This window comes from Toxorhynchites rutilus, chromosome 2 (assembly GCF_029784135.1).
Source record: "Toxorhynchites rutilus septentrionalis strain SRP chromosome 2, ASM2978413v1, whole genome shotgun sequence".
Taxonomy (NCBI): Eukaryota; Metazoa; Arthropoda; class Insecta; order Diptera; family Culicidae; genus Toxorhynchites; species Toxorhynchites rutilus.
The window spans coordinates 156,862,272-156,934,360 of record NC_073745.1 but is presented as its reverse complement, the minus strand read 5'-3'; the positions used below and the strand labels follow the sequence as shown (position 1 = coordinate 156,934,360).

The window sequence follows — 72,089 nt, the reverse complement described above, 5'->3', positions numbered from 1 at the left end:
AGTGCATCTTCGCTACGCTGAAACCCGATTTGTATCTGCTCCCTTGTGCATTGGCCCTGTAACGATGCAACAATTTTTTTAGGCTATGATTGATGATTGTTTGGTGTTGCAAATTATGCAGTCGTAATGATAAATATAAACAAGGAGGGTAGATAGCGGGAGGGAAATATTTACGCTAGGGTATTGGTAATGAACCTCTGCTGAGGCAAATATTCAGCCTTTTTCCAAGCAGTTAACATTGTTTGTTTTCTGTCATCTGTCATCTGTCATCTGTCATTGAACTGACGCTATGGTGAAGTAGGTGTTAAGGTTGTGCATCAAAAAAATATTTGGGGAATACCAAGTTATTCAATAAGTTATATTAAGTTAATAATTTATTTGGGCTCGTGTGCCAGTCGCAAAACTGCTTTCAACTAAGATTGCATTTGCGCTAATCTTGATCATAATGAAGCAGTGCTACTCTTTTCGAGGTTGCTGAGATCAACAGATAGAGTTTATTTCGTTTATTTAGTCACCAAGAAAGTAAATGTTATTCTGAAATGTAGTATGTGATTTGGTTTCGCTTGTCAGTAGCGAAACTTTCTCCACTAAGGATGACAGCTGTGCTTATCTCGAGCATGTATTGTTCTGCGAACACAAGAATGAATCATCAAACAATCATCGTCAAATGATTCTACAATGAAAAAAAACATTTCAGAGCGACCAAACTGGTAGAATGGTTATTTCAAAATTTTCGTAGCATTATAAAATAATATCCGCAGTTATGAACAAGCGACTTGAATTAAACTACAGCGTTGTCCACGTCAACAATGCGGTCGTGTCTTGAACACAACCTCCTATAATTTTTTATCTACCTGAACTTTTTTTTGGCCATATTTCTCGGGATTTTTGAAGAAATTTTAGATAACACAGTGACTACGCTTTATTTCTCTTGCAATTTTCCTAAATCTCCATCTTGTCTTCTCGAAGGTCAAAATTTGATCCATGTTCCTATTCACTTAGCTTTTTATGCTTACCCATATTAGTAAACTACTGTGAACTGAATGATGTTAGTGATATAATGATTGAAACTCGCAATAATGGAATAAGCGAACCAAGGGTCGGTTTATTTTCAAATGGAATATTTATTTTCTTTATCTCGAACTCACTGCGCGTGTCAACGTAAGCGTTCTATTTGGATCTCTTGTTTGTATTTGTATCGCAATTCATCGAGTCATTCGTTTAGTGGCGAATTAACTGCAAAGTTTAAAGCCTCCTCAAAACAAAGAAGCAAGCAAGCAAGTCATTCGTTTAGGATTACTCTACTTGACACTCTCAGCTTGAAACGCATGTAAAGCAAGGCGCCTTGAGGTATATTCTAAGGTGGGCCAACATGCTGAAACCACTCTTCAGCCATCTTGGAAGTTTGTAAACAAAACACAATACGCTTGTGCCCAAGCTCGCTCGTGATCAGTCTGTCTCTTTCACGCTTCAAGCAAATAATTCCCCTTCTGCTTTCTTCCGTACTGTTTTCATATACCGCTCCCTTAACCAACTAAGTGACGAAACGGCCTCACCTTAGGATATACTTCTAGGCGCCTTGATGTAAAGCGAATAATAGAGGGTGGTTGTATTATTTTATGAGTAACCTTGTATGAGATGTTTATTGGCACATATTTTTTGTTGTTAGCTCGAAATTAAAGAAAAATATTGATGGCTCATAGTTCGCGTAAAATTTGTGTACAAAGTGCGTCCTTCATTTAGGCTAGGCGCAAATTGAGAAGCGTATAGCGCGCGTAAACTAACACGAGACGACAAACACGACTCATATGTACCACAAACGAAGCGTGGTGATGAGCATATTGACGAATTTACGCAAAGCTGAATCAGCTCATGCGACATCTACATTAGAGCTCAGAACCACAAAAGTGAGGGTGTTTGTTTATTTTACGCACTGAAAAGCAAGATTCGGTTGTGATTATTCATTTTATTTCAATTTAGATTCATTTTAGCCAGTGAATGTCGTGAATATGGTAAGAAAGTGGGAGTTTTGTACATTTACGATGGTTTCAACACGCGATTTGACCAAAATCATAGATAATCTTCGAAAATTTTAAGTTTGATAATGCATACCGGTTATTGATACTATGGATAATTGCGATGAAATCGATATCATATCAAATTGGGTGATATAATTGATTATGTAGGGGCCGATACGAGAAGGATTTGCAGTATTTTTAGTGCAACACATGCTAAACATGTTGAAAAATAATAAAGTTATGATACTTATACCAAGCCATTCTTTAAAATATGTATATCACATTGTAAAATGGCGGTTTTCTAACCTTTTAGTGCAGAAAGAATACATGAAACCGGGAAATTTGAAGATAAATTCTGATTTTTCTAAAAAATTTGAACGAATTTCATACCAAAAAAAAACAAAACATCCTCATTTTACTCGCTGCGCCATCTGGTTGTAAATCCAACATAAATTCGTCAATACAACCACCCGACCGGCACAAACATACAGCCAGACTCACGACGCTATACGATTGTTCACCAACACAACCACCATAGCGCTGTACCATCTCGCGTCTTCTCGCCAATTTGCACCGTTCTATCTGTTTTCATAAGCCACAAAAACAGGCGCTATATCGCGCCTACCTACACGCTCTATACGCGTCTCAATTTGCGCCTGGCATCAATGTTTATGCTGCTGTCGTCGTTGCGGAAGTTGATATCAATGGTAGAATTGAATGGTGGTTTACAATTTACACTTTTTAGAAAAGAACTATGAGGTGTGGCAAGACAAGATGGTTAAAACTTGTCTATTTGCGTACCCACGTTGGTATGATTATTTGATTTATTATCTGAATTCGGCGAAGAAGGCATATGAAGTAAAATAATAAATAAATAAATATTGTCTGCTTATTCTGTAAGATTCTTGAACCACTGCGACCATCAGTTCGGTCTATTATACACTGCTTTCTATAACTATAGAACGATTCTATTTTTCTGAGTTTCCAAAGATATGTAAGAAATGGGACGAATTTAAGTATATAGTGTAGAATACAATAACTATCTTCATTTATATAACTGGTCATTTGAACCTTATTGTTGCGTTCAGGCGCGAAACATTAAAACAAACTAAAATTCTAGTGTTTCATAACTATAGAACCAGATGGAAAACTCTCCCTTATTACAAAATTAATGTGCACTCCAGTTTACAATAATTGCATTGTTAGTTCGTTGCATCACTCAGGGAATAAGTGATAGTCGCATTTGGACTTTGCATCTCTTCTCCAAGAAGATGTGATTTCCTTCATGATTTTTTTTATCCAAAATATATATTTTTATTAAGGCTCATATGGTGTCAGCCTGACGGGGCCGGGAGTTCAATATTTCGACAATGTTTGCCTTACAACTATGTTAGTAATGTAATATGTAACCGATTACTCGCGGTTGGCTCGAGGTTAGTATTACAAGTGTTTTAGTAATTGTGATGTTGCTGCCTCCAATGCTCTGTACGTGTACCCGACACATGATACTTCCTGCTGGGATGCAGCTGACCATTAATCAGCAACGCCCCCCTAGTCTGTACCCCATATCTAGCGTGGTGCGTCTTCTCGACTCGAGGGATCCAGGATAGCATGGTCACTAGCCGGCACAAACATCAGCTCGCGTAGAGTTGTCATAAGCGGTACAACCTTTGGCTCTTGTTGAATGATCAGTGGACTGCACAATCTTTGGCCCGTGTATCTGTAAAGAGTGTGTGTATGTATTGCCGCGACTAAGTAAAAGTTTATCGTTTGGATAGGAGGGATATGAAACAAGGACACAACGAAGGAAACATCATTAAACGTTGACATCGGTGTTTCTGATGAACAGGTATAGATGAAGCAGAAGATCAGGATCACGGCTACCTAAGATATTCCGATCGGGGATATCCGATTGTCTGCCCTTTGCTCTCAGTGCTCTAGAGAGCTGAGAGCGAGCAGCATAGAACCGGATACACGACAAGAAAATACGCTCGATATCGTGATAGCCATCGCCACAATCACAAAGATTGTTTGCCGCGAGCCCAATGCGATAGAGATGCGCGTTTAGGTTGTAGTGATTGGACATAAGCCGAGATATCACGCGAATGAAATCACGTCCAACATTCAATTCCTTAAACCAAGCACTCGTGGAGACCTTAGGGATAATCGTGTGTAACCAACGACCGAACTCATCTTCACTCCACATGCGCTGCCAACTGACGAGTGTGGGCTGACGAGGAATGCGAAAAAAATGGTTATAAGCAATTTGCCTTTCAAAAAGTGTGCCTTCTGAAGCGCCCACCTTAGCTAGCGAGTCCGCTTTCTCATTCCCCGGAATCGAGCAATGAGAGAGAACCCATACTAAGGTAATCTTGAATAATTTTTCGACCAAACACTCAATAGTTGTCTTATTCTTGTTAAGAAATAAGATGAGCGTTTATCAACTTTCATTGAGCGGATTGCCTCTATTGAGCTGAGACTGCCTGAAAAATAAAATAATGGTCGATGGGCAGTGTATCAATGATCCCTAGAGCATAGTATATCGCACCCATTTCAGCGACATACACGGAACAGAGATGATTCCTTTATGATGTTTCTTAACTTTTTTGGTTCAGCAGACCAAATTTGGTTAAGCATAAGAATGCCCTTTCCAAGCTCTTTGCAAAGATTCCTCAATGCCGTTCATACCGTTCCTACAGTGAAATCACCTGACACAGAGAGGTAATATTAAGCTACTGCTATGATATAACAACATCATTTTTATACTGTCAGCTGCGAGGGATAGGGCATTGTGCAAATCTGCCATATTCAAGCTGAGTAGGATGCGTGTTACAAAGCGTAATGAATAATTTTGATTGTCTTGGTGTTGAGAGAGCCCTCCAAATATTGTCATTAATAATACTAACCTACAGTATGCTTTTTTATTATATACTAGCTGACCCGGCGAACTTCATCCCACCCAAAATTATTTCTTTGATATTATTCCTTTCGAACATTTACGTTTTCTTACTTACGCGTTATTCCACCTTACTAAGCGCGTTAATTCACCAGAGAACCTATTGTCATTTTCGCTTCACACCAACGGAACGCGAAGATTAATTCCGCAAACGCGAAATTCAATTGGACTAACAACGAAATAGAAAAATTCGTGTCACGCAATGAAAAATGCCTCGAACGTTACGGCGATTATGTAGAAAAATAAAAAATAAAACGTAGATTACGAAAACCACCTTGTTTTTTGTCCTAACTTAATTTTTCCGCGATTTCTGAGGCACTGAAACTTATTTTTTGAACGACCCTTGTAGAATGTATGGGAATTAATTTTTTCGAACTTTCGCTCAAAGCTTTTCACATTGATCTACGGACAGAGACGAATACACAAAATAAATACAGTTCAAACCGAACAATTCCTTTCTTGGGTTTTGCGCTTATTATCACATTTGGCCTTCCATTTTTATATGTATAGATTACTGTTTCTGGGTGCTGAAGTTTGGTTTAACGACCCGGGTCTGATTATTCTATTATGTGTAGTGATGTCTAAATTTTTCATTTATTCGATTATCGATTAATCGTTGGGGCATTTTTCAATATTCGATTCGTTCGAATAATTGTCTTTCAATATTCGATTAATCGAACGAATATTTATTTCTTGAAATAATAACGTATCACGTTGTCATTCTGGTCGCGTGGTCTTTCGGGTTGTCGATGTTAGATGGTTGGATAAAAAATGTTGAATTAAAAAAAATATGCAGCCTAATTCTTAGCCTGAAAATTAATTGACCTTGAGAAAGATTCCTTTTTTCATTAATCGTGATTACAGTGACAATTATTCGATGTATTCATATTTTGATTTCGAATTATTCGATACAAAATTAATCGATTATAACTTCAGATATTCGATTATTTGAATTAATCGAACGATTAACCGACTCTAATTATGTGTTTGCTGTTAGCTAGAACGGAATTATGTAGCTGCTTCTGCCAGCTGCATCGGCTTATGTTTGCCATTGTGATACGACTTCGACAGCGACAGCGATCTCCGAAGGTTGCTAACATGGCTAACATGATGACATTGTTTTGACACACTATTTCTGGCTTCGGTTATCTGTGTATATTAGGGTCCGAATGAATGTATGGGAAAAATCGACCCTAAAACTTTAAAAAGGTACCCTATACAAAATGCTTACCATTTTGGGCTGGAATTTTTTTTCGGAGTACGAGACGAAACGTATGGTTTTATGTGCCAATAAAAATAATTATCTCGATTTTTCATTCGGAACTAGTTGCAAAATGTTGATTTACACGATAATATATCCTATGCAAAATATTAACTCATTCGTACTTCATTTATTAGTGTTGCAGACGTTAAAATTTGAGTTATTTGAAAAACTGACAAATTACCGGAAATCGGGATTTTTTATGCCAAGTGTCTTAAAATTGCATGGCACATCGAGATTTACAGTTGTCTCAAAAAAATTGTCAAAAACCGACTTTTCAGACGGAAAAACGACCAATAGTGCAAAAAAAACTTTTTTTTTTAGATAACAGTAAATCTCGACGAGTAATGCAATTTTAAGACATTTGGCATCAATATGTTTTTTTGAAAACCCCGATTTTCGGCGATCATTCGTTTTTCAAAAAAACTCAAATTTTTACGTCTGTGACACTAATAAATGAATATTTTGCCAAGGGTATATAATCGTGCAAATCAACATTTCGCAGCAAGTTCCGGATGAAAAATCAAGATAACTATTTTTATTGGTACCTAAAACCATACGTTTCGTTTCGTATTCCAAAAAAAGTCCCAGTGTCGATTTTTGACAAAAAAAAAATCGAGATAATACTAGACCTCGACGTTTCAATTGGAAAACCCCCATTTCCTTTACTCTCCCCTTGGGTGATTTTTCGATTTTCAAAAAACTCAAACTTTGACCGCTTTGCACCACTCTCCACTTAAGTCCGATTGAGCTAATATTTGGCATAGGGTGTTTTTCGAGGTGGTGAACATTTTTTATGAGGTAACTTTTTTAAAATTAGAGATGACCATTTTCGTTGGCACCCTAGTGTAGATCCACGTCTGTTTAGTTGAATATACGAAATTGAATTTGTTTTCTTTCTTTATGCTCCTACTGTTTACTTATTGGGAAATCGAATGTTTTCCACACTCCATTTTCCCTCACCACATAAAAATCACAAAAAGATTGATGTGGGAAAATTTACACTTTTACAAATGTGTTCCATTTCTGTCGATCGAGAGCACTACGGGGCAAAATGGGTCACCGTGCGGTGCAATATGCCCATGTTCGTTGGTTCGATCTTTTAACCATGTTTTTGCTAGGAAATCACGTAACAAGTTCATAAAACGAAAGTTTATTCTATTTTGCAACTATCACGTTATATTTCATTGAATTTCATTCAGTTTGTATGTACAAAAAGTAATAATGTGATCAAAGTAATTGGACTGCAATTTTACGTTACTCAAAACAGGAACAGAGAATATCTGTGTACTAATCTACCCACGAGTGGCATCGATAGCATTGGTTCCATCCATCGCCGACCGTAGAGGAACTGAATTGTGCCCCACAGTAGCAATAAGAATGCCCAGTGGAAGATTTTATAATTGTTGTTCCGTGCTCAGCATCCAGCAGTCAGCTGAAGTTATAGCGCTCATCTGCCTTTTCCCCGCATTGCTTGGATTTTGGAATTTTTGGTGTACACTCGTTGAATGAAGATAATAATTTTTAGTTTACTTCCTTCCTTAAATAGTTACTAGAATCACTGATGTCTCATCCACGTTGCATTGCCTTACTGATGGAATGTTGTATTTCTGCTGTACGTCCTCCAGTAAATCGTAGAATTTCCCGACTGTAACGCGATTGAATCCTTGTTCCCTGGTGGCGGAGATTGCTTCTGGAGTCCGGAGTTTGAGTTGCGGGTGGCGCTTTCCAAAACCAGTCATCTAATCTATTCCAACTAATTGCTTTTGGCTATTGAAAGTGTGAGAAATACCATTTTTCGTCGTAGCACTGTAGAACCGTTGTTCCATAGAGAGAATATGATCTACAAGCTCGTTCTCTTGCTCCATCGTTAAAACACTACTTTATGATCCTAGCTGCTGGATCTGCACAACGTAAATAACGTTTAAGGTTTTTCGCGGGACACAATGCACTAAGGTTGCCGCGTTCAAATTGGCCAGTGACCACTTTTTACTATCAGATGTTCTGGTATAATTCTGCACAATGATTCCACATCTAGCTATTTCCAGCTATGTTTACAAATGTTGACAGCTGTATTTACAGGTTATGTTGAAAAAATACCTGGTCATACTGCTCCGAGCAAGTATGCCCATTCCGCCCCGTACATTTACGCTCAATGAAAATGAACTGATCTTTTACGTGGAACAGCAAACCAAAAGGCGGGGGGGAGGGGCAAAATTCAAATTTTTCAGTTTTTATCGTGTTTGGTATCAAAATGTATGTTTTTGGATACGCAGAGTTCATTTTTCAAATCGGTTTAACCAAAAAACTAAAATAAGATGTGATGCGAAGGGGAAAAGCGCAATATTTTTGATTTAATAATGTGTGGTTTTTAAATGAACAATCGAAAATCAATACTAGAGATCAAAATATTATTTAAAATAGTGTAGTACAAATATTTGACAACATATTCACAACTCTTTTTTGAAAGGTTTAATGGCCCTGATAAGCGCCGTGTTATATGGAATGGTTCCAATTTAGAAAACTTAGTACTCGTGGTTTTGAAAAAAACCATTTCGAACGCCCTCGATGCCGCCTTGTTCTGGTTTTGCCACCAAAGCAGATTGTATAAAGAACAAACTTTTTTCTTCCGCTACCTGCTGTCGTTTTGCGATTGCGTTTGCCGCTCGCCACTCGCTGCAACTGCCTGTTGTTGTCTTGATGTCCACCGAACCGAATGTGGTCTGTTCTGAATGCGGGTTTTCTTATCGTCGCGAGCAGCTTTTCCACTTCGGCGGCCGAAACCATATAACGCCGGCTAGGTGGACTGATGCACTGGTACTAACGCGCTCGGCCTAGCTACCCTTGCGGGGAACTCCAGACTAACACGGTTCGAGCGGGATTTTGCCTTTCCCTTCACTTTTCCTCCTTTGCCATATCCGACCATGGCTGCTTGTGTTGGTTTGTTGATGTGATGTGATGCGAAACGATGTGGTGTACGGTTTGAATGAGAATGATCGTTACGGCAGCGGAGCGGGGATTTTTAAGCTGACTGGCTGCATCGAGAATTTCGCATGTGTGAGACTGCGACCAATGTTTCGTTCATATTTTTTCTTTTTCCTTTCCAATCGTGCTTCATTGTATTTCGCTGCTGCTCTGGTTGACCGTTTTGGTCGGTACGATTTGAGGAGCACAAAATGGACCAATAAAAAATGGGCACATAGTGCATTTGGACAATGCTTGATATTTCACAATTATTCAATTATTTATCTCAAGAAAAATGAAATGTTATTCGTTATGATAGATGCGTAGATATATTTCCTATCAATTGATGCAAAAACCTTTACGATCTATTGAGAAATGTTCGAGTTATAAGCGTTCCAAATCTTGCATTTTTCCCTACTTGTTCAGTGCCTAGATTTTCATTTCACTATATCTTCCGGTTAGACGTAGTCCTACGTCAAAAGTTTTGCGGGGAAATGCGGGGCAATTTTTATAAGTCCATCCGAAGCAAAATTAAACTTTGTGTGGAGTGTACACATACTATAACCAACCGAATTTTGAAACTGACAACAAATGCGAGTTCTCCGTTAAAAATGCTTCAAGAAACATGAGTCAAAAAATTATAGGAGGTTGTGTTCAAGACACGACCGCATTGTTGACGTAGAACTACGCTGTAGTTTAATTCAAGTCGCTTGTTTATAACTGCGGATATTATTTTATAATGCTACGAAAATTTTGAAATAACCGACCAAACTGGTACGGTCGCCCTAAAACGTTTTTTTTATTGTAGAATCATGTGACGATAATTGTTTGATGATTCATTACTGTGCTCGCAGTACATGCTCGAGATTTGCTACTGGCATGCGAAACCAAATCACATACAAAATTTCAGAACGACATTTACTTTTTTGGTGACTAAATAAACGAAATAAACTCTATGTGTCAATCTCTATAACTTCGAAAAGAGTAGCACTGCTTCATTATGATCAAGATTAGCACAAATGCAATACTAGTTGAAAGCAGTTTTGCGACTTCGCGTGCCAGTAACTTAAATAAATTAATAACTTAATATAACTTATTGAATAGCTTCGTATTCCCCAAATAATGTTTTGGTGCACGACCTTAAGGCCATGTTCTCACTGCAGCGGGGCGTCAACGTGGCGTGTTCATTTCTCGCCACGATATTTTAATTCACTCACATTGCACCGTGCCAGCGGCGTAACTTCGGCGTGTTCTATGAAAATTGTCAAAGTGTGTTTTTGAATGAAAGAATGAAAATTGGTTTATTTTTCAATATTCCAACCTAGTTAAACGTATTCGACTAAAACCTCGGATTGTGAAAAACGTAAAAAAAACAGTTATTTATATTACGTCACTACTACAATCAAACATATGCTAGATAGAAGCAGAGAAGTACAAATATCGCCGGCATGGAGTGTTTTCGTTTGCACGTCAGCCACACGTCAAAACCACGCTCACGACACGTCAGCCTGGTGCGAACACATCGGTAAGACACACACACGATTAATCGTAAGCGTCTCACGCCCCGCCCAAGCCACGCTGATGCCCCGCTGCAGTGAGAACAAGGCCTAACACCTGCCTCACCATAGCGTCAGTTCAATGCATTGATGAAAAAAAACGCTGAACATTTGCCTCAACAGAGATTCATTACCAATACCCTAGCGTAAATATTTCCCTCTCGCTATCTCCCCTCCTTGTTTATATTTATCATTACGACTGCATAATAGTGCACCAGTGGCCGGGTGGTTAGCGTCTCACATTATCATGCCGGGTGTTCGGGTTCGATTCCCGTTCTGGTCGGGGGATTTTTCGTCAAAGAAATTTCCTTCGACTTGCACTGTGGTCACGCATATTCAAGAGCTTGGCTTAAGAAATCTCAACTAAGTATTAATAAACGGTGCTAGTTAATACATACGTTGAGACGGCAAAAGTTCCACAGGGAACGTTAACGCCACTCAAGAAAAAGAAGAACGACTGCATAATTTGCAACACCAAACAATCGTCAATCATAGTTTAAATATATTAGGCGATTGTTGCATCGTTACAGGGCCAATGCACACGGGAGCAGATACAAATGGGATTTGAGCGTAGCGAAGATACACTATTTTACGTACGGGTTATGAAGCACGCAAGTACGCATACAAATATCCATATATCGATGGCCTGAAGCAACTAAATATACACACACTTATCTCCGTTTTGCACTCTTCTTAACAGAAGCCCTTTCTGTTAATATTTCCAGTCTAGATTAGCATAGCTGTCATCCTTTGTGGAGAGAGTTTTCCTACCGTCATGCGAAACCAAATCACTGACAAAATTCCAGAACATTTATTTTCTTGGTGAACTGACGATAGCCTAGCTTGATGATTCCCCACACAATTGTGTAGCTCAGAACATTAATGCAATGGCGTCAGTTTGGTGCAATGATTGCAATGCCAGAAACATCAGCGAGTGAGTAATTTAGTCGCGTCCACAGCTCAATCCGAAACGAAAACATATGATGACTTAAAACAAGGAAGAACAAGCGATTTTCATTGCTTTGAATACAGAGCGATATTGAAAGTTTGCCTTCCTTCCTTGCTTGAAACTTTAAACTTATTCAGTTCATTCGTCTCTAACCTTCAAAAAGGCCCTTGGAAAACTTTACTTATCCATAATATTACTCCTCCACCCCCATTGCATTGAGAAAGGCATTCGATCCCTCACCGTCCAGCTCGCCCAGCAACGATGTTGTTCAGTCGATTTCCTCACGAAGAATGAAAGTTTGCCTCAGCGATGATGATGATGATGATGTTGAATTAGAGAGACTTTAAACTTTTTAGTTCATTCGTCTCTAGTCTTGAGAAAGGCCCATGGAAAACTTTACACTACTCCTTCATTACACCTCCACCCTCGCTGCCTTGAGAAAGGCACTCGATCCCTCGTTGTTCAGCTCGTCCAGCTACGATATTGTCCAGTCGATGTCCACACAAAGAACGAAATTGCCTCAGCGAGATCCACTGTTTATACTCTAGACAAATATTCCCCTTCGTTGTTCTTCTTTCCCTTTGTTCACGGAGACTTTACATCTTACGATTTCCATTTCGTTGTTCGTCGATAGGTTGCTCGTTATTGACTGCTCTGTTCGGGAAAGCACACAAATGGACAGAACAAATGTATGAGGAATGCTTCCAATTTTCATCAATTTAAAAATTTAAACCAAATACAGACTATGGGATTCTAATGTATATCATATCAAACAAATCTTAAGGAATTTCCGAATCGTTTGGTATGTGAATCGTCAAAATCCGTTCGCGGCAAAAATAGTTATTAACGTTAACTTTATTTCATAAAAACGTGACCTGTTTTCTGATTTGGCACCCTTAATGAAATACGTAGTTCTACATCGAAAATTCGTTCAAAAACATCACCAAAAAACAAGAACACACGCGAAATAGTGGCACCGGTGAGCATGCGAAACTGGTATCTTATCGTGTTGCCAGGGCAATGATGCACGCGCGGAATGGGGTGAAACACACTGTCCTAGATGCCTTGAATATCTTAGAATAAGGGACTAAAGGATTTTTTGTTTTTCACGCAATTTCAATTTTTGGGTTTTAGCCGCCTAAATTTTCTCAGGGGCCACTGTGCGACAGGTTGTATGATGAAAATGTTGATGTTTGAAAAGATGAACGATGGATCAGCGATTTCGGATGATAATTGATAAGGAGTGTTGTTTCTGCTTTCAGGACAGGAGAGGAAAGTTCTCACTGTTATTGAGGAGCCATTTTTTGGGAAAGAAATGAAATTATTGAGATCATATTAAGAATGTGGATCATTTTTCAAAGTACATGGATTACATATTAAAAAGCAGTGCTCAAAATATTAGTGCGTCGCAAAAGTTTTTACCCATCTGTGTGTTGGTGGTTGCGTACAAACGAACGTGTGATGGGTTCAAGGGTAAGAACTTTTGAAACAAGCTAATACAACTGAAAAAAAACTCCGGTGAATTTGTTTCTTAGAAAACATGGATATATTTATTGCCGCCTAAATCGCATTCGTATAAGGTCAAAGCTTAAATCCTGAGTGTATTGCACATACACCAAACGTGAGATTTTCGTATTCAACACATTTGAAGCCTGCCTGTTGAATTAGTTTCTTAAACTCCTCTTGGTTGGGAAATTTTCGTATACTTTCCACCAAATATTTATACGGATGCCATTGGTTTGCCAATATTTGGCCCATAGGTGGAATCATTTGAAAGGAATACTGATCATATATCCTGCAAAAAATCTGATAATATCACTTTTCAATACTGCTGATTCAGCAAGGAAGTAATTTCAGTTTGCAGTGGGTGTTTGGGCATAACTAGACTGAGCATCATGAGCGACTACTTCATTCTAGGTCACAGAGAAATCAAACGTGTGTAAAAAATTAATTAAAGTTCTAATTTCTCCTAAATGTTTACGTGATGTAAGATGGTTTAAGGAGGGATCCCGGTCTGGAAGGTCAAAAAAATTGAATTCTTTTTTTTTTTGCATTTTTGGGAAGATTATGCAAATGTTCTCCCAAAAGGATTTTTCGATATTTGATTTCGTTGGAATGTTACATCCAAAAATATGAGGTCACCTAAAGGGATACAGTATTGCTGCACGAAGTTTCAAACGCCTTTCTCTCGAAACCATGTATTTTAAGCTGATGGTATCAATATCTCAGGATCTACACGACCGATTTGGCTGAAATTTTTATCAGCATGTAAAAATTAATTATCTAAAGCGTTACATAGCTGTTTTTATATCTATTTTTTTCTATTTTTTATGAGGTTCTAAACAGAGATTTTTCGTGAAAAATAACTCATTTTCAACAAAAACGGTCACCATTTTGACATTTTTTTCCAATTTTCTAAAAAGCCCTATGTAACGCTTTAGGTGTTGTCCTTAAGTTTCAAAATATTCATTGGAATTCGTTTAGTGACATCCCGTTGCTTCAGAACCGATACCACCAGCTATGTATTTTCAGACAGCATCTACGCATCTAGCTGTCAACAGCGTAATAATCATTATTCATGGACTAAAAAAATGGAAAATACATCTTCAAATATACCTTAAACAACAACTAAAATACCCGAACACTTCACTTTGTTCCTAGCATCCGAAAAAAAAATCGGGGAAATTCATCATTTTTCGACCTCCCCTTGAGGGGATCTCAAATTCCATAAAGGAACTTCGCCGTCTCTACGTAATATAAATTGTTTCATTTTCAATAATATTTTTAGATTGCTATGCCAATTAACACACCTTGAATTCTCAATTTCAACTTTAATGGCGAATGGACGCAGTAGCTAACTTTAGCATTAGCATTAGCATTACTAAATTTAGCATTAGCATTAGCATTGAGCAAGTTGCACAATATCATAGGTGGCACGAATCCAGAACTGTTATGTTAAAAACTAACAGTAGCTAACCAAATGTAAACATAATTATATATAGAGATAGGAGTTGTGAAAACGCAGCGATCTCACTAACACACTCCACCATCTCTTACACCCGTAAACAGACCTCTTTATATTAGCTCCGAAGCATGAGATGTGAAGATGTTAAAAAAGTATGCAAAATATTACAAAAATCTAGCGCCTTACACAAACCGAAATTATCACCTTACAAACCCAGTAAACTACATACCATTTTATATAATCGTTTGTTACATGGCTGAATTCTAGACTAAGAAATCGTCCTCCCGGTTGTAAAACACGATAGGCTTCGGATAAAACCTGTACGATAGAATATAAAACTGTTTGAACATTTGTAAAAAAAAGATCACATACCTTGTCGATATGTGTTACGTTCCTAATTCCAAAAGCTATCGTGTAGGCACTATATGAATTGTTCTCGAATGGTAGTTTCTCGGCATCAGCGCACACCCAGTCAATAGAGTGGTTGTTCTGCTTTCGGTTTAATCTGCGAAAAAAAATCTTCTAAATTCCATCAAATAATGAATGGGTTGAACCAACAATACGATCCAAATTGTATACTGTTATACATTAATACATTATATAAAACATTAATAAATAAGAGTTTGCATATTGGACACATAGACAAAATTTATGCGTTGTGCCCGAATAATAGCCGCATATTTGACAAGGAACACGTTAGACGTTATACAAAACCCAGTCATCCGGAGAAACACAAGTCACTCCTTCCAGCCCTTCCTCTTTGATGAATATCGCAACATCCTCCCGATCGTCAAATCTAGTTCATCTTCATAAACCGATAGTGTATGTGTATGTGATAAGTGTATCAAAACTCCAACTTGGCTATTTTCAACTGCGACATTTAATTCAACAAACTAAACGACATACTTAAAACAACCCTCCTCGCCGCCCCAGTAGTTCCTATAGCCTGAAAATAAAAATACTAAAAATGCAACGCCCTCGAATGAAAAAGAAAGAAAATACCAATCCCGAAATCATCAGTCAGAGATTACTGACAGTAGGCAAGCAACTCACCTCGCCTCCAGATAGCCCTCGGCCCACGGTGGTCAAACTCTCCATACCCTCCATCAATTAATGATCGCCATATATTAGGCTGTCAAAAAAGCCCAGCGGTATTTTTTTTTATTTTCATTTGTTCATAAAATTAGTTACAATCATCTGTTTTAAGTCAAATATGCACCGTTTTGTTCGATGACTTGTTCCCAACGAGATGCCAACTTCATAATACCCCTGTTATAGGAGCGCGCTTCCTTATTGGCAAAAAACTCGGATAGCCAATTTTCACAGGCCTCTTTTGTGGCTAACTTCTGACTACCTATCTCGTTCGCCATGGACAAAAACAGGTGGTAGTCACTTGGTGCAAGGTCCGGACTATACGGCGGATGCAAAAGAACCTCCCATCCGAGCTCTCGGAGCTTCTGGCGCGTCACCAAAGAAGTGTGTGGCCTGGCGTTGTCCTGATGGAAGACAATGAGGCCTCTGTTTATCAAAGATGGCCTCTTCTTCATGAGTACTACCTTCAAGCGGTCCAGTTGTTGGCAGTACAGGTCCGAATTGAGCGTTTGGCCATAGGGAAGCAGCTCATAATAGATTATTCCTTGACAATCCCACAAAACACACAGCAGATCCATCCTGGCCGTTAATGAGGGCTTGGCCACCGTCTGAGCCGCTTCAGCGGGCTTCGACCACGACCGTTTGCGCTTCACGTTGTCGTAAGTGACCCACTTTTCATCGCCAGTCACCATCCGCTTCAGAAACGGGTCGATTTTGTTGCGATTCAGCAGCGATTCACATGCGTCGATACAGTCAAAGATGTTTTTTTGCGTCAACGTGTGTGGCACCCATACATCGAACTTCTTTGTGAATCCAAGCTTCTTCAAATGGTTAATAACGGTAATACAATTGACGAATCTATACAAAGCTGCATCAGGTCATGCGACACCTACATTAGAGCTCAAAACCACGAAAGTGATCATGTTTGTATTTCTTAAAGCGAGATTCGGCTGTTATTATTTTAATTAATTTCTGTTTAAATTCATTTTAACCATAAAACACCGTCAGTAAACCGTAAGAAAGTTAAATTTTTGTATATTTACCAGGATCCAACACCTTCGAAGTCGAAACAGTAAAATTGACTCTTCTTCTCAGTCGCTTCGCATCGACTAGGACTATTTCGGCATACGCCGTCAACATGACTTGAAGTGACGAGTGTTAAGAGCGAGGATGACTGATGAACTATTCTAGCAAATGGTTGTTCTAATTGACGTGAATATAATCGGCCTCTTCATTCAATCTGACTTCAATCCACCACAAGATTTTGTTTGTGGTTTTCTGGAAGATTAGGCATAAAAACATCATTTTATGAGGAAAAGTGAAAATTGTCAAAAAGTAACAGGGGACAACTATGCGTAGAACGGCAGCATATAAAGTGAAATTCAATTTGCCGTGAAGTCCATTTGACGGTGAAGAATAGAATGAGCACGGAGCATCGTTAGAACAGTTAGCGACGAGAGCGTCCGAATGACTGTTGATTCATGTTGACGGAGAACTGCTGGAAGAAGCAAAAACTCATTTCCAATTGAATGCGAAGATTTCATAGTCTCCTGACGATCCTCAGTTGAATATGACTTTGCCCAGCCCTGATATTTATAATGGATTCAACACGCGATTGGACCAAAGTCAGTTTTGACGTAGGATTACGTCTTACGGGAACATTTTGGGGTACAAATTGAAAATCAAAAATCGAGCGCACCGTAAAAATTGTCCAATTTCAAATTCTTATTGCTCAGTCAATTCTCGATGAATTGATGAGATTTTGGCGTCAATCAATTCCGGCACTCCATAACAATTTTTTACATTGAATAAAATAATATATATCATGAAACTAACTGTCGAACAATTGAAAAATCTCAACCCCTATCCTAACGGAAAACGGCGGGTTCCTAACAGAGACATCAAAACCATGCTGCCTGGGGGAAATCGACATTGCAAACACATGAAAGTAGGGGGAACTTTTGCTCCTACCGAAATGTGTTCCCTAACAGAGATATAAAAACCAAGCTGCCTGGGGGAAATCGACATTGTAAACACATGAAAGTAGGGGGAGGTTTTTTCCCACCGACATGTATTCCATAACAGAGATTACAAATCCAAGGGGGAAATCAGCATGTAAATACCCTCGTGGTCGATAGTTTAACTAACGACGCGCACAAATGGATAGTGCTCATTGTAACTAGCGTGGGCATTGCTGATTGCATACATGCTGGCGAATAAGTTGGGAGCGATGAATAAGTGTTTTTTCGTTCCAATAAGAATCTTTCGATGGGTTGATTGAAGAGTGATGTTTCAATGAACTGAATAGAACTTATGCTTGATAGAATATAAATAAAATTTAAATTTGGAACTTTTATGTTGGTTGCCTTTGAAATTTAATATGAATGACCGATCATGTATTGTGAAACTTTTAGCACAAATGTAAGTGTAAAATTGTATATGGTAGCTATTCTGTTAAAATGACTTGAAATATGAAACGATTTTTTCTTCCTCCCAAGGCAGATAGACTAACGGAATCCTACGTCAACTATGCGGTCGTGTCTTGGACACAACCCTCCTGTGACTTTTTAAGTTTGATGATGCATATAGGTTAGCTCATGCTGTGGATAATGGCAATGCAATCGGTGTCATATTAAATTTGTTGGTGTCATTGATTATGCAAGAGATTCCGTTCGGTCAATAAGAGAAGAATCTTCAGTATTCGAAGCGCAACATATGCCACCCATAGTTCACCTATTAAAAATGTAAATTACAGCACTTATACCAAGCCACTCTTCATATGTAATGAATGACAAAATGTAAAATGATGATTTTCCAACCTTTTCAGCGTAGAAAGAATACTTGAAACCCGAAAATTTGAAAAAAAAATTCTAATTTTTCTAAAAAATTCAAACGAAATTCAAACCAAATTCATATTCTTACTCGCTGAGCCATCTGATTGCAAATCTAACGTAGATTCGTCAATATTGACTCGAGCAATTTCAACTTCACCCGTTGTCAGCCAATACTCCGCCAATCAACTCTGCAGTAGTATTAGTCGGGGTCCGACCGATGCGGATCTTACAACCTAACCGGAATAGTCGGATAACCCCCGGTATCACTCACCGCGATCAGACGCTGACCGAAGCAGCAGTGTCCCATGTAAGCAGGATCAAAGCAGTGCGGACGCTATACCTCCACTGGAAATGCTGGATAACCTCTGAAGCCTGCGGACGAATAAACAATGCAGAAGAACGGAGCTCCGCGTGAACCTCTGGTTGACGGGCTCGTTAGTGCGGACGTTACACCCTTGCCGGTAGTGGCGGATAAGCCTCAGCACCGGTGGAAAGGGACTTCCCTAGGGACGCACAAGGGTGGAACACCTGTTCTCGACGAACCACGTGGGCATATACCAGAACTCGAGACGCACAAGGGTGGCAACACCTGGGGTGGCATTTCGCATTTCGAAACGAGTGGTTTTTGTTCGTTTCGACCACTTTTGTCATTATGAATCTCGAAGCGAGTATGAATACAATACTTTTATATCAGCACTGTGGAATCACAAAGAAATACAATAAACATCACATTTGCAGTACATTTCTCGCGTAACTTTTGAAAAGGTCCTATGTAACGAATGTAAACAAATCGAATTAATGGATGCACGCTATTAGTCTTTAATCATTGAATGTATTACAAAAACAATCGTTCACGTATCTATCTTCTTCATCTTTTTGTCGCCGACACAAAAAAAGACGGATGGGTAATGTCGGGGACATAACCGGAGTGACGTAGGACTATACAAAGGGGACAGCTTTTGTTAAATATATATTTTAAATATATTGTTTTATTTTCTTCTCCTACGTGAATACCTACCTATCTACCTTAAAAATGGATTAGTTTACTGTTTACTCTTCATGAATATGTTGATGGTTCTGAAAAGAACCTTTGGTGTTGTGTTTTTGTTATCACTCGATATTCCCATCTTGTTCGGTTAAACCTTCCTGTTTAGCTATTGCGTTTGCCACTCGCCACAGCTTTCACAGTTGGAAAATTTCCTCCCATCCAGCTTGTGACATGTTGTTCAGTAAATTACATTTGATGCGACGTGCCGGAGAAACACTTTGCCACTCACTGAAACTAATTGTTGCCTTGATGAGCGCCGAACCGAAGCTGCTCTGTTCTTGATGCGGGTTTTCTGATTGTCGTGAGCAGCTTTGCAAGCCAACTCGAGCACTCCGACGGCCGAAACTCTATAATCGCTGTTAGGTATACTGGTGCTCCGGCACCAATCCGTTCGGCCTAGTTACCCTTGCCGAGCAATCAGTGAATGCGACCAACAGGGAACTGGAGACTTGCACGGTTCGAATGAGACTTTGCCTTTCCCTTAACTTGTCCTCCTTTGTTACGTCCACGATGCCGATGACGTACAACCACACGGGTTTACGGTTTGAAAGAAAATAAGATATTTTTTTGGGGTCCGCGTGTTTTATACTCTAGCGGTAAACACTCACAGGATAGAGACAAATCGGCAGACTCAGCCAGAGGGGCGAGTCCAACGAGACGAACGAATGAGCGTTAAAAGGGAGCGATGGCAAAAAAAGACGGGTGGGTAATGTCGGGGACATAACCGGAGTGACGTAGGACTATACAAAGGGGACAGCTTTTGTTAAATATATATTTTAAATATATTGTTTTATTTTCTTCTCCTACGTGAATACCTACCTATCTACCTGAAAAATGGATTAGCTTACTGTTTACTCTTTATGAATATATTGATAGTTCTGAAGAGAACCTTTGATGTTGTGTTTTTGTTATCACTCGATATTCCCATCTTGTTCGGTTAAACCTTCCTGTTTAGCTATTGCGTTTGCCACTCGCCACAGCTTTCACAGTTGGAAAATTTCTTCCCATCCAGCTTGTGACATGTTGTTCAGTAAATTACATTTAATGCGACGTGCCGGAGAAACACTTTGCCACTCACAGAAACTAATTGTTGCCTTGATGAGCGCCGAACCGAAGCTGCTCTGTTCTTGATGCTTTGCAAGCCAACTCGAGCACTCCGACGGCCGAAACTCTATAATCGCTGTTAGGTATACTGGTGCTCCGGCACCAATCCGTTCGGCCTAGTTACCCTTGCGGAGCAATCAGTGAATGCGACCAACAGGGAACTGGAGACCTGCACGGTTCGAGTGAGACTTTGCCTTTCCCTTAACTTGTCCTCCTTTGTTACGTCCACGATGCCGATGCCGTACAACCACACGGGTTTACGGTTTGAAAGAAAATAAGATATTATTTTTTTGGGGTCCGCGTGTTTTATACTCTAGCGGTACACACTCACAGGATAGAAACAAATCGGCAGACTCAGCCAGAGGGGCGAGTCCAACGAGACGAACGAATGAGCGTTAAAAGGGAGCGATGGCAAAAAATACATTCATTACGATTTGTTCGCTCGTTGGATTCACATGCAGGCTAAAAAGGGTCCTTTTCAGGATCACACAATAATCTTCAATCTAAAGAGTTTATTGTTTTGTTATCACTCGATATCCCCATCTTGTTCGGCTAAACCTTTCTGTTTAGCGATTGCATTTGCCACTCGCCACAGCTTTCACAGTTGGAAAATTTCTTCCCATCCAGCTTGTGACATATTTTACAGTAAATAACATTCAATGGCACGTCGCATTACCACCACTCAGTATCGGATTGGAGGTAATTTTAACCTGTAATTGAACATTTGCGATGACAGTGGTACAGTGTCGATTTTCAATGTGGGGTCATAATTTGGACCCCGAACTCTTCCCCTTACTTTCATTTTGCCTTTCCCTTCACTTTTCCTCCTTTACCATGTTCAGACATGGCTGCTTGGGTTGGTTTGTTGATGTCTTGTGATGCGAACCGATGTGGTGTACGGTTTGAATGAGAATGATCGTTACGGTGGTGGTGGTGGTTTTGTATTACAGAGACTTTTTAGTTCATTCGTCTCTAGTCTTGAGAAAGGCCCTTTGAAAACTCTACTCTAACTCCTGCATTACACCTCCGCCCCCATTGCCTTGAGAAAGGCACTCGATCCCTCGCCGTCCAGTTCGTCCAGCAACGATGTTGTCCAGTCGGTGTCCACACAAAGAATGATCGTTACGGTGGTGGTGGTTTTGTATTATAGAGACTTTAAACTTTTTAGTTCATTCGTCTATAGCCTTGAGAAAGGCCCTTTGAAAACTCTACTCTAACTCCTGCATTACACCTCCGCCCCCATTGCCTTGAGAAAGGCACTCGATCCCTCGCCGTCCAGCTCGTCCAGCAACGACGTTGTCCAGTCGGTGTCCACACAAAGAATGATCGTTACGGAAGGAAGGAAGGTCTTGTATTATAGAGACTTTAAACTTTTGCAGTTCATTCGTCTCTAGCCTTGAGAAAGGCCCTTTGAAAACTCTACTCTATTTACTCCAGCGCTACCACCTCCACCCTCTTGCCTTGAGAAAGGCACTCGATCCCTCGCCGTCCAGCTCGTCCAGCAACGATGTTGTCCAGTCGGTGTCCACACAAAGAATGATCGTTACGGCAGCGAAGCGGGGATTTTTAAGCTGACTGGCTGGTTCGAGTATTACGCATGTGTGAGACTGCGACCAATGTTTCGTTCATTTTTTTCTTTTTCCTTTTCAATCGTGCTTCATTCTATTTCGCTGCTGCTCTGGTTACCCGTTTTGGTCGGTACGATTTGAGGAGCACAAAATGGACCAATCAAAAATGGGCACATAGTGCATTTTGACAATGCTTGATATTTCACAATTATTCAATTATTTATCTCAAGAAAAATGAAATGTTATTCGTTATGATAGATGCGTAAATATATTTCCTATCAATTGATGCAAAAACCTTTGCGATCTATTGAGAAATGCTCGAGCTATAAGCGTTCCAAATCTTGAATTTTTTCCTACTTGTTCAGTGCCTAGAATTCCATTTCACCCCCTATATCTTACGGTTAGACGTAGTCCTACGTCAAAAAATACATTCATTACGATTTGTTCGCTCGTTGGATTCACATGCAGGCTAAAAAGGGTCCTTTTCAGGATCACAAAATTATCTTCAATCTAAAGAGTTTATTGTTTTGTTATCACTCGATATCCCCATCTTGTTCGGCTAAACCTTGCTGTTTAGCGATTGCATTTGCCACTCGCCACAGCTTTCACAGTTGGAAAATTTCTTCCCATCCAGCTTGTGACATATTTTACAGTAAATTACATTCAATGGCACGTCGCATTACCACCACTCAGTATCGGATTGGAGGTAATTTTAACCTGTAATTGAACATTTGCGATGACAGTGGTACAGTGTCGACCTTCAATGTGGGGTCATAATTTGGACCCCGAACTCTATGTTTACAAAAATATCCAACTAAATATGTCGCATTACTGGTCCGACCAATTAGCTAAATGTCGAGATAAGTGTAAATTACTGTACTTTCAATCTAGAAGCAATTTAAGAATTAGTGAAAATCAATAAGCTCAGAACAACTGCCAAATTCACATACTCATCATATCCTGGCAAACAAATTATGAAAAAATCAATTTGTGTTTTATTATTATTTTGGATATTGTTTTAAAAAGCATTGAACTGTATTTCCTAAACTCTTTTTTGGAAGGTTTAATGGCCCTGAAAAGCGCCTTGTTTTATGGAATGGTTCAAATTTAGAAAACTTAGTACTCGTGGTTTTGAAAAAAAACCATTTCGAACGCCCTCGATGCCGCCTTGTTCTGGATTTGCCACCAAAGCAGTGTGTATAAAGAACAAACTTTTTTCTTCTGCTACCTGATGCCGTTTTGCGATTGCGTTTGCCACTCGCCACTCGCTGCAACTGCCTGTTGTCTTGATGTCCACCGAACCGAATGTGTTCTGTTCCGAATGCGGGTTTTCTTATCGTCGCGAGCAGCTTTACCAGTTAACTCGATCACTTCGGCGGCCGAAACTATATAACGCCGGCTAGGTGGACTGGTGCACTGGTACTAACGCGCTCGGCCTAGCTACCCTTGCGGGGAACTCCAGATCAACACGGTTCGAGCCGGATTTTGCCTTTCCCTTCACTTTTCCTCCTTTACCATGTCCAGACATGGCTGCTTGGGTTGGTTTGTTGATGTGTTGTGATGCGAACCGATGTGGTGTACGGTTTGAATGAGAATGATCGTTACGGCAGCGGAGCGGGGATTTTTAAGCTGACTGGCTGGCTCGAGAATTACGCATGTGTGAGACTGCGACCAATGTTTCGTTCATTTTTTTCTTTTTCCTTTCCAATCGTGGTTCATTCTATTTCGCTGCTGCTCTGGTTGCCCGTTTTGGTCGGTTCGATTTGAGGAGCACAAAATGGACCAATCAAAAATGGGCACATAGTGCATTTTGACAATGCTTGATATTTCACAATTATTCAATTATTTATCTCAAGAAAAATGAAATGTTATTCGTTATGATAGATGCGTAGATATATTTCCTATCAATTGATGCAAAAACCTTTGCGATCTATTGAGAAATGCTCGAGTTATAAGCGTTCCAAATCTTGCATTTTTTCCTACTTGTTCAGTGCCTAGATTTCCATTTCACCCCCTATATCTTCCGGTTAGACGTAGTCCTACGTCAAAATATCCAATGTACAGATTCGGATTTTAAGCACCCGGCTGTTACTTCGGACGCCATTTTCCTCCGACGGCCGAAATGTCCGGTCGTTTTGGAATTTGTTTCTTACAGGTGTTGTTATCGATTTCAGTGCAATTCAACGAGTGAAAACAATAATAATCAGTCTTTAGAACGAAATGCTGATATTTGGATTGTTGTTTATTAGTTAGTTTCAAATTCTTATAGTGCAACGTAATATGTCCAATGTGCAAACGCGGGCAGTCAAAACGTCCAATGTAACATTTTTCGCTCCGAGGCTTCAACCTTAATCTCAAATGACGGAACAACAGATACGATTGGTCTTTAGGAGTTATTCTTGACAGCTAGTGGTGAAAACAGTGATAAAGATCGATAGCATTTAAAACAATTCGCGAAATAATGTTCGGGTCTTCAACTTCGTTTTTCTCGAGTTGGCGAAATGTTACATTGGACCTTTTCAAAAGTTACGCGAGATTTGTTCATTTTCCGTAGGCCTTAGAATGGGTATATGAGTACCATTAATACACCGGGTATCTTAAATTTGTCGAAGAAAGATTGCTTTGTTTCATTAAACGATGTTGTATCCAATTCCATTTTTCGCATAAGCTTTTTTCGGCATTATATTTTTGCAATAGCCGTGAAGTTAGCTTTGTTTACAAACCGAAAAATTTTACATTTCTCTTCGAGACAAATTTCGCTCGAAGTCTAGTACACTGAAAATATTAACTCGAAAGAGATGCATAATACTAAAATCAATTCGATTCGAGTTTGAATTATCTCGAAACGAGTTACTAGCTTCGAAATGCGCAATGCACCCCTGTTTCCCGAAGGACTACGTGGGAGCTGCATCTAATCACGGGATGCACAAAGGTGGAAACTTGTTCCTCGATTAGTCTCGCTGGAGTTCGGTGTATCGACCTCTTCTTACCCCCGTTACCATGCATCGCCAATGTTGACAGACCAACGAGCCGAAGAGAAATGAAAACCGTTGCAGTGACATCGAACTGATTTTTCCGCCGTCGGGTCATGTGGACGATCGCCGGTTGACACTTCTACATCCGGTTTTTCCCTGTCGTCCCACCGGGGAAGTGACCGCTGGGTTCCCTGGCCGTTGCATTGTACCCTCTCGCTCGATCACCGGGACCGCAATGACTTCCGCGTTCTTTGTCGCGGTCTCTTCTATCCGCAGTTCTGCGTTTGTCCCGGTCTCTTCTATCCGCAGTTCTGCCCGTCTCGTCGTTAAATCCATTCCTGACGTCACAACCACCCAACAGGAGTTCGAACCGGACCGAACCGGACCGTGGCATATGCCAGTAGAAGCACGGTTTAATGCTGCTACCTATGACACATGGAGACGCAGTCAAGAGATTTTCCACCAATTTTGACCAGTAATTCAAACTCCCTAACCAATTTCACCACGTCTCCTCTGTTGCTTCCGGATGGCACCACTCAGTGTCGCATTAGAGGCGATTGTGACCTGTGATAGGACATTCGGGATGACAGTGGTCTAGTGTCGACTTTTCTGTTTTCTGTGTTTTCTGTGGCCATTATTTGGGTCCCAAACTTGATGTTTACAAGTATGTACAATTAGGGGCGAATATGTCCAATTATTCGTGTCGCATTATATGTCTGTCCAATTATCTAGATGTCGAATTAAAGATAACTAATTGTGCATAGAACGGCCTCGTTCAAACAGTTACAGTAGTTATCACCCAACAATTTACACACAGCTCTCCCAAAATAGACAGTTGATATTTCCAATAGTAGAGACCACTGTGTCCCTCTATCGTCAGCAGTTCTTTTGAAGAGACATATATAAGAATATATAAAGGAATTTAAGAATTAATTGCAGAAATTCATTTGAAGGAAAATAAATGTGAGGGGAAATAAATATAAATCGTTATTACTGAGGTGTGTTCCCGTGGCCGAGATGTTAGCGTCATACCTAACATGCCGGGGGTTCGGGTTCGATTCCCGTTCTGGTCGGGGGAATTTTTTTGTCAATGAAATTTACTCCGATTTGCACTGTGGTCACGCGTATTCTAGAGCTTGCCACTCAGAATACACTCAAGGCGTGTTATTTAGCATAGAAATCTCAACTAAGTACTAATAAAAATGGCGCAAGTAATACTATGTTGAGACGGCGATGTTCCTCTAAGAACGTTAGTGCCATTTAAGAAGTTATTACTGAATTTAGAATACAAAATGAATTACAGCTTTGAAACAAGTCACAAGCCACCATCTGCCGATCTCTGGTAAATCTTTGAGATTTTGTTCGGATTTTGAAGAAATTCCCTGAAGCAATCTTTGTTGTGTAATACGCTAAAAGCTGTAATACATTTTATTTTCTAAATTTATTTCATACAAAGTAAAACAAGTGAAAGCGGAAATTAATATTGATATTTATTACTGTATTGAGGAAATAAAATAAATTATAGCTTTGAGCGCATTACACCACAAAAATCGCTTCAGGAAATTCCTTCGATATCCGAACATTTCATTATTTATTTACAATGATGCTACATCCCTTGAAGAGATTGGATCTGATTCACATAAATGTTCCGCCAATGCACTCGGTTAATTCTCCTTCTCCATTCTTTGTTTTCCTGTACACCACGTATATTGTTCTGAGCACTCGGCGTTCGAAAACACCAAGTGGTTGTGAGTCCCATTCGAGCATTGTCCATGCTTCGTGCCCATAGAGAACAACCGGTCGAATTATGGATTTGTACGTGGTGCACTTCGTACGGGGTCGGAGTTTGTTGAACCTTGATGATTTGCGGAGCACGGCTTCTATTGACTATGCGTCTTCGAATTTCATGGCCAGGGTACCAAGGTCCCAACTCCAAAATAAAACTGTATAACGACTTCATCCCACGCTGTAAAATGCTGAAGTGGCAGAATCGCTTTTTGACTACCTCATCTATTTGACGATCGTATGCAAGGCGGAAAGTTTTCTTACATAAACCAGCGTTAGGTCGAGGACATAGTGAACGCGATGCGATGAGGGCGCGGGCTCGTTTGCGGGAAAGCTCTTTGGTTCACGAATGTGGAAATCAAATGCAAACCGCCCTGACCTGACATAGTAAACGCGATTTCAATGCGGTGAAACTGTGTGTAGAGTGTTTCGCCGCGAGTGAACGCAAGTAATGGTTGCCAGACGATTTTCATAAATATCTTCATAATCGAACTCTTCGAACGAAAATAAAAATTAAGTTGTTAACTTATTATTCTCGTTTTGTTTGATAAATCATATAGCTTTATTCTAATTTACATAATACATATAATGAAAACGTTACGTAAGGGCTTTCGAATTACAATGTTCATAGATAAAAACGATCTCACAATTCAACTGTTTACAAAATGAAGACATGTTATCATATCTGGCATCCTTTAGCTGGGGTTTACATGTAGAATGTAACGCGCGACTAAAGCGATCAGTAAGTCATAGTACGCGATGAGCTCCAATTAATCGCTTCACATCGCAACGCATCGCACCGCACCGCATTTACTATGTCCTTGGCCTTACGGAGGAAACACATTTTAAAGGGTGTGTCACATCAAATTGCATCACGGAAAAAACGCTGTAGAAATTTAATTTTTAGGAATTATATCTTCAGCTTTCGCTTATAATCAGATAAGAGTGTATAGATCACGTTGGCCATGCTTCACTGCCAATTTTTCGTAAATTTGGAAAAATGTCGTCGAACGAAAAAGTGAGTCGTGAATTAATTCTGTGCACTCATTTCGAGAATCCGGAGTTGTCACATCGGGACATCGGTAAGATGCTGGGAATCGTCCAATCCACGGTCAGCAGAGTACTAAAACGATACTTCGAGAACCTAACCATCGACCAGAAGGTGAAGAACGGCAAAAATAGATGCTCCGTCAGTGAAAAAGATCACAAGCGCGTAGTTAAGCAGTTTAGACGTGATCCGAGAAGTTCGGTCCGGAATGTCGCCAATAAGCTGAATTTGTCAAGTTCATTCGTCCAGCGGACCAAGCAGCGGGAGGGCCTGCGTACATACAAGGTTCAGAAGGCTCCTAACCGCGACGAAAGGCAAAACATGGTGGGGAAGACGCGAGCCCGGAAGCTGTACACCGAAATGCTGACGAAGCCGCATTGCCTGGTAATGGACGACGAAACCTACGTCAAAGCGGACTTTCGTCAGCTGCCGGGCCTGTTGTTCTTCTCCGCAGAGGACAAATTCAGCGTTCCGGAGGAGATTCGCAAGCAGAAAATATCCAAGTTTGCCAAAAAGTACATGATGTGGCAAGCGATCTGCTCTTGCGGAAAGCGGAGCGCCCCCTTCGTGATGACCGGCACGGTGAACGGGCTGGTTTACCTTAAGGAGTGCCTACAGAAGCGCTTACTACCACTATTGAAGCAGCACGAGGGCCCGTCCATCTTCTGGCCGCATCTCGATTCGTGCCACTATTCAAAGGACCTGTTGGAGTGGTACGAAGCCAACGGGGTCACCTTCGTGCCAAAGGAAATGAACCCGCCCAACGCGCCGGAGCTTCGCCCAATAGAGAAATATTGGGCGATTATGAAGCAGGCCCTCCGGAAGAACCCAAAAGTTGTCAAATCGGAGGCGGACTTCAAGAGAAAATGGATTTCTGTTCAAAAAAAACTACAACCTGACGTTGTACAGAACCTTATGGACGGGGTAAAGAGGAAGGTGCGAGCATACGGGCTTGGGCTCGAAGTATGAATAAAAAGAAAATGCCAAAAGTTGTTTAATAGTTTTTGTTTTACTGTCTAAAATTTTCAAAAGGATCGGTCTACTGGGCGAATTTCTACAGCGTTTTTTCCGTGATGCAATTTGATGTGACACACCCTTTACTATCTTTGGAAGCAACATCTTACAGCGGGCGTTACGCCCCAATCGCTCCTCGTTGGCTAAAGTATTATTTGAGTATTTTGAGGAAAACTAAATATTTTGAATAATCAATATAAAATTGAGTGTTATGTGTTTTGTAAACACTTTGTAAACACCCAGTCTATGAGACTGAAGCAAATTTAAAAACTAAGGAACTCACTTCCGCGGATAAACGAGTTTCCAATGTGTTTATGAAATGACGAATTTCATGCCAACTCGTCTTAGGAGTTGGCAGCACCATCTCAGATAGCGGTCAAGGCACCATTGGCGATCTAACGCAAAACGAAAACGATCGGTGAGACATCTGGATTTTGTTTTTGAACTAAGAAAATGATGATAATGTAACCTAAAACTCAAAAACAAATCTCGTATATTGTACTTCCGGGCCTCCCAAGGTAGTTCTCACATGCAGGAACCATGCATTTTTCAACTTGTTTTTGATTGTGCTCTCGAATTTCCTTTTGACGTAGGACTACGTCTTTCATTTCTATACCGGGGTGTAAAATCAAAGTTTCGAAAACGAAAGCGTTACGCCGGAGACCGAGATTTTGAGCGTTAATAGCTCCTAAACAACTGAACGAAATGGTATGATAAACACTTCATTCGAAAGATAAAATGTCTACGCGTTATATACTTGTTACTTTTTGATCCAAAAACTTGTTTCAATAGTCTTAAAATTGCTTTCAAAACAGGCTATTGAAATCACCAATCGGTATATAAGCGAGCGGCGCTCGGAAATCCACTCAGTTCTAATTGAACAGCGATTGGAGCATGTAGTCGCTGTTGCGGTGAAGCTCTTTATTTATCATGAAAGCGCGGATGAACGGTGTCACCAAGAGCCTGTTTGTGCACCCTAGGCCAGAAGGGAATCTATCAGGAGGAGAGTGATGCCACAAACGGTTCCCTGGGAAGACATCGCTACACACACATACACGCGCGGCTATTAACAGGTGGTTATCGAGTTGGCATTAACCACTGGTGGGCTTCCAGTATCGAGGAAAATGTGGAAATATCTAATCGTTACTGAGAATAATCTGCCAGTTCCTCTGGGAATTTTCAAAATATATTCATGTGAAAGAGTTTAATTGAATGTTTTCTATCCATGTTACACTGTGACCAAATATGTTTCAATCAAGTGCTATTAACCACTGGTGGGCTTCCAGTATCGAGGAAAATGTAGAAATATCTAATCGTTACTGAAAATAATCTGCCAGTTCCTTTGGGAATTTTCAAAATATATTCATGTGAAAGAGTTTAATTGAATGTTTTCTATCCATGTAACACTGTGACCAAATACATTTGGTTTTGTGGTTTTTCAATCAATCGCAATTAACAGGATAGCTTCAGAAGATTATTCTTCCCCATCAGTAGGATATTTCCGTATCCAATATTGTATGCGCCCGCAATCGATTATTGCTCAGTCGCCGAAAGTTCCGAGCTCAGAGAGTTCATTCCCCTCTAGTTTGCCTTCCAAATTGCTAATTGCCTTCTCTCGATTCAATCACACACAAAAAGCATACTTAAGCGATATTCTGGTGGTGAGACACATTCATTTTTCGTGAGGACATCGACAGGACAACATCGTTGCCTAACGTGCTGGAGGAGGTGGACGGCGAAGGAAAACACATACACGCGCAGAACTCTCTTCGTTAGGATGCCATTCAGCATCGAGAAAGTTCCGGAAAGATCTAATCATTGCTGGAAAATAATCTGCCAGTTCCTTTGGGAATTTTCAAAATATATTCATGTGAAAGAGTTTAATTGAATGTTTTCTATCCATGTAACACTGTGACCAAATATGTTTCAATCAAGTGCTATTAACAGGTGGTTATCGAGTTGGTATTAACCACTGGTGGGCTTCCAGTATCGAGGAAAATGTGGAAATAACTAATCGTTACTGAAAATAATCTGCCAGTTCCTCTGGGAATTTTCAAAATATATTCATGTGAAAGAGTTTAATTGAATGTTTTCTATCCATGTGACCACTGTGACCAAATATGTTTCAATCAAGTGCTATTAACAGGTGGTTATCGAGTTGGCATTAACCACTGGTGGGCTTCCAGTATCGAGGAAAATGTGGAAATATCTAATCGTTACTGAAAATAATCTGCCAGTTCCTTTGGGAATTTTCAAAATATATTCATGTGAAAGAGTTTAATTGAATGTTTTCTATCCATGTAACACTGTGACCAAATACATTTGGTTTTGTGGTTTTTCAATCAATCGCAATCAACAGGATAGCTTCTGAAGATTATTCTTCCCCATCAGTAGGATATTTCCGTATCCAATATTGGATGCATAAAACCTTGTGCCTCCAACGTAACGCTCTCGTTTTCGAAGTTCTCCAAATATTCATTCATTCAGAATGAATTCAGATTCAACTTCATACAAATGATCTCTATATCAACGAGAGTCCTACGTCACCCTTGCGGTTATACCATAGATATAACCCACTTCCTGTTTTTCAGTTCAACCATTGTCAATATTTATACAGTTTTCACTGCTGAAAGAGGAAAGAAAATAACATATTATATATAAAAATGTGCAGAATTAAATTCCTTCCTTCCATAAACTCACATTGCAAAATTTAAAACCATCATCATTTTCACCGCAGCGCTGCATAGATGTAGATTTATACGTTAGATCGTCAAAAGCCAAAAACATGTCAAAGGCGAGAATTTACACACAAAAATGTAAAGAGTAAAACATTATTTTTTCAGGGGTTTCCATACCAAAATGCTCTATATTTCAGAAACTATAGAAGATATAAAACAGAGGTCTTCGACGGGAGTTCATATTTTAATAAGATCTAAAACTTTGTTGAATACACTCTATTGCTATCTTGACTATAAACAAAATTAGGTTTAGTTGTAATTTTTTCGAAGAAAACATGAAAATTTGTTGTTAGAAAAAAAGAAAAAGAAGTGCCCACCTTCCGATGTACGGACGACTTGCTGAAAATTGTAAGAGCTATTCATATAATTGTTTTGAGAATAAAAAAAACGTTTTCGAAAAAAATTAGTTTTAATTTTTAAAATAATTTTTTTTAGTCTTGTTTAAAAAAAAAATGTTGGTTGTTTTTATGAAACTTTTAACAATTTTCTACATTTCATCCTTTGACTCGAATTTTGTATGTATTATAGTTTTTGAGTTAACATTTTTTGTAAAAATCAAGAAAAAAATCTGGCTCTTTTTAAAAAGTAGTCTAATTCTTTTTTGAATGTTTCAAGTATGCAAAGTTGATTAAAAGATCCATGTGTTTACACCCACGTTTCGCTGATATTTGACATGGTGCTGCCAACGAGTTGGCATTTAATTCGTCAAATACCACCCTTGTGTCTCACAAAGATGATTTCATCATGAATATTGCATGGAAAATTGTACATTTTATAAAATACTGATCCGGCAAACTTCGTCCCGCCCAAAATTTATTTTTCGTTCTCACATCCACATTTTCCTACTGGGACCGACTCTTTATTCCAGAGGAGGGAGGGGTGTCATACCATCTTAGAAACATTTCTTGTATCCAAAAACTCTCACATCCCAAATTTGGCTCAATTATTTCTCGAGTTATGCAGAAGTTTGTGTTTTATTTGTATGGCAGCCACCCCTTAGAGAGAGGGGAGGAGTGTCTATTCACCATAGAAACATTTCGTGTCCCCTAAAACCTTCACATGCCAAATCTGGCTCCATTTACTTGATGAGTTTTCGAGTTATACAGAAATTTGAGTTTGATTTGTTTGGCAGTCCCCCCCTTAGAGAGGGGGGAGGATTGTCAAACTACCATATAAACATTTATTGCCCTCTAAAACCTCCCCATGCCAAATCTGATTTCGTTTGTTTGATTAATTGCCGAGTAATACAGATTTGTGTTTCATTTGTGTGGTAAAATATACGGATGGCGTAGATCCCGTGATGATATTTTACACGTACGTGGGAAAATCCTTCTTTTATATATAAAGATGTGAATGAAACAGCTTCTTCAGGAATTTTGCGAACTACTTACAACTTGAATCGCTCTTTTCCTACATTCAACATATCCTGATTGATATCCGATATAGTTACATGATTCTGCGTTCCTTCGTTCTGTGGCAAGTTATCCAGATATTTCAAATAGCGAAACGCGATATCCCCTGTTCCGCCTGCCATATCGAGTAATCTGATGCCGCCCCCAATTGGTGCTAGGCGTTCGAGGAAGATATCCTTCCAGATACGATGGATTCCAAAGGACATAGCGTCATTCATCAAATCGTACGATGAAGCTACTTCTTCGAATACTTTATGGACTTTTTGCGATTTTTCGTTTTCCTTAACAGTCTCGAATCCGAAATGCGTCTCAGGTTCAGAAGCAGTTTGCAGGGAACGGTTTGTTGTTTGCCCCAAACGAGACGGAATAGCCGGACGCAACAAGAATGATAGCACATTTCGGATGTGTGACGAAGTGGAGGATAACATTGTGAAACACCTTTTACTTCACGAGAATTCTTTAGAAAATTTCAAAAACAAATGAAAAGTGTTGAGGTTGAAACTGTCAATGGTTTTTTTTCGATCAAAAAGACGAAACAGTTGTGAAGTTGAAGGAGCACAATCAGCACAATCGACGAAAACGAGAAGCACGTGCATTCTGTTTATGTTTTTGTCTCATTCCTTTTAGTGACATTCGATATGTCAAAACATTCCTCACGACACCTCCATTGGCTCTTCATTTATCTAAAATTCTTTTCATAGGAAATTATCAATATGAAACATTCATCCAATCAGACTGATTACTCACATGTCGATAACTATTGATAACATTTCGCTCCGTTCGCAGCAAAAATGAGAGGTTAGTCGTAATCGATTTCTTCAAGGTTTGATCTTTTGCAATGCATTACAGATAGTCCTCCTGCCATCGTTGAATATTCTCTGGTCCATTTCCGGCAGCGTTATGACTGGGATTGTGGTTTGTCCTGTATTATGATGTTACTTGATCGGAATGAGAGACGAGAGTTTTTAGCTAACTTCAAAAACATCTGCGAGACGGGCGGATTCGGGGAAAGGTTGAGCATTTCTGTTTACCATACGGTTAGCATTCCATTGCAAGGTCTTCTATTTCAGCACATGGACTATCGATCTATGCTACATTCTCAAGGACCTCGGTATCAAGCACAAGTATCTAACAACTACGTTTGGGGCGGATCCCTCGCATGTGGGAAAAGATTACTACAAATGTTTCAACACGGTACGCTCAACAAATTCAATTGTCGAACAATGCGAGCAATGGTTTTATTTTTCAGGATGAAGCGCGAGTAAACGAAAAGTTTCAAAACGCTTCCTCATTCGACATTCCTATTGAAATACAAACTGTCACCCATCGCTATCTTGTGGAACATTTAGCTAATCATGGCAATATTATACTGTTAACGAATGCTTCTCTATTGTATTGTGATCTATGTAAAGCGAATAAACTTACTATAGAATTAAGGTTGAGAAATGTAATTCGAATGGAGGCGTACGATCGTTGGAACTGTTGTACTTTTTTTATAGGTCATGCCTAGGATTAAAACCAACATACATGGGTCATTATATCATCATATGTGGCTACGACGAGAGAATACAGAAGTTCATTTATCGGAACCCGGCTTTCAGAGACAGTAAGGACTTTGTATGTATGTCTACAAACATCATTAACTCAGCTTCAATTGTTTTTAATTCAGAAGTTTGCTATATGTCGTTCGAAGCGATGGATCGAGCGCGAAAAGTCAACGGAACCGATGAGGATCTAATTCTTATATATGACAAAGGGATGTGATAATTGAAACGGATGCATTTTATATTTTGGTGGAAGCTTAACTATAAGCAAAAAGAGTACAACAATTTTCATCACAACGGCTTTATTTGCTACTACATCCTATTCATTATGTACATCATAATCTTTTGGAAATAAAACTAGACATTAAATGTATCTTATATTCCAATGTTTTCCATTGGAGGCGAATGAACTGCAAAGTTTAAAGCCTCTTAAAAACAAAGAAACGTGAATGTTTTCACTAATCATACGAGATGATTATTTTGATCTAAAAATTGGTTTGTTGCATTTTAATTTTACCGAAGTCGTCAAACAATGAACAATTTTTTGTTCTAAACACCAGTTACATCCTATTTTACTACCACGCGCATACGTACTTGATGACAACATCGATCTATTCTAGTGAACTATTGACTCGATAATTAATGAAAATATGATGAGATACACAATAGTGAATAAAATAATATGGTACAGAAATGGAAGGATATATTATGTTCCATATTGCTGTTAGGCGTTAATACGATCAAATGGGATTTTGGTTTCAATAATTTAAATGATTTAGGGCCAATATTTACATCCTCAACTCACTTAAATTTACTATCACGTATAATTGTATAGTTATGCTTTGACGCAGCATTCAGTTAGTTTATTTTCCCAAGAAAGATTGCTCCTCAACTTTCTCGGAGTCGCTACTCAAATCCTTGATGAGATGATCGACACAATTTTTTGGAATAAGCGTTCCCACGATTTTAATCCCTTCTTTAGTTTTTAACCGAACCACTTGCATTCGATTCGAGTTGCCAACACGTGCTGCCAAACTGTTTTCCACTCGAGCCCATACTGAAAGGACTGATCCCGATAGAACAAAGTAAGTTCTCCTTCGAAGACCAACCTGCGTGGATGAAAATGTGATTCAAATATTTATATGTTACAATTTCATGAAGTAGTATACCATACCTCACAGTCTTGACCCATGGAAACAGATCGACACACTCCTTTCCAATAAGTATGAGAGCAGGTGTTTACAGAAGCATCATATTGATGTGTCCAGTGCCGTTCAGCTTCATCACTTTGAACTTTTTTGTACTTTTTTTCAAGCTCATCTAATGATTCGAGCTTGAATTGCAATCCGGTATTTGGTCGGTAAACCTGGAACATAGTATTCTTCTTGCTTTTTATTTCACCCTTCTTCTTAGGTGTTGTGGTGTTTTCAATTTCCACCGCGAGAATGGCTGTGCTTTTGTTGCCATTGCGTGCTTGTTTTGATAGATAAAATCCTTCTTTTTCGCCGCTCAAATCTGCCCACCTATAAAGCGATTATAAGTTGAAGTTTTCAGTGACACACTAAGGTAAATGATTTTGGTTTGTCCAGTCGAAAATATGATCATGGTTTGTCTACTTTGTTGAATGCTCTAATTCAGCACACTTTTGTCAGATCAGGTATTCGAATGTTTCGAAACATATGAATAATATTGTCTTTTCCATGATTTACAGTAGTTTTATAGTATATTTTTACGGATTCTGATGTTTTAGAGTTTTATAAAATACATCTTCTATTGTTGTCAATGCGCTTTTCATTTGAGCTAACTTTTAATCAATCACAAGATGATTACTAGGCACGTATTCAGACTTTTTCTGGATTGTAACACTTACAAATATTGTAAACATCATGCTTGCACACCATTTGTATCAGATTTACATAGAGTAATTCCGAATGAAATCGACAAATGACAAAACATGAGTATTTTGATTCGAATGAAAGTGTGTATTCCGTTTGGGTTAGAGGAAATATGAGTTTTCCACAGCAATTGGGAATTTTTTGAATCAAGCGTAACTTTTGAAAACGGCGTATCGATTTGAGTAAGGGAAATCTTTGATAATTTATATCTCAAAAACTATGAGTCGTACCGAAATAGTGTCTTAGAAAGAGTTATAGAGTATTGATGATTGAAAATGAAAAAAAAAAGTACACTGAGAAAAAAAACCCTTTTTTTTATTTACAAAATAAAAATTAAATTTGCAATATCCAAAATACAGGTAATCTTCGATATAACGTACATTTCACTTTCAAAGTTGTACGTTGTATCGAATTGTACGTTATATCGAAGCATAATAAAGTACTCACAAACGTAGTCTATAATACATTATTGTGTTGCTGTTTTAGTAAAGTTAATGAATAACTTCAATCAGAAGACGAAGCCAGCCTTTCTCATGATGTTTCCCTTCGTACTGTTGATTAAAGCTTGATTCATTTAGAATCCGAAATCACAAAACCAGCTGTATTTCGGGATTGATCGAAGGTACAAAGCTTGTTTTAGCATCACAATACAGGTTATTCATTGTTCTATCAGAAAAAAAAATATTGAAAATGAATTTCCTTTACACTTTGGAAATGTGTACGTTATATCGAGGTAAAATGTACGTTATATCGAGGGTACGTTATAACGAGGGTACGTTATATCGAAGTTTCCCTGTACATATTTTTAAATTTTTTTTTTCATACAAAATAGAAGTCATGCATAAAATTTAAAAAATGGGCCCATGATGGTAAAACTATTTTTGACGAAATTTGTGGAACATCGAATTTTTAGGAATTTTCGAAACTACGAATTTTTGTATGTTAACAATCATTTTTAGCCACAAATTATGAATCCTGATGTGATTTAAAACGAAAAAGGTTATTATCAATCTGCTTCTAAATGAAGCCATTCTCGAAATATTTAAAAAAATATTTCTAATTAATTGTCTTTTTTATAGTAAATAATCCCTTTTTATATGTTTGTCGTGTTATACCGTGATGTTCATGAAATTTTATAAATTTGCTTATAATTTCCAACATATTTTCCAAATACATCATCATGGTTCATTTTTTTGACTCAAGCGTAACCTTTGAAAAGGGCGTATCGATTTTAATCTTCGATAATTTATATCTAAAAAAATATGAGTCGTACCGAAATAGTGTGTTAGAAAGAGTTATAAAGTATTGTTGGCTTAATTTGAAAAAAAAATACACTGAGCAGAAAAATTAATACTCTTTTTTTTATTTACAAAATAAAATTTTAATTTGCGATATCAAAAAATATGTATTTTTTATTATTTTTTTCATTTTTTTCATATAAAATAGAAGTCATGAAGAATATTTAAAAAATGAGCCCAAGATGGTAAAACTATTTTTGACAAAATTTGTGGAATATCGATTTTTTAGGAATTTTCGAAGCTTCGAATTTTTGTATGTTAGCAATCATTTTTAGCAACAAATGTGATGTGATGATGTGATTTAAAACAAAAAAGGTTATTATCAATCTCCTTCTGAATGCCACATTCTCGAGATATTTAAAAAAATATTTCTAATTTATAATCTTTTTTGATGATGATGATGATGGTCCCGCCTCCTTCCTCTACAGAGATTTGAGCAAGACGAGTTATCTAAAAGATAATTTGGTAATTTTTTTTCAGCATTGAAATCAGTTAGGCAAACAAAAAAAAACGAACTGATTTTATTTACAGATATAAGTTCAAAAAAATTGCAATGTCAAATGACAAGCCAATACTCGGTCATGTCCGCAACAGAGCCGATACGGTCCCGACGAGGCCCTTGCAGCCTAGTGGTCCACCAGAGCACAAGCCCAACCGCCAGCCTTGTATTGGATTGACTATGAATATCCTCATCCAGAGAAATCGAGAAAATTTCCTTAACGAAAAATTTCTAGACCGGCACTTAGAAAACTTTCAATTTAATATCCTTTATATCTGTGTTACGCGCGCGACGCTCAAACTTATGTAGACTACTTTTATTTTTTTTTAACTAATATAATATAAAACAACAAAATAAAAATAAAAATAGTCCATCATCACCAGGATCATGACGGACATAATAGAGAGGACATAAATACAAATTAAAAAAAAGATAATTTAAAAAATTAAGTAGTTTGCAAAATATAATCCGTTCAAAAAAAACTTCGTCAGGTTAATTGAAAATATTAAAAACAAACTGCAAAAAAAAAATCCACATTAAATTATCCGTTCGTATAAAACTTCGTCAGTAACAATCTTCGTCATAAAATTTAAAAATATATCGGTCGGCTGTTAATGAAACACAGCTTTCACGTGTGAAATACAGTGCCTTTTAAATTCTGTAAGTGTTGTTGCACGTTTAATATGCCTTGGCATCGAGTTGAACACATTTATACCTTTGAAATACAACGAATTTTGTGAAGCACATGTCAAGAAATTGGGTGTTCTCAATTCATTCGCGTTTCTTGTGTTATAACTGTGAAAGTCACTTCCTCTTTCAACTCGATCACACAAATATCGAGGCAGCAAACCTTTAACTACTTTGAAAATGAACACCATAGTTAAATAAACAATCCTTTGCTTCACGGATAACCATTGCAGAGCGTCCAACATTAAAGATGAGGAAGTGAATCTGTTACATTTTAGTATCAACCGCATTATTTTATTTTGCAAACGCTGTAATCTCGATATTTGTGTTTCATTGGCCAGAAATAAAATGGAAGAGCAAAAGTCTAAATGAGGAGAGATGATTGATTTGTATAGCTGTATTTTGCTGCATATAGTTAAATCGTTTTTCAATCGGCATAAGATTCCATACTTCTTGGCAATTTTCTTGATGACATTGTCAATGTGAGTGTTGAACTTGAGTTTGTCATCAATAATCACGCCAAGATATTTAATTTCCGAACGCGATCAATAGTCTCATCATCAATAACAATAACATCAATAACAATCCCGAATGGAAAATCCAAGCTTCTCAACACAAGATTCGAGACGGCATGTTTTGAATATTTCCTCCAGCACTTTAATTTCACAAAATCATCGTTATTAACGAAATTATCTACTACATTAATAACTAAGGTCTCATGATCGGTTATTTTTAAATTTGCATCAGTGACAGAGCAAACTGTATCAAAATTGGAATAAACATGATCAATTAAAGTTTCACTGTGCCTGGAAATACGCGTAAAATCATTTACTGTTTGTTTTAAATTGAAAAAATCTGCTAAACGCTTCAAATGGTTTGAATTATGGTTATCTCGCCAATTGATATTGAAATCACCAGCCAATATATTTAATATGCTGGAATCAAGGAACATTTCTAGCCAATTTTCTAAAATTTCAACAAAACGTTGGTCACTTGAGCTTGGAGAGTGATACAAAACACCATAGTTACCCATCTTCATGCCACGTTCAACTGTAATGCCCAAAAACCAGTTTCCATCAATAACTTCGTTGAGGCGAATATTGAATTGAACTGATTCTCTGACATAAATAGCCACACCACCAGTATGTCTAGAATGTGATAGACAAGCAGCAACATTATATCCCGGAATACTATACTGATCAAACGATTCTATTTCAACGATGTGTGTTTCCGACAAGAGGACCAAAAGTGGACGCTTTTCTTCAACAATCTGACGTAAATCTACGTAGTTTGTTGACAGTCCCGCAATATTCAAATACAAAATATAATATTGGTTCACAATTCTTCTGGAACCTGGTTGCTATTTATTGAAATGCAAGCTGTTTTTTTTCAAATCAAAAAGTCTTTGATAGACTGAACATTCTGAGCTAAATGCGGCATGATTGACGTCCAAATTCATTTTCCGTTCTCTATTTATTTTCAAACAATTAACGCATTTCAATACAGTTGACCTGCACTCAGATGTCTTGTGTTTCTGACTACACCTAGAGCACGTTTCACAATTTTGTTTGCAATCCGTGCTCTTGTGTCCAAATTCTCCACATTTGAAGCATCGCAACACATTTATCGCGGGGACTTCGGAGCACCGATCAAACCCGACATTTACTTTTTTCGCATTCAATAAACTATTGTATGTGTCAACATCTATTTCAATTACAGCACTGAACTTGTTATATGTGAAGCGTGGATTTTCGTACGCTTTTAAAACTTTTACGTCTTTTATTGCAATGTCTTCATTTTGACTTTTGAGATAATCAATGAAGACATCGGAGGAATGCTGATCGCTCATACCCACAATTTTTAATCTGGGCACCGATGTGGGAACAACAGCACTGTATTTTTCACCCAAATTGCTTTCGATATCATTTTTTACATCGTTTAAATTGGCTCCAGTAGCACACTCAACAATGATGGAGCCATCTCTACCATTCCTAAAATTATTAATTTTGTGTGTTCTTGGATCAAGTTTCGTTTTCAAATGCTTTCGAGTATCCTCGCAAGCTTGTTTGGATTCTTTAGGTTTTATAACAATGACTGGATGAGCCTTACGATTCTTTTGCTTGACACTAATATCCGTTGTCTTATTTTCATTAACAATGTTAGAACTTCTTACAACATCCGCGAAACTTATCTTATTTTGAAGAACATTATCATCATCATTATTATGACATTTACGTTTCTTCCGTTTCGGATTATTCTGGTTCAATTCTGTAAGAATTGTACCAGGTTCACCAAGCGAATCATTATTCATTGCAGCAAATTTATTTTGCGCATTAATTGATAAAACTGAACTTGTCATTGAATCCAATTTCTCACGTATTAATTTATCAAGAGACCCATTTACATCTTGTCTCAATTCTTCCATACCGCACTTTAACGCACTGTCTATCTTTGCAGTGATCTGATCTCGCATGCCTGTAAGCGAGTCAGAGAGTGAAGATAATTTCATCACCTCTTTCTCTATCTTACGCACATCCGAGATAATATCACTCTGCTCACCACAACCCTGGTCTGATAAACAGTCATTGCATTTAAAAAAAACATTCACATTCTCCGTGATAAGCTTTGCCGTTGCTTTAGTCAGAGGAGTACAGCGGTAGTGGAATACACCGCTACACTTACCTATACAGCAAACCGGCAGATCACTCACCACTATCCCCAGTTTACACACAGAACATTCCATTGCCAATTCCCCCAATACAAATTAAAGCGGACGCTATTAGACACAACAAACACCATACAGTGAAGAGAAGTAAAAACAATTGAATCGCCACAGCTGCTATACAAGAAAAGTAGCACGCTGGGGCGATCGAGAAAAATATAAATAAACAAGAATCAGCTGTTGTTGCAGCCGTTCCTCTACTTAGCCTGATATTAATGCACAATGGGCATGCGAATGAAGTAATCTTTCGCCGCACCAAAACAATATTTCACACGTAATTTTTTTTTAATAATCACAGCACTAAACACACTAGTATGTTCACCATGATTAGTTCAGCGATATCTTTTTTATAGTAAATAATCTCTTTTAATATGTTTGTCGTGTTATACCGTCATGTTCATGAAATTTTATGAATTTTCTTATAATTTCCAACGATTTTTTTGATTGTTTGAAGTTTGTATTATGATAAAAAAGATTTTTTAGTTTCGCTACGTTTTGTATTGAACCACATGTCTTCGAATGTTTCGTAACGTAACTCCTAAACATATGTATTTACCATTACGATGTATTTGGAAAAGTTGTTGGAAATTATAAGCGAATTCATAAAATCTCATGAACATGATGGTATAACACGACAAACATATTTAAAGGGCCTATTTACTATTAAAAGACAATAAATTACAAATATTTTTTTAAATATCTCGAGAATGGCTACATTTAGAAGGAGACTGATAATAACCTTTTTTGTTTTAAATAACATCAGGATTCATAATTTGTGATTAAAAATGACTGCTAACATACAAAAACTCGAAGTTTCGAAAATTCCAAAAAAATCGATGTTCCACAAATTTCGTCAAAAATAGTTTTACCATCTTGGGCTCATTTTTTAAATATTCTACATGACTTCTATTTTATATGAAAAAACATAAAAAAATACATATTTTTTTTATATCGCAAATTAAATTGTATTTTGTAAATAAAAGAGTACTAATTTTTTCTCAGTGTACATTTTTTTCATATTCAACCATCAATACTCTATAACTCTTTCTAAGACACTATTTCGGTACGACTCATAGTTTTTGAGATATAAATTATCAAAGATTTCTCTTACTAAAATCGATACGCCCTTTTCAAAAGTTACGCTTTAATCAAAAAATTCCCAATTGCTGTGAAAAACTCATATTTCCTCCAACCCAAACGGAATACACACTTTCATTGGAATCAAAAATACATGTTTTTAAAATCTGCATTTTTAGGACGATTTCATTTGGAATTACTGCATAGCTAAACCATTAAATTAACGCATTTCGATGACCTCAATTCTGATTATGAGTTGTCCAATTCACTAATGTTGTTTTGTCCACATGATTTCTATTGCAACCGCTTGACGCGCTGCAGTTTGTTTATTGTGTTCTTCGCGCATAGCAGAAATAAAGTTTCTCTACGGTGAGTGTGCTGAAGTGACACTTTTAAAATGCAATAGAAAAGGCAACATTCTGAAGAAAGTCTAAATTATGAATGGATCAATATGATGACAGTAAACTTGAACAATGATAAAGGCAACATCTATTTGAAAATTCGTTTTTGTTCATGCAAAGATGGTGATTTCTAAAACCCGACAAACCATGTTCATTTTTTGGACAAACCATGATTAGAGGTGGTCAAATCATGATCAAAATTTCTCTTTGAGGAAAATCGTTAAAAAACATAAAAATTTAAATAATTTCAAAGCCTTATGGTAGTATTAGCAACTAGAGACTTGGGGCTTTCCAACAAACCCAAACTCGTATCGATTATATGTGATTTTCATAGAGAAAAATCGATTTGCATTTACTAGTTGCGCAAAAATGCCCTAAAACGGACAAACCAAGATCATTTACCCTATATTGAAAATGAAAATTACTTGTCAATAGCTTCCTGCCATATCATTCCTCTTTCCACTTGAACCGTATGTAACTCGGTGGGGGCCACACCCGTTGCATGTTTTCTGATAAATTTGGTAATTTTAATACGTGTCACATTTTCACCTGCCGCTCCCAAATCTGAAACAACAAAGTAATTGATTGAAATATACCCTCAAGGAAAAAAATTAAACAGAATATTTACCCAATATTCCTAGGTCAAACCTTCCACGTTTCTTCGCTTGCTCAATGATGGCCGCCAATGTATCAGTGAAATATTTGAATAATCTGTTCTGCAGCTCGACCGGCATACCTAATATTCTATTGAGGAATTTTGAGATATTATTATAATCCTTATCTAGACTCAGCACTCCCGGCGTTTGTTCGCTGTTTACAATCAGGCCAACGCCTACCAGTGCTCCGGCAATATCTTTAAAGAAATCGCCCTTGTAATCGCTGGGTGGTGGGATGAGCGGCTGCTCATAGCCCATTATTGTTTTCATAATCGACTCAAGAGCAGTTCGGCCATACTTATTATCAATATTGAACTGTGACAAATCACGAGTTTCAGTCGCGCGTCGGTCACCATGCGTTAAAGCACCGAGCGATTCGAGTCTTCTGGCAACAGTGGAAGCGAATCGTCGTTCTCCAGCGAGATCGGATATCAGAAACACATATTCTGGGGCGTTCACTTGATTAGATCGATGCGTACGACCAAATTGCTGCACGGCTCGATCTGCTGACCAAGGCAACTCAAGAGTAATGTGTACTCGTCGTCGTTGGTTACGAACACGTCGATCACTTTGGAGCGAGATACCACTGGATGCCGCCTCCGATATAATTGCAACGTCTTTCTCACCGTCCATAAAACGTTTCTTCTCTGTAATATTAAGTGTTTCTAGAGGAGTATCTTGTTCGGATCGTGACTCATACTGAATAGTGCCATCTTCATTTTGAACAACCCGTCCTTTTCGTCCAGTCATCTCGGCAACATTTTCAGGTCCGCCCAGCTCATCAATCAGCTGATCCAATGTGTTAGCCGGCAACTGTTCTCCCAACCTTTCAATCTTTGCCAACAACTCATCCTTCATCTGACAGGCGTTCTCTATGGCATCTTTAGGCGGAGGACCAATTTGAATAGAGACGCCATTACTAGCACGGAGCGTTACAGGTTTCGTATCGTTCTGTTTCTTCGAGAGATGAGCTTGTATTTTATCCTGAGTCGAGACTGGTTTCCTTTTTGTCTGGAGCTTGGATTTCTTCGGTTTGGGTTTACTCGTTTTTCCTACCCACGGATCATCATCACTATCTGAACCAGAATAGAACGGATTATAGTCACTGCTTCGCTCGCTGCCCGAGTCATGACTATTTTCTTCCCGATCACTGTCAGACGCCTTGAAATCACCTTCGGAATCACTATTGCAGTCATCAGATGAATTTTGTCTAACTTTCTTCGGCTTCGAATCGTTCCGAGCGGTTTGATTTTTGCGTTTGAAAGCGTTGCTTGCCGATGGTTTTGAGTTTATCTCTTCCAGTAAACATTCCAACTGTGTTTTCTTTGGTGGCTCCAAGCCGAGCAGTCGATTTATACGGCTTCGATCAGGAGCGGGAAAATGTTTTTCTACCAGTGATTGGAAGACGCCTCTGTGGATAAAGAAAAAAACAAGTTATTGTCGTGTACATTTTATGAGTAGAATTTGACGAATTTCATGACAACTCGTGTTAGGAGTTGACAGTATCGTCTCAGATTGCAATAAAACTTTGTGGGTGGAAAAACATTAGCTATTTAACCAACTTTGCATATTTGAAATCTCCAAAAAATTTAGACGACTCTTTTTCCTATTTTTTTCCAAAATTTTCTACCTCAAAAACTTTTTTGTATATTTTTTTATTTATTCACAATGATGCTACATTTCATGGAGAGATTGGATCTTATTCACAACTTTGTTCCGCCAAACTTCAGCAATTCAAGAACGATTTACAAAAGAGTGAAACGTAGTAAATTGTTGAAATTTTCACTGTAAAATATCAAACAAATGAAAAAAAATGAAATTCATTTTCTTTAAAAACATCTTTTTTTAATTCTTTAAAACCTTTTTTGAATAGCCCATACAGTAACCAGCAAATCTTCAATACATCGGAAGATGGACAGTTCTACAGTGAAAGAGTTTTTCTAACAACTTTTTCTTGTTTTCTTTGTCAAATTATTACTAATGTTAATTTTGTTTAAAGTCAGTCGATATAGTGTATTCGTCGAAATTTTTCTTCATGCAATTGTTCATTGAATCTTTAGTGATGTGGAATTAGCTACAGTGGCGTCAAGTGAAGCGTTTGCACCCGGGGCGAAAGAGTTGATTTGCAACCCCCCCCCCCCCCCCTTTCGCCAGAAAAGTAGGAACATTTGCACCCAGGCAAGAGTCTGCGACGTACCCGGGCGGAAGAGTCGATTTGCACCCCCACCCCCGTCAGAAATTATATTTATCCAATTTATTCATATAAATTCGGTTCATTCTGCACCCCTCAAATCGTGCATCCGGGGGCGCCCGCACCCTCCCCTGTCGACGCCACTGATTAGCAATATTTGGTTAAGCATGAAGTTTTAACGTAAAATTTTATGACATTACTTATCATATCTTATAGTCAAAATTTAATATCAGGTTGGGGAAAAGTAATTCATTGTTTTCTCGGTAACTGGCTTTAATGATCTATATATGGCGTAATATCGATCATACGATTTTAAATTTAGGTTCGTTGTAAAAAAGTAAGATTTCACACTTAAAAAAATCTATTGCTGTTTTTTGTTTTTATCATTCAGTTGTGAGCAGACCTCGGCAAAATCATATTCAACTGAGGATAGTGAGCGGACTATGAAGAAATTCGCTTTCGTATTCGATTGAAAATGAGTTTTGGCTTTTCCAGCAGTTTCTCCGTCAACATGACTCAACAGTCATTCGGGCGTTTAGTTGCTATATCACTCTACGACTCGACTATCTCATTTCATTCTTCCCCGTCAAATGGACTCCAATGCATATTGATTCTACCCAAAATGAATCCGTTTCTCTTTCTCAGGTATCACGTATACATGTAGCGATGTTTGAGTTCAACATGGTTTGCATTATACAGGTCGGATTCGATTATCTGGAATGTTGATTTTTTTCACTCCGGATAATAATTTACAAGAAGATCTCTCGGTTAATGTAAAATAACCATGATTTGCACTGATTTATTTGTGTATTGCAGTGTCGTAGTCAGAAATTGTCTGGCGCCCGATGGGGAGGGATGTTTTGAAAATCTAAAAAAAAAAATCATCGACTTGTTACAGCTCATGGATCAATATTATTCAAATGTTCAAGTCCAACTACAAGCAAAACCTATGCGTGAGCTTCATGGATGCCAAGGAGAGTTCGATGACATGGTTAAGCGATTCAACATTAGGGATGCTATATTTTGGGTAGCCGAGACATGCTACAAGGTACTGGCTGATTTCATTGTCAAGTCATGGAGAATGCTGATATCCCGTTGTCGGTTGTAAAAGAACGTATACTTCTGATTCTACAGAAATTGATTGACCTGGAAAATGCCGTACACGACTAGGAGGTGGAGTTTGAGGCCCTGATCGACGATGGAATAGTCAACATTGTTTTGATCCAAACACATATTTCTACAATGATGAAATCTCGTTTTAGACTGCCGAGGGTGCGAATGCTTCATAAGTTTTGGAACTACATCAAGTTGATGAAGATGAAGAGCTAAAAATTGAGTTTAAAATGAAACAGCCTTATCGGATAAGTTATTATAAGTTGCCATTGGAAAGAAAATTCCTGCTGCGAGAATCACGTAAGAATATTTTGGAGGAAAATGGAGCTTGATTGGGATGTTTTAATGCACCCACCATATAATCCGAACCTGGCACCAAGCGATTGCCACCTTTTTATCGTATTGCAAAATTTCTTAAGAAATTGGGATCAAGAGAAGATTTTAAAAATCTATTGCTAGAGTTTTTCGCCAATAAGGACCAATACTTCTATGAGAGAGGCATTATAATGCAATCTTCGGAATGATAAAAAATTTTACAACAAAACGGTGCATATTTGACCCGAATCGGACAATCCGAAGCATATTAAAAAAAGTTTTGAATTTCACGCAAAAATAATGGATTACTTTTAACCTAATATCATGTGTGTTGGAGCCAGGGCCTGAAATCTTCGAAGGTAAAAAAATGAAGACCGACTCTACTCTCAGAAGATTCGCTTCGACTAGAACTAGAACATTTCTACCCCCCTAGGAACGAAATTGTTACCCGCGTATGCAATCTTATTTTTAATGGGCGGATAATTCCCATATATTCTACCCATCGTGAACTCAAACCAACGAACTTGGACAGTTATCAGGTATGCTATAAAGGCCCTCGCACTAATATTAGTAAATAGAGAAACGAATTCGTTTTTGGAGAAGTCACTTCAAAATCCAATGAAGACAATTTGACTGGGAAGAATGAAATGAGATAGTCGAGTCGTAAAGGGGGAAAGCGACTATACGCCCGACTGACTGTTCAGACATTTTGACGGAGAAACTGTGTGAAGAAGCCAAAAGTCATTTCCAACTGAATACGGATATGGTCAGTCAGATAGTCAGTTGACTATGATTATGCCGAGCTCTGGTTGGAACATAACAATAACATTTGACGACGTTTAAAATGTCAGATATGTCGGATTATTCAGCTTTTCCGCATATTTCCTCCTTGTTTTATACAGTTCATCAACCGTCGCTATCCCTAAGTCTCGATGTATGACAGTATTACGTATGTACAACGAGGCACTAGTAATTTTTCTCAGAAGCTTAAACTGTATTCTTCCGATAGTTTCGATGTTACTTGCCGAAGCCGAAATGGGCACATGAGATCGGGGGTTTCAAAAGAAATTTGTTGATGCCAAATGTCTTCAAATTGCATGAAACGCTCAGATTTTCTGCAATCTAAAAATTTTTTTTTGTCAAAAATCACCTTTGTGGGACTTACTCGTTTTTTTTTCAGAATACGCGGAAAAACGTATGGATCAGGGTGTCAGTGAAAGTGGTCATCTTGATTTTTCATACGGCACTTCCTGCAAAATGTGGATTTGCACGATAAAATACCCTTGACAAAATATTATCTCAATCGGACTTCATTTACTAGTGTCGCAGACATCAAAATTTGAGTTTTTAGAAAACCGAAAAATCACCCAAGTATACTCCCCCATGAAATCGAAGTTTAAAAAAAATGGTTGTCAAATATCCTAAAATTACATGAAACGTCGAGATTCACTGTTATCTCGATTTTTTTTTTGCAAAAATTAACTTCTTGGCACTCGGTCGTTTTTGTGTCTGAAAAGTGGATTTTGGACATAACCAAAGAGACATAGGACTACACCAAGGGCTATCAATTACACCCAGGTTTTTTACGCTGATTTTCCAATTAACGTGTTTTTCTCGCGAATTTCCCAATTAACGCGGTTTTTTTATGCGGATTTTCCAATTAACGCGGTTTTTTTACGAGGTACGTATCCCCCGCGTAAAAAAAACTGGGTGTAAAATATATTGTTATGTAAATTTTGGTAATTCTGAAAATAACTTTGGTGTTGCCATTGCTGGATCGTTACTTCGGTGTTGTCGGCGGTATTGCTGTATGAGGACTTTTGCATTGGCGTTGATGTTGCTAAACTCGTATACAAGTACAAGAGAACTCGCAACTCGCACCTGATGATATCCTAACGTATGCAAATATTGTGCCACCGCAATTAAGTATGTGATTGGAAATTTACAGCGTGGTCATCAGCTCATTCCCTATCACATATTTCATAATCAAGCACATTACAGATGCCATGTTGTTATCTGGTCACACCCCTGGTATAGCTGGTAGAACGATTATAAGTTTAAAAAACAGTCGTGGTAGAAAAATCTTCACTCCTAGCGAATACGCTGGCTAGGAAAAAACTTAAGAAAAGCATTTCGCGAACCGATTGAGAAGCCCAATGAAATGCGTATTCATAAGATTTGCCACGAACCATAGTAGTTTTCGAACCATGTAGAGCTCCATTACCCGGATGAGTAGCCATGCGTATTTCACGTGCAACTTTTCAGCTCTTATTTAATTTTTAAATATTTTTTCCAGCGATTTTTTTCTAAAATTTGTTTGATCTATACAAATGCACAAATGAAAATGGAAGGCCAAATGTGTTGGTAAGCGCAAACCCCAAGAAAGGAAACGATTTGAGTTGTCTTTACTTTGTTGTATTCGTCTCTGTCTGTAGATCAATGTTATGGCAAAAACCAAAAATTGAAATTTTTGAAATTTGAGATTTGAAAGTTCGAAAAAAGTTAATTCCCATATGTTCTACAATGGCATTGTTGTTAGTTTAATTGGATTTTCGCGTTTGTGGAATTAAGCTTCGTGTTCCGTGGAATAACGCGCTTTGAAAAATTATGAATGAAAATTTACTTTTCTGTATCAAACATGTCTTCCATGTAACGGAGAAACATATTATTTGCAAGTGAATCAAGAATCATGAGCGAAAATTGTGTCTGAAGATAAATTTATATTATGACGAGTTTTTGTAGTATTTCATCAATTAATGGAGAGTTCTGCGATTTAATCCATCATCGTTCGCTTTGTAAGAAAACGTGAATGTTCGAAAGATATCATATCAAAACATTAATTTTAGGCAGGACGAAGTTAGCCGGAGTTTTCAAATGAAAATTTAATAAATTCCTACATTTAATTTTTTGGCCGAAATTTGTTAGGTCTTACAGTTATTGAGTTAGAATTTTGTGTAAAAATTAAAGGAAATAAAAACTTGGACGCTTTTCAAAGTCGTCTATTTTTTTTTAACTTTTTGAAGAATGCAAAGTTGCATAAATGGTCAATATTTTTACACGCACTGTAATCTGAGATGGGTCTGTCAATGGCTAGTCGAGCTGAGATGGAATGAAATTCGTCATTTGTGTACTTACTTCGCAGTGGACACAAAGTCGCTCAATTCACCGTCGTCTCGGTCTAATTGTTCTAGTGTTCTAGCTTCTCCGGTGGATTGCAAACCAATTACAACACACTTGCCATATTTGATTGCTTCCCTAGCTATTTTAACGGCATGATTAACCTTCGATGCAATACATAGGTACTTGAAAAAACGTTGATGCGCGGACCAGAATTGTCCCCACATGGTTTTTTTCATGCGATTCTCTGCGTCGATAAGTTCAGCGGCTTCAGTAAACTTTTGCATTGCTAATACCCACTAAATGCGGGGAAACAGAAAACAAGAGATTAATAATTTACCACGTTAAATAAGCGCGTAATTACCAATTCAACCGACTCATCGTAAATCTGCCTGAATTCGCTCGTTAGTGGTACTTCCTCGATCTTGAACGTTACTCCGTAGAAGCTTAACTGACGAGCAATGTACATACCACGCAATTTCATATCCATTGCAACGATTTCCATAGCACCAACGCCTCTGTGAATTGCGATTTTTGTTAAAAAAAGAATATTATTGAGAAATTAATATATTACCTTCTTTCCACTGCAGTAATGAAATCCATAAATCCAGGAAACGGCGTTCCCCGTCCCCAAATACCCAACCGCACCATGTACGCCATATTTCGAGGTTCCGAAGCACCAGTGGCTGAAGCGTACACAACCCGGGCTTTAGGTAATTTATTTTGCAGCTCCAATGCGGTAAGCCCAGTCTTGGTAGGTTTGCTTGAACCCGTTGGACACAGATTCTTCGCTTTATGACACTCATCAAAGACAATTACTCCGTCGAAATCTTCACCGCACCAATTCAACAACTGCTTGAGTCGGGTCTTATATTTTCCCCCAGTGCTCTGCGACTCCCCGATCAATGCTGAATACGTTCCAAAAATTACGCCTTTCTTTGTGTTGTTGTTCAACGATGAATTGATTTTGGCATATTTGAACTAAATAAATATGAAACGAAAGCAACAATAATTTTATCTGTAACTTGTAGGGTAATTAGATAAATAACATACTTTATTCAGTGGGTGAACTTCTATTTTACTAGCACCAATGTCTCGAAGGTCCCGCTCGGCATCATATCTTAGATCGTTCGAAACGGATATCCAGATCGCTTTCTTGCGGCCTTTGAGATAATTTTCAAAAATTATACCAGCTATAGTTCTGCCTTTACCAACACCAGCGCCATCACCAACGAGAAAACCGGCTCGAGTTCCATCTGGCAGCAAATGATCATGAGCCTGGCTAGCGTATGTGATAGATTCCAGTTGAAGTGCACTCAACAAACCTCCATTGATTGTCTCCAGTGGGAGAGATAGTTTGTAGTACACATCGGATGGTTCTACTGAAGACAAGGAGGCAGTTTCTACTACTTGATCTGGATGTTTTTTGCCAATTTTCACTACAAAAAAGAATTTGCATCATTGTACTGTTGAACTATTATCAGAAGACTTTCTTACGCTTTGATGGCCAGTACTCTGCGTACGTTTCAGCAACACCCATTTCCTCTTCTTCGGCTTCTTCATCCTCAGCTACTTGATTAGCCTAAAAATGTAGAAAAATCTGATATCATAATACCATATGATAAATTGTGCGATTAATAGAAGTAACACTTACATAAGAAAAGGATGGCTGCTGTATTTTGCCTGGATCGGCCATCAAAATTTGGGATAGCAAATTTGTCGGTATACCGCTGGTTAAGTAATGTGGATTAGCGGTTACCAATGCTTTCAAATGATCGAGCATTTGATTACTCGACATTTGGTTTGCGGTGTTTTTTGACGAATTACCAACGAATCCATATGATGCTGCCATTCCCACTGTAAAAGGGTTAAAACAAGCTACAAAAATACCATATAACAAAAGTGATATGTAAAATGCTCTGCTAAAATTATTTCTGCAAGATAAATAAGCAAATCATAAAATGTTTGACAAAATATCATTCAAATGAAATTGAAAATACAACACGCATGCATACCATTAATAACCTAACTAACGTTGAATTTGATTGGAAACGGTCATAGTCACATCGGAAGCATGACGATAATTCAATTGCAAGACGTTGGCTATTGCTAATTAGCATCCACGAAACAATAAATGACGACGAGAGGATATAGCTACATAAAAGGAGCCAGGAAGGAGTAGCTGTGTGTATCTGGTATGACGAAACTAGCGGTCGGTATCTCTTGACAAACATTGTTCACGTATTTAATGTGCTGCACATGTATGTATGTCAAGGTATATAGCTTCATGTTTACAGCATGCTTTTTCAGATATGCAACCATAATGAATTGATGTTATATTACCATTTGAACGTGAATAAGCGAAGGGACGGGGGAAAATCAAATGTTACTCGAAATTATCAAGAGGGAATGGGGCGAAATGCATTCCAAAGCGCCAAGTTAATCGATCGCATACATTCGCACTGAGACAAGGATGCGACAGAAATGACCGATTGTTCAATTTCTTCCTTTGACTTCTAGGCTAATACCATTCAAAAAATACGCAGATAAAACAATGCCGCTGTACTGGAAGCCTTATAGAATTAAAAAATATATGGTTCAAGCAGATTCTACAATTACTTGCATAACGTTGAAAATTACGATTTCCCAACCTAAACAACTATTGTCTTGGCTGATACCGTAATGCTTCAGAATCCGGAAGGCTCTTCAATTCGAACACTTTATTATTTTATTCAACTAGCTGACCCGGCAAACTTCGTCCCGCCCAAAATTTATTTTTCGTTATCACATCCACGTTTTTTACTAAGCGCTGTTCATGGGTCGAATCGCAGAATTGTTCATTGATTGATCTTCTAATAGACCCTTTGAAATTCTTCTACTATAAAATTCCTATTACTTCTACCAAAACTCGTCATTATAATATCAGATTATTTTCAGACACAATTCTCGTTCATGATGTTTTAAACCACTTGCAAATAACATGTTTTTTCCGTTACATGGAATAAATGTTTGATACAGAAAATATGATAGAATCAAGACAACTCTAAATCGGACAATTCCTTCCTCGAGTTTGACTCCTATCATTCCATTTTATTTATATAGATAGAAGAAAATATAGGAATGCGTTTGACTACATTAAAATTCATTTCCACTTTCAAACAAAGATCAATTTCGTTAGCGCAAGCATCAAATGGACAAACAACACTTGTCACTATGTAATTGTAGAACATATGGGAATTGTATTTTCCCATTTTGCTTCAGAGTTTTCTAAAAATGTTTAATTGTCCCACCCTTTGAGAGGAGGGAGAAGTATCTGTTATGCAGAAATTTGTGTTTTATTTGTATGGCAGGTCCACCTTACAGATGGGGAGGGGCCTCGAACTGTCATAAGAATCTTCCCCGGCCCCTAAAACTCTTACATACAAATTTTTGCGCCAATCGGTTCAGTAGTTTCCATGTCCATAAGAATCAGAAAGATAGAAAGACAGACAGACATCACTCCATTATATATATATATATATATATATATATATATATATATATATATATATATATATATATATATATATATATATAAACAGATATTTATAATAAAAAAGTTACATTAAATATAACTTTTAAAATAAACATGTTGAATAAAAATGGTTTGATCAGTATATTGATAAAGGGCCTGGCTGGGTAAGGGGGTCAAAGTGCCCTCAAACCAAATCACCAGCTGTATGGCAAATATTGTATAGGATATTAAATAAGAAATTTTGGCGGTTTTTTGAACCCCTATGTGGTTTAACATAGGATCTATAGTGAAAAGCGTACTCTTTCGTTTAATTCACCCCATCCTCAAAAGCTTCGAGATAAAAATTTGAAAAAAAAAATGAATCTACATCTTATTACGGTGTCAAGAAAAATTATCAAAAAAAAAATTCATCAAAAATTGAAGTACTAAAAAATATTGAAATTTTGAATTTTTTTTATTTAGAGATTCAGTTCTACTCTAATTCATATTTAAATGTGTTCATACGGGTTTTCTAGATATGTGTGATTTTTTGCAGATTTTTTTCAGTGTTGCGCGGTACAAAAAAAAATTTTTTTCATTAGGCTGTCAAAAAAGTCCTGCGGTATTTCCGCGAGGTGTCGTTGTAAGCGCGTAGTTCTAGTTGTATTCATTGTATCGAGTCATACTATAGCTTGTTGGAAAGGTATTTTTGCGCGCTATAATATAGTCCTTGACAGTGTTTTGTTTGGTTAAGTCGTTCGTGAGTTATAGTGTCGCAAATATGGAGCAAAATAAAGAGAAAATCCGACATATTTTACAGTACTACTATGACAAAGGCAAAAATGCATCTCAAGCTGCCAATAAAATTTGTGCAGTTTATGGACCCGATACAGTTTCCATTTCCACCGCACAACGATGGTTTCAACGTTTTCGTTCTGGTGTAGAGGTCGTCGAAGATGCGCCACGCTCCGGAAGGCCTGTCGTCGAAAATTGCGACAAAATCGCTGAATTAGCCGAGAAAGACCGGCATAGTAGCAGCCGTAGCATCGGCCAAGAGCTGGGGATAAGTCATCAAACCGTTATTAACCATTTGAAGAAGCTTGGATTCACAAGGAAGCTCGATGTATGGGTGCCACACACGTTGACACAAAAAACATCTTTGACTGTATCGACGCATGTGAATCGCTGCTGAATCGCAACAAAATCGACCCGTTTCTGAAGCGGATGGTGACTGGCGTTGAAAAGTGGGTCACTTAGGACAACGTGAACCGCAAACGGTCGTGGTCGAAGCCCGCTGAAGCGGCTCAGACGGTGGCCAAGCCCTCATTAACGGCCAGGAAGGTTCTGCTGTGTGTTTGGTGGGATTGTCAAGGAATAATCTATTATGAGCTGCTTCCCTATGGCCAAACGCTCAATTCGGACCTGTACTGTCAACAACTGGACCGCTTGAAGGTAGCACTCATGAAGAAGAGGCCATATTTGATAAACAGAGGCCGCATTGTCTTCCACCAGGACAACGCCAGGCCACCCACTTCTTTGGTGACGCGCCAGAAGATCCGAGAGCTCGGATGGGAGGTTCTTTTGCATCCGCCGTATAGTCCGGACCTTGCACCAAGTGACTACCACCTGTTTTTGTCCATGGCGAACGAGCTAGGTAGTCAGAAGTTAGCCACAAAAGAGGCCTGTGAAAATTGGCTATCCGAGTTTTTTGCCAATAAGGAAGCGCGCTTCTATAACAGGGGTATTATGAAGTTGGCATCTCGTTGGGAACAAGTCATCGAACAAAACGGCGCATATTTAACTTAAAACAGATGATTGTAACTAATTTTATGAACAAATGAAAATTCAAAAAAAAAATATCGCAGAACTTTTTTGACAGCCTAATAGTTTGCGCAGACATCTGGAACGGAAACGCGTACTACCCAATCAGATCAAAGCATATCTTTTGGTAACCAAAACCTGTATGAATCAGAACTTCTTATCGTTCAGGGGGAAGTTCTACAAGCAAACGTTCGGTCTCAGTATGAGTAGCAAGCTATGCCCACTCTTGGCGGAGGTTTTCATGAAAGATTTTGAAACAGAGTTGGCGAAAGAAAAATTCTTTCCTCGAATGTGGAGACGCTATATAGATGACATCTTCGCAGTTGTGAAAGAACGCTACTTGAACCAGACGTTGGAGTTGTTGAATTCCCGACATAGGACGATTAAGTTTACCGTCTAAAGAGAAAAAGGCGGTACATTATGCTGTACATTATCCGGAAGGAAGAAAATCGGCTAAAGTTTGGGATATACCGTGAACCAACGTCTACGGATAGATATATAACTTCCGACTCTAATCATTTCGGCGCACAAAAACAAGCAGCCTTCCACTACATGGTGCATCGTCTCCTCAACATACCCAATGGAGAGAGATGATTATATAACGGAGAAAAATAGAATCTACCATGTTGCAGAGCTAAATGGGTATGAGAGATGTTTTGTGGAGAAAATCCTTCGGAAACAAGAAGAAGAAACGGAGAAAAAACAACACCACATTAGAGCCTGAGAAGGAACAACACAAAAGGATCAGCCTACCGTACTATCCCAAAATAACCAACGCAGTCCAGTCTACACTCCGGAAACACGGATTTCATGGGGTGTACAGAAGTGAGAGCACCCTGAAAGACCTCTTGTGCAACCTGAAAGATAGAATTCCACCGGATGAAAAATCAGGGATTTATCAGATTCCCTGTAAAGACTTTACTAGTGTATACATCGGTCAAACTCGTCGGAAATTCAAAATCCGCCTACGTGAACACAAGAATGCGGTGGATAATGAATGAGCCAACGAATCAAGTGTGGCAGCACACGCTTTAACTCAAGCCCACTGCGTAGATTGGGAGAAGGCAAAAATTATTAGAAATGTACGAAAAGTCTCACAGTTGAATGCATGGGAATCAATGTACATCTCAACCAGCGATTCTCCACAAAAAATGGGTGGGTTATATCTATGATATAACCGCAAGGTTGACGTGGGACTACCTTAGCTTAGCAACCATTCGTTTGAATTGATTAAATTCTTGATTGAATGAAACAGTTTCCAAGTTCAATTGAAATCAATATAATTGCTTTGTGAGTAAAAAGATTGTATAATGCCATATAAGGTCAATTTATGCATTGTAATAGATTATGTTCTTCGTTACAAGTAAATTTAATGACAGACCCTCACGTTTGGTATGATGCCTAGAACAAAATATATGTACGGAAGAATTATTAAACGATTTTTGACGTGGGACTACGTCTAACCGGAGTATATGGGGAGTAAAATGAAAACCTAAACACAGAACATGCGGGAAAACATAAAAGATTCCGAATGCTTATAACTCGAATGTATCCTACTGGATCGGAAAAATGTTTGCATCAATTGACAGGGAATATTTCTACGCATCTATCGCAATTAATAAAATGTTATTTTTCATTAGATAAACTGTAAAATGTTAAGCGTTATCTAAACGCCCTAACTGCCTCGTTTTGATTGGCCCGATTTACGGTTTCCCCAACACAGCCATCATAACCAAGCAGCCTTGGGGAAATCGGCAATGCAAATACATGAAAGTGTGGGGATTTTTGTTCTCACCAAAATGTGTTCCCTAACACAGACTTCAAAACCAAGCAGTGTTGGAGAAATCGACATTGCAAATACATGAAAATCGCGGGTATTTTTGTTCCGTCTGAAATGTGTTTCCCTAACACAGACTTCAAATCCATGGAGCGTGGGGAAATTGGCATTGCAAATAAATTCAAACTGCGAGTACAATCGAACTCGCTTGCCTTTGTGCAGTCTAGAATATGTTTCCTTAAAATGGTCTTCTGAACTTAGGAACCTGGGAAAATCTTGTAAACATTAGAGGCGATTGAACCTTCAAGTTCAAAGGCTTTATAATATAAAAAGTATAAGTTGAAGTTGTTGCTTCATGCAAGCCGGGGGTACTTTTGCACCCGCATGTTTTTTTTGCACTCCGAAAAGTGTTTTCCTAACACGGATTACAAACACGGGTACGAACACAACGCTTTGGTTCGCTTTGGATTCAAGATTGCATTGAAGGATATGCCTTCATATCTTCTGCTCACTGACTTTCTGGCAATGAGTGCCTGAAGTTCATCAAATCAAGCGAATTCGCGGTTCGAGAAGTACGTACACTTGAGAAATGCAAACTTGAGATGGAAATGTAAAATAAAATAATCGTTTGATAATTCTTCCGTTCACATATTTTGTCCTAGCCATCATATGAAACGAAAAAGGACTGTCATTGAATTTATTTGTAACGAAGAACATAATCTATCACAATGCATGAATTGACCTTACATGGCATTTGTTCAATCTCTTTACTCACAAAGAATATATATTGAATTCGATTGAATCCGGAAATTGTTTCATTCAATCAAAAATTTAATCAATACAAACAAATGATTGCTAAGCTAAGCTAGTCCCACGTCAACTTTGCGGTTATATCATAGATATAACCCATCCATTTTTTATTTTACATTTCTTTCTGAATTTTACATCTCTCAAGTGTACGTACTTCTCGATCCGCGAATTTGCTTGAAACTGGAAAGTTCATTCGCTTCTAATGTCTACACGATTTTCCCAGGTTCCTATGTTTAGAAGATCGTGCTAGGACAGACATATTCCAGTCTGCACAAAGGCAAGCAATGACAAAAGTACTCGTTGTTTGCATTTATTTGCAGAGCCGATTTCTCCAGAAACCTTCGTTTTGAAGTCTGTGTTAGGGAAACACATTTCAGTCGGAACAAAATACCCCCGACTTGCATGAATTTTAAATGCCGATTTCCTCCAGGCACCTTGGTTTAGAAATCTCTGTTAGGGAACACATTTCGGTGGGAACAAAAGCTTCCCCTAATTTCATGTGTTTGCAATGCCGATTTCTCCATCGCTGCTTGGTTTTGAAATCTGTGTTAGAGAACATTTTTCGGTGAGAACAAAAGTCCCCCTACTTTCATGTATTTGCAATGCCGATTTCCCCATCGCTGCTTGGTTTTGATGGCTGTGTTAGGGAAACCGTAAATCGGGCCAATCAAAACGAGGCCGTTTAGATAACGCCTAATATTTTACAGTTATTCAATTGTTTATCTAATGAAAAATAACATTTTGCTAGTTGCGATAGATGCATAGAAATATTCCCTATCAATTGATGCAAACATCTTTCCGATCCAGTAAGAAATGTTCGAGTTATAAGCATTCGAAATCTTTCATTTTAGCCTGCATGTTCTGTGTTTAGGTTTTCATTTTACCCTCTATATATTCCGGTTAGACGCGGTCCCACGTCAAAAAAAAGATACAACAGCATTATTATCAACGAAGAAGAAAAAATTATCGTGGAGTGTAAAGTTTCATAAAAATTCTCAGAAAGTAGGATTTCCTCGAAACCCATCATCTCAGTTAAAGACGGATTAATAGCTTTATTAAGAGACACATGCAACTTCTTTTTTTGTTTTTAAGAGGCTTTAAACTTTGCCTCTAACCTGAAACTTTCCAAAAAAGTTACTAATAACATGGTCAAGCTGCGCGTTGTGTACGAAGACGATAGTCGCACATGGTTTCAAGCAGTAGGTGTGTATCTCAACATTTCTGACGTTGTGGACATATTTGATGACCAAACAAGGATTCACAATATGAATGAAAGTGCAACGCGTTCACAAATCGCGAATCACGATCAGTATTGTCAGAGGCCTTTCGAAAGATTGGGGAGCTGGTCGATCAGATTCTGGGTGGATAATCTCGGTTCCACTCAATAAGTTCATTGTTAATGTAATTTACCATTGGTTCCCAATCATATTGTTTGTAGATGGTATTTCACTACAGTTAAGTTTTGTCGACACACTCTACCACTCTACCCACCATTTTTACGCTCCCATGAAAGATGACAGGACAATCTTCAAATTACTTTAGAAGACTCGAACATCAAGGGGAGTAATATTTCGAGCCTATTTTGCTTCAGTTTGTATGATTTCCATTGTCCGTTATTTAGTTACTTACTTTACCTCATTTAATAAGTCTGATAAGATTATTATCGACTATAAATAAGTCGTAAAATAAATTGCATAACTTTTGTTTATTATTGATGATTGATTTTAATATTATAATAGAATAACAATAAAATAATAGGCTTTACAAAAATCAATAACTATCTTTTCTCAAGGAAATGCTGCTGACAAAATGTGTCCGGGATTTCAAACTAAAGCGTCCGGAACTCGAATCATGATTAAAAAAATGTTCAGATTTCGATGCATTACGATATAAAGATTTTGAAATTCATGGGATACATTGAACCAGCAACAACGGCAAATAATATAAAATAATTCACATCCAGCCAAGCATTCCGGATGAAATGTTAGACTTACTTTGCGCCAATAAGGTGACAATGGCTGGTGGATAATAACTACCCAGACCTCCAAGAATGCTGGTCGGCCCAGGCGGCAGCATCCCAATTGATGCTAAAGATCCTGCCAGAGTGTTAGTAGTGGAATCAGACAAATTATTACTGCTACTGCAACTACTTCCAACGTCAGCTGTAGACGAACTCATTCCACTACTACCACCCTTTCCATATACTACATTTACCGAAATTTCATCCATAATTGTACAGAAGCACGATTTTTTCGAATAATTGTGTTTATTATTATAAATGTTCCAGGAGTACGCATGGAAGGGTAATAAAATACAAAACATTTTAAATGTGTGTTGCTTTTTGTCGTCAACGACTAAATTTAGTTCATCTTTAGTCGTATCAATACTAAAATTTTCATGAACGATAACAATACTCACCACTGTTGTTTGAATCAGGCTGTTTCAGAAGGGATGGTTGCCTGATCACCTGATAATGTCCCGCATTGGCAGTCTTTGTGACTAATCCGCTAGGAATCTTACCAGTCGACTTTGATGATACATTTGATGCTGCAGACATTACACCACCGGAAACGGGAGGCACAGAAGCGATATTTTCTTTAAATTTCGTAAGAGTCGCGACTGTAGCTAAATCTCTGCCGCCACCTATAAAAAATGAAATTGAATTATTTAAAAAAACTGCATGATTGTGTTTGTTTACAATATGATTTGTTAGAAACTCAATTTCGATTGTTTTCTCTGTCCCAGCCTTCCTATCAGCTGTCAGTGTCAGTGAATAGATTTGAAGACAATTCCCACATAAATATTGTGGACTTGGAAAAGTGTCTATCGCATAATCGCATAAATCGTAATCCTATGATTTGAAGCAAATTATTTTCGCAACAAAAATCTATAAATATGACATTCTAAATCAATAGGAACGGTGAGAGCAGAACTGTTGTAAGACACCAAAGCGTGATTGCACGCTTCTTGGTAGAAGTAGAAGTGTATACCAAACATAGTTCCGCGAACATATAGTAATCAGCAATGTACAGGAGTTTTCGAGGAGAATTATATTAGAGCGATAACTTGCTGGGGAGGCGAATCATATCGATTAAATTGTACGACATACAATAGCGGCATATTTTAGCCCTATTTACACAGATGCGTATATAAGCGGGGATGGTCTCAGAACGCGATTCCTAGAATAGACAGTAACACTTCTAAATGCCCATCCATTCACTCATCGTCTTATGCTCTGACGAATGGGATGGGTGGAATGTTCAAGTGGGTGGTGAAAAGGGGTTGATTAGATACAGTGTCTCCAGCATGAATTATTATTTTTCGGACGCTTGCGTATTGCCTTTTGATGCTTGATTCCAGGATGCTTCTATTTTGCATAAATTAACATCGATTATATGTGCAATTGTACAGAAATCTGAGAGAATTAATTCATATTTTGCTAGCGTTTGTCAAATGTAATGATGACTTTGATCTTCATGGGACATTCCGCAAAAACAAATCACATCCAATTTTTACAGCAGGGTTGTCAAACCGATAAAGGAAGTTTCACTTTTTTGTTAATTTTTTAGACTTTCAGCCAGCTGAATTGGTTTGTCTCTGTAGAAACGGAAATGATGTAAGATAAAATTTCAGAAAGTTTTTATGAAAATCGAGTGCAATTTAATTTAAAAAAAAACACAGATTTAAAATATTTTGTTTCCTTCGTTTTCAAAATCCAAACTCTTTTTTCATTTGTTGTTTCTCAGGGCGTATTGGACTTTTTTGTTATTGGTTGGATGGCCAGGATGACCATCCTGTTATGACACCAGGTCAGTGGGGAGGAATCGTGAGAATATGCATTATTTTCTTTTATTATAAAGAGGGAGGAATAAGGATCTTCGTGGTTGATCCATTGCTAATTTATCATTTTTTGAAACATAGTTCGGCATCTTTCAAGTAACGAAATAGTGCTCGAACTCTCAACGGATCATCACTCAGATCGTCCCGTACATCTTCGAACTTGGTGATGGAACCTTTTACTTTCCACAGACATTGACTCCTCTCTGCAAGCTACCTTCCGTCCCAAAAGGTACAAAAGGAATTATCCATATGTTTACATCGTCGGGCGGCACTTCCCCGTGTAAGCAATTATCCCGTGTGACTAATTCCAGCAAACCCGTCGGCGTCTTCGTTACCTGCGAAATCCGGTCAGGGTACCGAAATCCACTTTGCTAAACAAAGCCTACAATAGGTACTTCCTGACCGCCGGTACCCATGGATGTCTGAACTAGGCGTTGTCGTTTACACTACAATCTGCCAGCGTTTTCAGCACTAACAAGATCCACGTACGATTATATGCCTCTTTCAGGTCCAGGGCTACCATCTCAACGTGCTGATGGTTTCTGTTGGCTTCAACTATTACCTAATTTGTTTTTCTGTTTCTTCAGAAAAAAACTGTTCTGCTTCTGTTTTTTTATATAGAAAGATGACTAGACGTCTGTTCACTATCCTCTCCAGGATCTTGGATGTACAGAAGTTCACGGAAACTGACCGGTAGTCTTCAACGGTGTTGCTGCTCTGGTCAATCTTGGATATGGATATTACAATACTATGTCTCCAAAACGCAGGGCGCCCGTGCTTTGACCGGAAGTCGTTAAACAGCTGTTTGAGCATCTAGTAGCTTACGCTATCAGGGCTAAGGGACTTTCCTTTGGCGAAATGCAGGGAAACGGAAAGTTCATCGAAGGAGAAATTTAAGTTTTAGGGTTTATCTGGATGACTCAACGGGACCACGAAGCTACCGACAGAACTCTCTGTCGCCGAATAAGATTGAGGACAAACTCGCAGAATATTTTCTGAGCATGTTTGCTGCGTCTGTCGGATCGCTGAGAGTAGTGTAGTCCACTTGTAAAATGGGGTTATGGGGTTTCCTATACCCTTTAATGTGTTAACCCTGTCTGAAAGATCGATAGAGGACTGGTTCTTATTTATGGTGACGGAGCGTTGAGTGCGATGGAGATCGGATAATGATCATTATCGTGTAAATTGTCTGCCTTGTTCCATCTCAGCCTGCCCACCAAATTGAAACTAGCTGCCGAAACATCGATGACTGTATTGCTGGTCCCTCAACAGAAAATGCTCGTGCCGTCGTTAAGGACTGAGAGCTGCAGCACTCCAAGAGATGATATTGCTCCCAACATCTGATGTTTGCATTCATCAGTTGCGGAGGTGAGCGTGGAAGTCCCTCAAAATGATTTTGAGGACCTCCAAGCCTTCGATTGCCTGAAGTAGCTTCGATCGCAGCTCCAAGATCCTGCAGGATCCTGCAAGATCCGGCAGATAGATAAAGACGATAGTCACTGGAATAGGGGCCTCGATTCTAACTAATATTATCGGCTGGTCGGTTGTAATTTATCTCCGCAAACGGGGAATCCTCCCCCCTATACCCAAAGCAACAAAGTGTGTGCCAGCGAATTTAACCTTGTAGAATTTTCTGTACATTCGTTGGTGTTACTCGATTTACTTCTTGGGAGTGTGAAAATCGGCGGACATAGCTTTCGGTCGAAGATCTATTAAATCTCCCAGGTTATACAGGGTGTTCGATAAATTCGAATACACTTGAAAATGTATTAAAAAATGAAAAGGTACTTTCGTATTAGCGTCACCGGAGCCGAAATACAATAGATAGCAATTTTATTGCACACACTGGCACTCAGATATCTTTTGTATTGTTGCTGCCTTGTTGTTTGTAGTATTTTTATCCCTTTTGTTTATTTTAGGCTCATTAGCCCCTTTATATATATATAATCGCTAATCAAGGGGTAATACTCTCGGCGTTGGCTGCGTTCGCTACAGTAGGAATATTGCTGGGAAGACAGATGAGAACGAGCAAGAGATGTGATACAACTTTCTATCAAAGCAGTGGCACACGAGCTTGGCACCGACTTTATCGGGATGGATAGAATGCAACGACGCGTGATCCCGTGGGATCCAACTTTAACGTCATCAACTGCTCACACGAAGGAAGAACTGAATACAGGAGAGAAAAGTACTACGCACAGCTTAAGCAAGCCTACAGAACATGCTCGTGGCGTGATTTCAAACTCGTCATCGGTAACATGAACGCTCAAATTGGAAGTGAAAAAATATATAGACCGGTAATTGATTTCGCAGCCTTTCAGGGACTGACGGCGAGAAGTGACTTCTTTCCCTGCAAAGATATCAGATCACCACAAAAAATAAACACTCGGTAGATATAGTCCCTTTCAAGGTTCTGCCAACTACGCGCTACAATCGCAGACAGCCCTGGCCACTACTGAGGCACAGCATCACTGGACGATTGGAAGGCACAGAATCCGCAACTCTGTGAGCTATTCTGCGGAAGCTGAACACTAGAAAGGACTGGTTCGAGGAAGAATGTTAGTAGTTGGTCAACGATAGAAAGTGAGGATGAGCCAGAGTGCAACAACACCGTACAAGAGCAAACGTGGAACACAAACAAAAATCATTCGAATCGCTAGACCTCGATTTTCTATGCAACAAAGCGCCAGCCAAGGAATAGAGACTGTGACACAATGGAACAGCTGTCCCGCTCGAACGAATCGGGGAATTTCTACGAAAAGATGAATCGCACACGTGAAGGCTTCATACTGCATGCCAATATGTGCATGGATCTGAACATATGAGAAATGCACACATGCTTTGCAATTTTTCAGTGTTGCCAATGGTACCTCAAAATTAACTTCCACTGAACGAGTACTTAAGTACTTGTTCGAGCAAAAAGCACGAAAAGGAGAGTAACAAGGTGTATCTTATAGGTAATATTGTATTAATGTTCTACCTTTCTAGTCTTAATCCTTCCTACAATATAAAATTCTTCCACTTACCTGGAACTTCGATCTCATCTGGATCTTCATCTTCGTCGAAATCGGAACCGGAAGAGTCGTCATTTTCCCTATCGTCTTCGTAGGTATATGCCATCTTTTTGGTAGCCTGTGGGAGCAGATTTGGAGGCATATTTAAAGGTGTATTAGATGACGGAAAAATTTCAACATATAAAGGATAACATAAATGATGGTCATATACCTAAAGGATACAATCCACATCGAAACCAAAGAATGTAATGAAGAGTGGAATGATGTTTATCATTGCGTGTTATGAAGTGGATTATAGTCTGTTTTTGATAGTGATTTATGTTAAATCTATATATCATAGATTCATCATCTGAAGATCTGTTTAGAAAACTAAAACATTTGCATATCTTCAAATGTTACCGACCTGATTCTATTATTTCAATTAATCAGCCAAAAAGGCTGATTTGTTGAGTAAACATCAAACATCTAGATTAGATGATACATTTGAATACTGTTTCCAATACAACATGTGTTTTTGTGATATTCATTCACTTCCTCCGACACCGCGGGATTCTGTTATGTATACATACAACGTGTGTGCGGTGTGGTGGGTGGAAATGGAGCTTTCTGAATACATGTGAGATCGTCTGGCTCAACTAATTCTATTTAGCTGGAGTTATCTGGCAATAGCCATAATCAATACAAGGATACCACACCCTTTAAAATGAACCGACAAATTTGATAGGCAACTGCTCAAATTAAAAATAAGATGACTGTGACTATCAGATGAACAGGTGCTTCTAATTTGACACTTCAAATCCATGTCGCCATATGTGTATGTGTCTGTTTTTTTTGGTTATGTCCAATGTTTTTTTTCTGCACTTTTATTATAAATTAACAAATTACTGCATTCAAAATATTCAATTGACGAATGGTGATAATTAATAATTAAACAAGATCAGAATCGAAAATGACAGAACGCAAGATCTTACCATTCGATTCATCTTTTTCTTCTTTCTTCACGGGTATGTCACTTTCTTGAAACTGGAGTGTCTTTATTTCACTTGAATCCACTTTTGAGCGGAATCTTCATACGGCAAATTATTCAGAAAAACTATATCTGTCAGCAAGAAAAATTCTTTTTCATCAATCCTTGTTCACAAAAAAACTGATTTTTTCATTCTCGCCACTAATGTATTACGCTAACATACGACCATCATGAACTATGTCTTGAATGAAACTGCGACTGTTCCTCGTTTGTTTCTTCTCACGTCTCAGCATTAGTAGCGGAAAATCGATGATAGTGATGTATGTGTATTTTTTTGTTTTGATACCCGTTTGTCAAATGTACCCGCCACTGAAAATTAGTTCCAAAGATTAATTATCGTTGATCGACCATCGAGTCACATTTTTTTTTGTGTTTTGTTCACACCTTTATATTTTGCATCTTACAATTTGCAATCGATGTAAAAAAATATAGATCGATGTTTACAAAAATTTTCAATTTGAGGCGATTAGGGGCTGTCCACATACCACGTGGACAACTTTAGCTCTGAGCGCTTATTGCTCAGTCATTTCATGATGGATTGATGAATTTTTTGCGTCAATCGATTTCGGTACTTCATAGCAATTTTTTATATTGAAGAAAATAATATATGTCATGAGACTAACTATCGAACAATTTAAATTAAGATTTTTCAATTGTTCGATAGTTAGTCGCATGACATATATTATTTTCTTCAATATAAAAAATTGCTATGGAGTACCGAAATCGAATGACGCAAAAATTTCCTAACCCTAATTTCTAATTTCCCCTATCCTAACGGAAATACCCACTTCTGATTGGTCGACATGCGGCGGGTCGCTAACAGAGACATCAAAACCAAGCTGCCTGGGGGAAACCGACATTGCAAATATATTGAAGTCGGGTGCATTTTTATATTGCAAGTAGTAGGGTGAATGATACGACTAGTTCTAGCAAATAAAATTTTAGTTTGGAACTTTAATGTTGGTTGCTTCGTGAAATTTCATATCAGTAACCGATCGTGCATTGTGAAAAATTTAGAACAAGTGTAAGTGTAAAATTGTATATGGTATATGGTAGCAGCAAAAATGATTTGATATATGAAAAACGATTTATTTCAATTTTCATAAATAAAAACCAAGGTGTGTTCCCGCTCGAGAACGGGTCGTTTGGTTTGAGCTGTCTGTTTTGTTATTTGTTGTCATTTTCACCCAAGGAAAGTTTATACGGCGAGTAAAATTGAAAAAATGGAGAAATATTAGAAAAAGTGATTGCTCTACACATAGTATTAGGTGTTGTTAGTCCAATTACAATTCGCATTGGGTAGAATAAACACTCAGAAAGTAAAAATTAGAAAAGAAAATTACCTTTTCCATTTTAAATATGTTTTCTTTATATTAAAATAATACTGATGAGAAAAATTGATAATTGTGTTCGGTATTGGTAATTATCTTATATAACATTGCTAAGTTTACAACATTTTTTACAATTCGAACAGTACGATTAAATCATCATGGTTTTTTTTAAACCACTTCTGTATTGTTTCGACGAATTTCTTTGATATATGCCAATAACTATTCTCAAACAAAGCGCTTGATTTCATTGTTTGATTTTTGGTACTCAAATAACCAACCAGCTGTAATGAAAATATTCGAGAGTAGATTCACAAGTGATATTTTTATATCAATATGGTGATAATGTAAATGGAATTTGGAAGACAATAATGAGCTTCCCAGATAATCTTGAAAATAATCAAAGAATTTGAAACAAATCGTTACTATTAATAAGACTATCATTTTTATCAATAAAAACATGAATAGGAAATAGAAACAAACTTGAAATGACATTTAAGCGGAAAATATAGAATTTTCTTCATTTTTTTTTTCCAAAAACTGTGGGAATGTCCACGTGGACAATAGGGAGAGGGGTATAAGGAATGTCCACGCCTGTCCACGGTGGGGGAGGGGGGTGTCGAAAATCATGCTCTTTCTGTCCACGTGGTATGTGGACAGCCCCTTATTCGTGTGACATTACAAGTCTGTCTAATTAGCTAGATGCAACGAATTAAGTGTAACTTACTGTATTTGACATTTCTTGACAAGTAAAATTTGGTTTGAATCTGATAAAAAACCAGGTGTATGACACGATTATCGCTATCTCACTATCCCTCTGCTGTAAAAGTTCATCATCGACATCACGATATGTCAGATGGTGGTAAATTGGTAATTCGCGATAACGTCGACGTCTGGTGGCGACTTTGAGTCATAATTTGGGTCCCAAAATCGTTAGTGTAATCTCTACCAGATTACAAGACACGAAGCCGGTTTTCAAATTTTAAAATTTGAATGAAAATTTTCACATTATGTTATTCAATTATTAGAAACACTTATTTCTGACTTTCATTCAACCATATGGTCATACAATTCCAACATTGTTGCTGATTTTTTTCTTCATAATATAAAGTTGTCTCCATAAACAATTTTCGTATGAGACTTTTTCCCCATCTGCAAACAAAAATGTTTTCAATTTAAACAGAATACTAATTTGATATGGGAAAGCTAATTTTCATTCATAATTTTAATTTTGAAAACGTTCACTCCGACTGAAAATCAGCTGTTCTTTGACGCTCCCCTAAACTAGTAAACGAAGCTCACTGCCGTCAACGCGGATCGCTGTTTTGAAGAAAACAAATACTTCTGACGTGTGAGATGTTGGCATCAAAACATGGCGGGTGCCATACGGCTGTAAAAAACACTATTTTGTAACTCTTCAATTATCAACAGTGATAAACAATGTCAGCAATGTCGAAAAAAATTTAACATTCAATAACTGAATTTTTGTCGTGTTTTGTGTCGAATATATTAAATTAGTACAAGTTGTTTAAGTTTTATCTGTCAAAAAGTGTCAAATATTCGGCTTCGGCCAAACAGTGTATGGACACCCTTCGTTGAGATGACGAAGTTCCTCGAAAAACGTTAGCGCCATTTAATACTTGAGCGAAAAATCGTTACTCGTATACTCACAGACTGTGCGTGTCTCTGTAATATATATTGCTATTGTGTATTTTTGGGCGTTAATTTTCATTTTTTTATATTCAGTTCCTTCCGAATTCCTGTTATCGTTATTTTTTTTGTTATCGTGACTTTAATCACGCTAAAATTCCTATCAAAACTTTTTTATGCGGTTTGCACTTTTCGCCATACAACAATTGCACATCAATTCACCTTCCACTGTCCCGACCTTCTTCATTATTTTAAAATTTTCTTCATGAGCACCAAATTCGCAATTGTCACTATAATATAATCAATTTTAATTCCAAGCTTTTAGATTTTAGAATGATGTGTTTGTTATTTCATAAACACTTAACATAAATACGTAAAACATTATTAGTAAGGTTTCGAAATTGTGTAAGCGATCGGCTGATTCGAGTACACGTGTCAGAGAAGAAAATATGAGAAAAAATGGATCCGCAGTCTCTGATAGCTCAATTATTTGATTGCATGTTGTGTTACCTCGTACAAAGGAAAACAATTTATCGATTTTTTCTCGTACCTTTTCGTAAAACGATTCGTTCTGATCCTGATTGTCTTCCGCCGTATCCATTATTTCTTCTACCGACTTCTAATTTCCTTTCGATGGCATTCAGATTTTATCAGTTTTATCTCGAGATTCATTTGGCGAAGTCATTTCCAGTACTCCTCTTACTTCATAACTATGGTTCTGAGTAACTTTCATAGTATCCCACAGTACAAGGAATTTTGCATTCCTGCTAATCGTGTTGTTGCAGTTTCAACTCATATACAGTAAATCGCAGAATCAAATATACACCCCGTGTTGGTTCGCTATTTTTGAGTTTTTCGGGGTTAAAAAATAAATAATTAAAAGCGACTCATATTCATCGTAAAATTGATCCTTTTCACTCTCATGCAGAGATAAGAAAAAAATGAATTTGTCACATTTCTACTCCATGTTTAAAAACCAAACAAAAAATCTTCAATTCAGACGTTGCAAAATTGAGTGTACAGTTCTAGTTTTTTTTAAAAAGAAAATTGAAATCAGTTCACAAATGTAAACAGATAACAAAAATCAATTCCCTAGTATTTGGTATGCCCCCCATTTGGCGTCCAGCACTTCCTGCAAGCGACGAGGCGAGATTTCTGGTCACTGCTTACGAAAGTGCCTCCCATATCTCCGTAATCGTCTTTTCGAGTTCCGCTTTGTTCCCTGGATTTTTATTCTTCAGATGGTTCTTGATTTCCCACCAAAGAAACTCAATAGTGTTGAAGTCCTGTATTTTCGGAGGTGTTTTGAGTTGATTGGGACATTATAAAGCAGGTAGTCCCGCATGATGTGTGTCGTATCCGTCCATTTCTTCTCTGAGCATGCACGTCAATCCGCCTTGAAAGTAGCCAAGAGAATCCCGAACCTCTCGTTCGGACTTGTGCTGCTCACCGACATTCGTTTTCATCCGAATGCGAACGAGGGGCTCTGAAATGTTAGAATTACATAAATTTGCATTACATTTATGTAATTACAATTTACATCGTTTATAGACGTGTATTTGAAACTCGTATATTAAAACATCCCGTTCACCCAATATTTATTTTCTCTTTATTTAAATCTTTTTTTTATACATCCAATTCCCATCCTCTACATTTCCCTTCTCCTCTACACTAATTTAATACATTATACACAAATTTATCGTCGAACCTATCTGGTTTTCTGATATGATCCCTTTGACGTAGCGTTCTTCTAAGTAATGGTGGCTCATCTGTGCAGGATTGTGTTTCACCATCCAAAGTCATTTAATTTTCTTTATGATTACCGACAGAATTTTCTCTTATTTCAAACGTTTTTTTTTGACATCGTGAACATTACGAGTGTATTGAGAGCCGTTTCCGTTGATAACAACAATTTTTGCGCCATCTCGAGCGATTACCTTAAAGCGCTCTCTGGAAAATGTCGGATCTGTTTTACATTTTCTGTGTTGTGTAATCCGTACGATATCACCCATTCTGATATCTGATTCCTTTGCTCCACGAGCTGAGTCGGCGTATTCTTTGCTATCTAATTTTGTTTTTGCATCCTTCTCACGAATATCAATACGATCAAGTTCTTCTCTTTGAAACCTGTTCCACAAGCTGGGAAAGGTGCCCCGATATTTCCATCCAACCATTAATTCAAAAGGTGTTACACCTCATCGCGAATGAGCAATTATTGTGTTGTAATTGTGTACGTATTGACGCAACGCCGATCTCCAGCTACGTCCATCTAATTTGGAAGCCGATACTGCTTTAATAACTCCCTGGTTTTGTCTTTCTATTGAACCATTAGATTGTGGGCTCAGAGGAATTGCCTTGCGCACTTTGACACCCTTTTCTTCTCTGAGCCAAGGCGCCTAGAAGTATATCCTAAGGTGGGCCAACTTGCTAAAACAACTCTTCAGCCATCTTGGAAGTCTACTGTGTTTTGTTTGTAAACAAAACACAATACGCTAGTGCCGAAGCTCACTCGTGATCAGTCTGTCTC

The 72,089-nt window shown here is 38.2% G+C and overlaps 3 protein-coding genes across 8 annotated transcripts; 1 reads left to right on the top strand and 2 right to left on the bottom strand.

Moving 5' to 3' along the window:
• Positions 1–13,227: 13,227 nt before the first annotated feature.
• Positions 13,228–33,863, bottom strand: LOC129771574 (2-methoxy-6-polyprenyl-1,4-benzoquinol methylase, mitochondrial). Its single transcript, XM_055775343.1, has 4 exons — positions 33,267–33,863; positions 15,042–15,174; positions 14,899–14,987; positions 13,228–13,499 (listed from the first exon to the last, which is right to left on the bottom strand). Exons 1-4 carry the CDS (start codon positions 33,713–33,715, stop codon positions 13,286–13,288), a joined length of 885 nt encoding a protein of 294 aa, XP_055631318.1. The 5' UTR covers positions 33,716–33,863; the 3' UTR covers positions 13,228–13,285.
• Positions 33,864–33,912: 49 nt separating this feature from the next.
• On the top strand, positions 33,913–35,211 carry LOC129771575 (protein GUCD1). Of its 4 annotated transcripts, none has more exons than XM_055775345.1 (6): positions 33,913–34,085; positions 34,137–34,299; positions 34,358–34,481; positions 34,537–34,724; positions 34,787–34,893; positions 34,960–35,211. In XM_055775345.1, the coding sequence occupies exons 1-6, from the start codon at positions 34,079–34,081 to the stop codon at positions 35,049–35,051; spliced, it is 681 nt and encodes a 226-aa protein (XP_055631320.1). In that variant the 5' UTR covers positions 33,913–34,078; the 3' UTR covers positions 35,052–35,211. The 4 variants fall into 4 exon arrangements, with proteins under 4 accessions (XP_055631320.1, XP_055631321.1, XP_055631322.1 ...); XM_055775346.1 differs by having other exon boundaries at positions 34,787–34,904; XM_055775347.1 differs by having other exon boundaries at positions 33,914–34,085; positions 34,141–34,299; positions 34,957–35,211.
• Positions 35,207–66,800, bottom strand: LOC129771573 (protein strawberry notch). Of its 3 annotated transcripts, XM_055775338.1 has the most exons (14): positions 66,529–66,800; positions 65,570–65,675; positions 61,122–61,346; positions 60,698–60,907; positions 52,457–52,659; positions 52,300–52,384; positions 51,856–52,241; positions 51,377–51,783; positions 51,167–51,320; positions 50,821–51,101; positions 44,039–45,477; positions 43,836–43,974; positions 36,006–36,354; positions 35,207–35,940 (listed from the first exon to the last, which is right to left on the bottom strand). In XM_055775338.1, the coding sequence occupies exons 1-14, from the start codon at positions 66,538–66,540 to the stop codon at positions 35,695–35,697; spliced, it is 4,242 nt and encodes a 1,413-aa protein (XP_055631313.1). In that variant the 5' UTR covers positions 66,541–66,800; the 3' UTR covers positions 35,207–35,694. The 3 variants fall into 3 exon arrangements, with proteins under 3 accessions (XP_055631313.1, XP_055631316.1, XP_055631317.1); XM_055775341.1 differs by lacking the exon at positions 60,698–60,907 and having other exon boundaries at positions 35,209–35,940; positions 52,457–52,680; XM_055775342.1 differs by lacking the exon at positions 60,698–60,907 and having other exon boundaries at positions 35,211–35,940; positions 66,529–66,799.
• Between the last annotated feature and the right edge of the window lie 5,289 nt (positions 66,801–72,089).

Coding starts and splice junctions, on each gene's coding strand:
- LOC129771573 (XM_055775338.1), bottom strand. Junction 60,908..61,121: donor GCCTGATTCAAACAACAGTG/GTGAGTATTGTT, acceptor CGGTAAATGTAG/TATATGGAAAGGGTGGTAGT. Junction 51,784..51,855: donor AAGTTCACCCACTGAATAAA/GTATGTTATTTA, acceptor ATATTTATTTAG/TTCAAATATGCCAAAATCAA.
- LOC129771574 (XM_055775343.1), bottom strand. CDS start 33,715: ATGTTATCCTCCACTTCGTCACACATCCGAAATGTGCTATCATTCTTG. Junction 15,175..33,266: donor GGAAAAGAGCGATTCAAGTT/GTAAGTAGTTCG, acceptor TTTTTTTCGCAG/ATTAAACCGAAAGCAGAACA. Junction 14,988..15,041: donor ACGTAACACATATCGACAAG/GTATGTGATCTT, acceptor TCTATCGTACAG/GTTTTATCCGAAGCCTATCG.
- LOC129771575 (XM_055775344.1), top strand. Junction 34,482..34,536: donor ACTACAAATGTTTCAACACG/GTACGCTCAACA, acceptor TTTATTTTTCAG/GATGAAGCGCGAGTAAACGA. Junction 34,725..34,786: donor AAACTTACTATAGAATTAAG/GTTGAGAAATGT, acceptor CTTTTTTTATAG/GTCATGCCTAGGATTAAAAC.